At 44.7% G+C, this 72089-nt stretch overlaps 2 protein-coding genes and 1 long non-coding RNA gene across 4 annotated transcripts; 2 read left to right on the top strand and 1 right to left on the bottom strand.

Moving 5' to 3' along the window:
- The first annotated feature begins 4253 nt into the window (after nt 1–4253).
- LOC120666603 (metal transporter Nramp6-like) lies at nt 4254–8385 on the top strand. Its single transcript, XM_039946475.1, has 4 exons — nt 4254–4965; nt 6207–6343; nt 6437–7089; nt 7589–8385. Exons 1-4 carry the CDS (start codon nt 4331–4333, stop codon nt 7796–7798), a joined length of 1635 nt encoding a protein of 544 aa, XP_039802409.1. The 5' UTR covers nt 4254–4330; the 3' UTR covers nt 7799–8385.
- Nucleotides 8386–19184: 10799 nt separating this feature from the next.
- Nucleotides 19185–51492, bottom strand: LOC120666600. 2 transcript variants are annotated; one of them, XM_039946473.1, is made up of 6 exons: nt 51253–51492; nt 23122–24504; nt 22984–23007; nt 20503–21213; nt 19544–20401; nt 19185–19441 (listed from the first exon to the last, which is right to left on the bottom strand). In XM_039946473.1, the coding sequence occupies exons 1-6, from the start codon at nt 51478–51480 to the stop codon at nt 19349–19351; spliced, it is 3297 nt and encodes a 1098-aa protein (XP_039802407.1). In that variant the 5' UTR covers nt 51481–51492; the 3' UTR covers nt 19185–19348. The 2 variants fall into 2 exon arrangements, with proteins under 2 accessions (XP_039802407.1, XP_039802408.1); XM_039946474.1 differs by having other exon boundaries at nt 51248–51380.
- LOC120666602 lies at nt 50326–51573 on the top strand. The gene is made up of 2 exons (XR_005671795.1): nt 50326–50943; nt 51281–51573. It is a non-coding gene; the product is annotated as an uncharacterized LOC120666602 (long non-coding RNA).
- The last annotated feature ends 20516 nt before the right edge of the window (nt 51574–72089 follow it).

The raw sequence follows: 72089 nt of genomic DNA, 5'->3' as shown, positions 1-72089 counted from the left end.
TGAGCATCAGTTGTAGCGGTTCCATGGCTATGATAAAAAGCATAGGGGATAGGGGATCCCCTTGCCTTAAACCTGTCTTGTGCTTGAACCACTTGCCTCTCTCCATTCAGTAGCACCGATGATGTTGCTGTTGCTAGCAGAGTTGTTACCCATGCCCTCCATCTAGGGCCAAAGCCCATTTGCTGCATTACATCCTGAAGATAATCCCATCTGACAGTGTCAAAAGCCTTAGCAATATCTAGCTTGAGGAATAGAGAAGGCCTCTTTGCTCTATGCAATTCTCTGATCAGGTTTTGAGTGTAAAGAAAATTATCTTGTATACTTCTCTTCTTCATGAAAGCACTTTGTCTTCTTGAGACCAGCTTGTCTAAGCCCGTGTTTAGTTACAAAATTCAAAATTCTAATTTTTTTTCGGCACTTGTATGAAGATTTAAATCTAGACGAAATAAAAAATGTATTGCGACTGCTGTCTGTAAATGGCGAGACGAATCTAATGAACCTAATTAGGCTGTAATCAGACGCTAAATTGCTACAATAATGCTACAGTAAACAACCTCTAATGACGGATTAGTTAGGCTCATTAGATTCATCTCGCGATTTACAAACGAGTTCTGTAATTATTTTTGTGATTAGTTTATGTTTAGTACTTCAAATGTAGAAAGATATCTTTTCAAAATTTTTACAACGCGCAACCAAACTGGGGCTAAATCTGTTGAAAGTCTTGTTGCCAATGGCTTGGAAGTCAGCTTATCTAACGACATGCGAATTTTTGAATTTTCAATACTAGCCGCGTAAATGCGCAGGCTATACGTCTAGTTAATATTTAATTATAAACTAATTATGTTTAAAAGATTCGTCACGTCGTTTACAGTAAAATTATATAATTAATTTTTTATTATATTTAATATTTTATGTATATGTCGGAAAATCGATGCATGCGATGGGTAGCGTGAAATTTTTTTTGAGAAGTAAAGATGATTTAAAACTTGCATCCTTTGGTGGTGGCAGACCCGAAACGCGTGAGCTGAAGCTGACGAAGCAGCCCTCCCCCCCTCTCTCTCTCCATCCCATCCGCCGTCTCATCAGCAGGGACGACACGCCATCTTAATTTCCGTTCACATACTGATTCTTCTCTTTTTCTTCCGTTTGTTTGTTTTTCCAAAAAAAACATTAACAGTGAGCGCCAAGGTCCTATAGCTTTCGTACGTCCTGTTGCAAAGAGTTTTTCATAGCGCGAACAGTGATGTGTGACACCAATGCAAAGAGCCAAAGAGACGCTGCTACTGTTGTTGTAGATAGGTTTTGCCGGAGACATATACAGTAGCTAGCTAGCTAGCTAGCCAGACAGGCCATCTGTTCTTTTTCAGTGAAAGCGAAACGCATGGGCTTCCGATCCTCACCCATATGCATGTTCTGAGGATTCGATGCGTGGTTGTTTCCTGTTGATGTGAGTGCTACATACGTACCGTACGGTGCCCATGCACTTGTGCTCCTGCGTACACGTACTGATCTGATCCGACAGGACACACCGCCATCACAAAGGGTGTGTTTAGTTGGTGAAAAAAATTGGGTTTTGGTACTGTAGCATATTTCATTGTTATTTGACAAATAATATCCAATCATGAACTAATTATACTTAAAAGATTGATCTCGTGATAATCAATTAGACTACGTAATTAATTATTTTTTTCAACTATATTTAATATCTTATGCATGTGTCCAAAGATTTGATGTAACGGGTACTGAGTCACGCAGAGTTTAAGGTGGGTGATCTGTGGCCATTCATTTTGGAACCACTGAGATCTCTAAATCTATAAAACTCAGAAGAGTAAAATACACTGTCGGTTTTAAAATTTAGCTCAACGTGTCACCTACATCCATAAATTTTTAGAATATACATTTAAATCCTTAAACTTGCTAATGGTATCGTGTAAGATCCAAATCATAGTTGGTTAAGCTAAATAAATAATTATATAAATATAAAGTCATTTACTAAACATATACATGCATAAAAATATCATAACAATTTTACTTGTGCAAATATGATCAAATACAAAAGATCCGTAAATATTTTTTTTGTAGGAAATTACTTGTAAAATGTCAGGAAATAAAAAAAGGGGTGAATTTTATGATATAAAGTTTGAAAACTAATTTTTTGGAGAAATTTAGAAAATAAAAGAGTTGAGCATAAAAATTTAAAAATAAAATTTGGACTCATATGTAAGCTCCAAGTTAGCAGAAAATACTCACTTTATAACTTCAAAATGATGATTTAGACTTCACGTGACACGATTAGCAAGTTTGAGGATTTGAATGTGTATTTTGGAAGTTCAGGAACCTAGATGGTACTATGAGCCAAGTTTGAGGACCAGTGGTGCGCATTTTACTCGAACTCAGAAACTCAGAAGTCTCGATACATTGTTGTACCATTCCAAGAAAACATGATCAGCAGTAGTAAACCCAAAGCAAAAGATTAGGTTTTTTTCGAGATGAAAGCAAAAGGGTTGGTTCTTTAAGTAGTGACCAGGGAACGAAGAAGAGGAAAAGATTCCAATTAAATTATTCACTTGATTAGCTCGTTGGGCAAATCAAGGAAAGGGTAGAACCTTATATTTCAGCCCGTTACTACTTTCTGCAAGGTGGATTTGCAGGCACTTTCCAAACGAGGCCACCAAGGAGCACTGAGAAGTCATGTAAGAATTTTGGGCGTCTACGCTGACCGGACTCAGCGCAGACGAGACTGTCTGAGAAATCTTAGAACGCGTCATACCGAGACTTACGCACACCACCTCACACACGCACACACACCAGCACACACGCACACCACCTCAGTACCCGGTGAGGCACGCGGGTTGCGATTCCCAGAAATCGAACACGCGCCCGGACGCACGCGCACCTGGTGAGTGGACCAACTGAGCTACGCTCAGTCCTCGACACTTTTCTTATAATCACCCGTGCACTTTTGATCGTTATTACCACCTGAAGTATATCTCCAAATGGTATTTTTGTAGCTTTGGGATTGCGATCACATGATCAAATGGGATTGGGTTCCCTACACTTTTCATGCTGGCGTCTCAACAACCTCCCAAAATCCCATCTTTTTTTCTAAGCTGAAGGCTGAAGGATCCATCATCAATCACCAATCAGGTGAGAGCTTGGTCCAGCTTTTGCAGCTACGCGTCGAAAAACATTTAAAAAAATAAATAAAAACACACCATCATCTATACTGAACCTACCTACCTTTCGCGAGCGGTGACTTGTAGGAGTGCCATTTGGGGTGCTGGGCAATTGCTGCAAAAGCACATGATGCTCACTGTTGAGCAGTCGCCACCTCTCAGAGTCAGTTACTCAGTTACGTCTCTGCTGCACGGCAGCCGTCCATAAGAAATTCCATGGATAGGGTCAACAGAAGCAGTGTCAGTGTGGATACATGATAGGGGGTTATCTTGCAAGTAGTGGTTTATTTCCATGGCTGGGAAGCCTTTTCAGTCATGAACAGTGGAATTTGGTGGAGGTTATCGTATCTTTCTTTTTAGTCCTTTCGATTTCTCTCAAAAGCGACGGCTAACAATCGATCGGCACTCAGAAAGTGCCATTTGGTACTTCTTCAGAAAGATGCAAGATATCGTGATTTTTTTGTCACTCGGTTTAGTTAGAACTGCTACATCTTTTTTCTAGTCGCACGGGATGATGGCGACGTACTTCCTCCGTTCCAAAATATAGGTTGTTTTGATCTTTTTAGATTTATATATTTTACTATATATCTAGACATATATTATATCTAGGTGCTATAGGTTGTTTTGACATTTTTAGATTTATATATTTTACTATATATCTAGACATATATTATATCTAGGTGCTTAGCAAACACTTTAAATCTAGAAATGTCAAAACGACCTATATTTTGGAACATAGAGAGTAGCAATCTACACAGTTGACGGATCAAGTTTTAACTATCAACCCATACAAATTGACATTTACGTACAATCTTTGACAACCTTTTCTTTTGACTTCCTATCTAGGAAAAGCGTTTTTTTTTTCTTCCTCACACGCAAGCAAACACCAGCAGCCGGGTGTAAATTGGATTAGTAAAAAAACAAAGTACAATCCTACTGTGAAACGTACACATATTTTTTTTGTATATATAATAACCATAGCAAAGTCGATGCTAAAGTATAAAAGGGTTAAGTCTCCAAAAGAGACAAGGATATCACTTGGAGAGCAACATATAGAGATCACAGAGCATCCTGGAAGCGAAACGGGCACGTGGTTGGCACGTGCCTTACCCGCCGCGTCCGCGTCCGCGTCCGCGAACTCGCAACGCATCTCGATGGCTGCCGCCCCCGCCGGAGCCCGGGACGGCGCCACCGCTGCCGCGGCCAGGGCCGTCGAGGAGGAGGCGCGCGCGCTCCTCCCGTCCCCCGCGCCGGGCCGCGGCTGCGACGACGAGGAGGACCTCGAGGAGCGCGCGTACGAGGCGGCGGAGAAGGTCATCGTGTGCATCTCGGACGGGCCCGACCCGGAGAACGGCGACGACGGCGACGCGGCGCTCTGCTCCTCGTCCGGGGCGGCGCCGCCCTTCTCGTGGCGGAAGCTCTGGCTCTTCACGGGGCCCGGGTTCCTGATGAGCATCGCGTTCCTGGACCCGGGCAACCTCGAGGGGGACCTCCAGGCGGGCGCCGTCGCCGGGGACACGCTGCTGTGGCTGCTTATGTGGGCCACCGCCATGGGCCTCCTCGTGCAGCTCCTCGCCGCGCGCCTCGGGGTCGCCACGGGCCGGCACCTCGCCGAGCTCTGCCGGGACGAGTACCCCGACTGGGCGCGCCGCGCGCTCTGGCTCATGGCCGAGGTCGCCATGGTCGGGGCCGACATCCAGGAGGTTATCGGAAGCGCCATCGCCATCAAGATCCTCAGCAGGGGTTACCTGCCGCTCTGGGCCGGCGTCGTCATCACCGCCTTGGATTGGTGAGTTCCGAATTGTCGTTTCTCTGTTCTGCCTGGTTCCAGTTCTTGGTGGCCATTGGCACTGCATCAATGTATACTGCCGAAAGATTAGAGATTTTTTCTTTGGAAAAAGTATTATTTTGACCGGCATTGGAGAATTCGTCTCCAAAGGAGATTTTTCCAATGAAAAATAGAAAAAATTGAGTCTTTTAGACTTGGTCGTTGCTACTGCAGCCTCAAGTTGGAAATTGGATCATTAGGAGGGAGGATTTGGGCGAGATCTTGGTTCGAGCAGAAGTGGTAGATCTTAGGTAGCTAGAACTTTCAGAGGATAATTGTTTTCCATACTTTTCAATTTCGAGAAATGCTTCAAATTTTAAGTTTCAACTTTGTTTTTTTTTTCTGATTTCCTACCTAAGAGAACTTTTTGGGCCTCAAGGAGAGTATAAGAGGAATTTTTTATAGTGTTGCCTAATTTGTTGGTGGTCAGGTTGTTCTTCTTATATGAAGATATGCTTCGCTCCACCAAGTTGTTCTATAAGAACTGCAAACCACTGATTGGTTTTGGAATCAAGTTCAGTGTCAAACAAAAGAGTATAATTTTACAGTTTCTAGGTACTGATTCTCAATTATGTGGATGTTTTATGTTAATTCACTTTGGTTTCCCCTGCTAGATCTCCTCCAAATAACTGGTGTTCTTTTCTCTTAAAAAATTGGTGTTACATTAAGCTTGTCTCTCTTTTTTTTTGTCTTGGAGGTGTGTACAATATTAACTTGAGAAGTTTTGTGTTGACTCTTTCACAACGGATTGATGCTGTGATGACAGCTAGATATTATATCCTATTTCACAACAGCTGGAAGAATGCTACATGAATGTGACATCTGAATACCTACTACTTTGTTAGTGCTTGATGCTCATGCAACAGTTTGATTGGATCTTGGGCCTTTGCTGCTTCTGAAAAAAGTTGTAGGCGCTTTGGTGTGAAGGTTTCTTTTTAATCTTGTTCGAGTGTTTTGTGGATAGTTATGCTATGAATAGACCAAAAATTGACAGTCATTGCTTTGCTTATAAAGTGACATGCACATCTATCCAAATGGTCACAAGTTCACTATTAATTAGTGTTGTCTGTGAATTTCAGCCTTGTGCTCTGCGCTGGAGGGTGATAACATCAAATATTCTTAAACACATGTTTAATTAAGTGCTGACAAAAGTAAATGTTATTATTTGGATCTTCACTTACATTTTTGTTACCTTTTGTCAGCTTTATTTTTCTTTCGCTGGAAAACTATGGGGTGAGGAAACTAGAAGCTGTATTTGCATTTTTAATTGCAACTATGGCCACCTCCTTTGCATGGATGTTCACGGACACTAAGCCCAACGGGAAAGACTTGTTAATTGGTAAGGAATAAGGATCTCACTTACCCTGCCTTTGGTGCTGCAAATTATCGCATGTATTTTTGTCCATTGATCGCTCGTAATTTTTAACGTCAGGTATTTTGGTTCCAAAATTAAGCTCAAGGACAATTAGACAAGCGGTTGGGGTTGTTGGCTGTGTTATCATGCCCCACAATGTGTTTCTTCATTCAGCACTAGTGCAATCAAGGAAAATAGATCAGAATAAGGAATATCAAGTCCGTGAAGCATTGAGATATTATTCAATAGAATCAACTATAGCATTAGCTGTCTCCTTCATGATAAATCTCTTTGTTACCACAGTTTTTGCGAAAGGATTCTATGGCAGTAAGGAAGCTGGCAATATTGGCCTCGAAAATGCTGGACAGTATCTACAAGAGAAGTTTGGTGGAGGATTTTTTCCTATCCTCCATATTTGGGGGATTGGGCTATTAGCAGCTGGGCAGAGTAGTACAATAACAGGAACTTATGCTGGGCAGTTTATAATGGGTGGATTTCTGAATTTAAGGTTAAAAAAATGGGTCAGAGCATTGATCACCAGAAGCTTTGCAATCGTGCCCACTATAGTTGTTGCATTGTTCTTCAACACATCTGATTCTGCACTGGATGTTTTAAATGAGTGGCTCAATGTGCTCCAATCAATTCAGATTCCTTTTGCGCTCATTCCACTCATAACCTTGGTTTCAAAGGAGCAAGTTATGGGAGTCTTCAAAATAGGCCCTAATACCCAGGTAAGTGATCATGAATTTGGTGCCTATTACTTTTCCCTTTGTAGAAAAAACTTTTTAAACTGTATGATGCACTTTCTGTCCTATGTTATTGTACTTTTATGATGACATGGTTCATGCATGCTGAACCACATATAGGGATTTGATTGGGCATTGGTTTGTGATTAATCAAACTAGTTATAACTGATATTCACATTACAGAAACTGTTCTTGTTAGTGCTTCATTGCCGACTTTGCTGCAGAAATCTCACTGTTTCATGCTTGGACAAAATATGAAAATACCCATCCACGCAAAACTCCAAGAAATAGATGGCTAATACAACAACAACAACAACAACATCAACATAGCCTTTTGTCCCAACAAATAGATGGCTAATAGAGTTATATTAAACATTTTGGTTGAGAAAACAAAATCTGCACTTAATCACATCTCCACCAGCTAGTAGTCTTTCTAACTCCACATGTTAAATTTCAAACTGATATTATCCTGACTCTTATGCAGGCTGTAACCTGGACTGTGGCCACGCTGCTGATCACTATCAACGGGTACCTCTTGATGGATTTCTTCTCTTCTGAAATTCGAGGGCCATTATCCGGCTCACTCCTCTGCGTGGCGGTCCTTGTTTACGCTTCATTTGTACTGTACCTCATCCTGCGGGGCACCGAGCTGTCGGAGAAGATTGTCAAAGCGATCCGCAACAGTTTCTCATGACAAAGGCGACCAGTTTTGCTCTTTTACACCTTGACACAACAAGCGCCTTCGGCAAAAGGCTGACGTATAGAGGGGGATACTACCAGACCGAGTCTGGTGACTGCGGGCTGGATACTGCAACACACCAGTGTACAGTGACTATATGGAAGGGGCATCAGTTGCTGCGAGGAACCGCAACCCTGCAGCAGCTGCCCGTTGCGTCTGTTGAACAGAATGCTGACTGCGTCTACACAGAGATAAGTGAATTGCTGATGTTGAAGTTGAACATTGAGAGACGACCGGTTTGTCCTTGCAAACAGTTCCCTTTAAGTGAAGTAATCATACAGAAAAGAGGACAATGGGAATGGAGGATCTAATAGCAAATATGTTCCATTTGTGCTAGACCATTTCTCCCTCTGGTTTAAGATATATGACGTAAGACAACTTAATTAGGTTTTTAGCTAATTGATTGAAGAACTAAGTTGTGGTAACGTCATGTATTTGACACGGAGAGAGTACAATTTTTTTGGGGGGGAAACAATTAGTTCAATTTTTTGGAGGGTCGATGGTAAGACCGTAAGAGAGGGACTCAGTGTGGGTTCGCGCAACTATTGACCCTGCCCAACGCACCCTGATGGCGGACATATACGGGCTTTATCAGTTGATGAGATTGCTCGACTTGAGGCGTCTTTTTCTTTTTTATATTTAAAAAAAATAAAAATTTCAAAAATATATGTCCGTTTTGAAAATTTTCGAAAATACCTCCGGTCGCCTGGCCCAGGGGCGACAGGGGTCATGTCGTCCAAGCAACGGACGACATGACCCTAATGTAAATTTTTTTTAATTTGCAAAGAGGTCCCTGGCCGGGGGAGGGAGCCTGTCGCCCCCCCCCCCCCCCCCCGCCCCGGGGCGACGGGGGTCTCCCACCCTATATAAGCCCTGACCTCCATTCATTTCTCAGGGCGGGGGGGGGGGTCTCCCACCCTATATAAGCCCTGACCTCCATTCATTTCTCATTTGAGCTAAGAAATTGCACCAAAAATTCAGAAAAAAAGAGGGGTGAGGAGAAGAAAAGTGGCGAAGCTCTGTCGAATTCCGCACTTGTGATCTACCGGTAACTTCCGTATGAATCCATTGATATTGTATAACAATTTAATTTAATTAGTGGATTAGCTGAATTAGATTTGGTGCTTTAGAACACTCGTTTAGTATTACAATTTCAGTACTATTACAGACTTGTTTTTAAATTAATTATGAATTAGAATAGAATTATGACAGTACCTTATTGATATTGCAGCATAAGGCAATAGAATTATGACCGTACCTATATTTTCACGCATCGATTTGGTATACGATAGGTGCATTATTGAAATCATTGTTCGTCATTTGGCGCACCACACTATAGCGCCAATGTCTTCATCAGGATCAACCTATATTCTGTGGAGCAAGTGTGAAGCCACCGTACCCGAAGGAATTGATGTGCCAATATGCTTCTGCAGTTCGTTATGCAAGTTCATGCAATCTGAGGTTTTAGAAGATGACTACGGCATGAGTTTCTTTATGTGTGAGAACTACGAATATGATCCACTTAAGCGATACGGCAAGACCGGGCCAAGATAGCAGGACAACAGACGCTATTTTTCTTTGTGACCTAACATTGAGTTATGATTCTAATTTTTGTTGGTCAAAATCTCCTCCGCCTCTTTGTGATTTTATGCAGTTGTTCGACATCGTGCAGTCGCAGCAGGCAAAGGACTTTGTGGAACAACAAGCAAGGTGGGCTGCAGAACGTTGGCACCGAATGAAGCACGAGGAACTGCAAGAGGAGAAGCGCAAGAAAGAGCAAGAAGAGATCTGCAAGAGGATGGAGGAGGTGGATCGTAAGGCGGCGGCAGAACGTGAAGCTGACAGGGAGAGAAAGCGAGAGAGGGCACGCCGTGCGAAGGAAGCCGGGCCCGAAGCAATTAGGAAGGGCAAATATCCTCGGTGCACTCAGTAGAGTAGTACCATGTAATCCCGGCATTTTACATTCCATAAGGCATGGTAGGTTTAGATGCAACAAGAAATTACCTTGTCGCGTGCACATGCCACTGCAATTAGTTGTTTATGTTTTCAGTTGAGAGCTTGACTCTGTGTGTTGTAACTTTTACCATTAATTTGCAGTTGTAGCCGGGAATCTATGAAATCTTTGAACTTGTCCTTAATATTTTCGGAGCTTTTCATGTCACTAGAATACTAAACAGCACACATTTAATTAATATAACGATAAGAAATAAGAACTAAGAAATGCATTACATAATGTGAACCATCAAGTTTACATCATAATACAATGGTAATGAAACACACATCACACATGCAGTGGCATGGCAGAATCCGTTGCAAACTACGGTAAACAGATTCTGGACTAACCTAACATGCCTTAGGTAATTTAAAAAAACACAACAAACACGACGATGCAGCATGTCACTAGCAGTAGGGTAGTTCTAGTAGCCGTACCCCCACACAGCAAACTGCGTTGAGCCTTCTCCGCAGTATCCACCCATTGCAGGTGGTGCAGGCGGTGGTGGCTGAGGCGTATGGCCCTTTTTCCTGTGACAAGGGTAGTTGCAATAAGGAATAGTGCATGGGTCATCCTGTGAAGCGGCCGCATTGCTGCTATCATCATCTTCGTCGTCTTTGTTAGCCTCGCTCACTTCCTCGTAATGGTTCACCTTGCATTCTAGATCAAAGATCTTTATCTGAAGGTACTCGATGAACTCCTGAACTGAATCAATTGGTGCAAGATCGACCCACCTAGTAAAACCACAGTTTTCTGGAGCATCAGAAGACTACAAAATAAATTTCATGTAATGTGTCTCAATGAAGATAAAGAAATGAAATAACCGAGTATTACCCATGCGTGTGGACATTTAAAGAAACGCCGACCGTCATCCATCTCGTCGGTGCACATCTGCACTAAGCAGTCCTCACCATGTCTGCATTTTGGCCACGGTTCTCTACGGTTATCGTATGGTCAAAGAGGAGTTTCATTGGTAAATTCACTCTTTTGCTGTGGCGGAAACTCAAACACTGGTTCCGGAAAGGAATCAGGTCCAAGAGGCCCCTCCCATATTATGGGGTCTCCCATTCTTCCCCTTTTCCTTTCCCAAAACCGTAGTAATTCTTCCCGCTATACCCACCTCCAGACATTGGGTATACAACGAGCTTTGGTGTTTGAGTGATGTTGGGAGTTCACAAACTTCGGAGTATTTATAGGCGCACAAAGGTCTGATACCCGGAGTATGGAGTGTAAATGCACCTGAAAAGCCTACATGACAACACAGTGAAGAGGCTAGCTGACCTAACACTGAAAAGGCTAGATTCGATTCTCGAACTGACTACTCGATGCATCTCTGTGCATGTAGAACATCTAAGTGCATGCAGACTCACAGCACTGCAATGCTGCCGCTCGGTCGATCGCGCCTAGATGCCGCCTTCCCCACTACACGCCACAGACCTTCGCTGTAGAATGACAGGTCCGTCGTCCTCGCCAGAGAGACTGCTTTGAAGGTGAGCTGGTGTGGTTGCCGTGTTGTCACATCTTTTTGAAATGGTGAAAGGGCACTGCTATTGGGTTGTCGTCTTTTGTCACGTATGTCTGGGCAAACAATGCGACATGTGGGAAACCCGTGATCGCCGTGCTGAGCAGTGGCAACCTGTGATCTCGTACTCGTAGCTAGATACACTATGGTCCCTATTTTGAGTTATACGAGCGTGTCACGAAGTTTACACTATATGCGGTAGTCGTCATCATCGTCGGCGGGATCTCGGCCTCTAACTCCTACCGCACCTAACTTGTCCTTCATTAAATCACGGAAAAAATTCGCAAGAACTTCCCTTATTTCACGAGCATTATGGAATCCACAAACATAACAAGTTCACATCAATAGTATCTATAAAAACAAATGACAAGTAAACTAGCACAATCATAAACATCGGATACAAATAAGCGGTCCACAGCTATCTCATTACAAATAAACATCAGATACAAACATCGGATATATCTAACCACCCCTAGGGCGTCGGACCCTCTTAGCCCTCTGCTGGGCACGGACATGGCCCTCGGAGTAGGTGTGACGATTCGGAGACCTCACCTGTCGCTCAGGACGCAAAAGGGGCTACGGTGTTTGCTGCTGAGAGATCCCAAGTGGTGCTCCTCCTAGCTGTGAATAGCCCAAGACTCCTCCTAGCTGTGAATAGCCCAAGACATCGGGGTCACCGTGCGCGACAGGTGAGTCTAGAGTCAAACTGTCGAGTTCGTCTATGGTGAATCCCTCGTTATCTGGAACGAACGTACTCGAAACAAACCCTGCGTAACATATAAACGTAAACCAACATATGTTGCGTAGTAAATTAGTGAGTGTATTAAGAGAGTGTTTTATACCATGTCGAAAGGAGGAAGAAGAAGGTCCGGCGCCCGCATCGGGGTAGAATCCTACGCATAAAATGCGGATGTTAGCGTATGCTCGTGTCTTTCGTCATGACATGTAGAAACCAAAATACGAAACATAAACTAACCTATGTAGGCCGGTATCTGTGGCCCCGGTACCATCCCTGGATACGGCCCGCCAACTGGTGGTGCCCCTCTAAACATGTAGCAACACTTGATCTAATTTTAAAGAGATATCTACATTACCTGGAGTTGTGTAGTACAGCGACGTCGGCCCGTGCACGGTCGCCGGACACGGGAACGACGACGAGGCCTGGGATGACCCGTGGCTGTCTTCGTACTGCACACGGCTTCCCAAGTTGTGCACTACCTGACGCAACTGGTCACGCTGCCTCGACCATGCATCTGTCTGCTCAAACTAGGTCATTGGGGATCCGGCACGTACCCTCATCAGGTAAGTCGAGCAGTCCGTCTCCATCATGTTGCAAAGGCGAAACTGCATCCATTCAGTAAAGGAACAGTTAGAAACACATGAATTATCTTATGAATATATATATATATATATATATATATATATATATATATATATATATATATATATATATATATATATATATATATATATATATATATATATATATATATATATATATATATATATATATGCAAATATGATCAAGAGACTCACCGTGCCAGCTAGTGCCTCCACGTGGTGCCGGGCATAGCCATCCTGAGGCCTCGCCTGGTGTGGCTGCGGGTGAGTGTCAACATAAACCAGACGAGCCCGAGTCCGGGGTAAGTATCAGGTGAGGTAAGCCCTAAAGGAGCTGTCTATGTGTGGTCCTGTTGGATGGACCAAGTGCTCGTCTGCATGTTCCCATTGGTCCACCCACTGCTACATCTTGGTGAGCCAATTATCAGATCACGGCAAGCCAGTCCTTGACAACCTACAAAAGTGGACCACGAAGAATCGTTAGATTCGACACGAATGTATGAGCCAAGTTCATTCATAATTACCTGTGGTCCTGGCGACTGACACGCTCCAATGCGGTGGGCACCGGAAACTCCTGGTGCTGCCCAAACTGTCTCCTGACTCTCCAGGGGCAATATGTCTCAACCGCGATGTCATAAACCAGGACGGCTGTAGTAAACCACAGGCTCACATTCGCGGAGCAGTGCGAAGACAGGCCTGCTGGTGCACGGGTAGCCACAGCCTCAGGGCTGTAAGGCTCCCAGACAACGTCCTTGGGCGTCAGCATGTCGAGCTCCGAAACAAACTCAGGATATGCGCGTCTGACCTGCGCATGCGCCCAGGACCTCTGCAGTCCGAATAAGTAAAATTAAAAGTGCGCTAATGCATCATGTAACAATGAATAACAAAATTAGATATGCTGCGAACATACCTGACGCCAGATCCAGAGAGTTCTCATAGTGGGCCTGTCGTCCTCCTCGTCGCTATACATGGCCTCATGGTAAGGCTCGTGACTGATGATGGGCCGACCAACGGCTAGCCTCTCGTACGACCAAAGTTGTAGCAGTAGTGGGCACCCCGCCAGGATAGCGTTCCCATGTGTCTTCATGCAGCCGTCGCAGAGTCCACGGTAAGTGGCTACAAGTACCACCTCACCCCAGCTGTAGGCCGGTATGTCCTCGTCCCCATCCGCAATCTCCCGTGCATACGGAAGGAGAGTCCTATCGACCGAGTTGCCGTGAGTGTTGTTGAACATGATATAACCAAACAACCAAAGTAGGTATGCCTCCAGCGATTTGGTCACACTATACTCATCGGCATCCGCAGCCAACAGGGTAGGCTGCATAAACAATTAAGATTAATGGTTTGAACTGACAATGCAACATGTGAATTGTAACAATTAATCTTAAATATGCAATGAATACGTACTGTAAACTGTAGGAACCAGGTCTTCGAAGGACCTGCTGCTCGCGGGTGCGGGTTGATCGGACCTGCTTCTTCCACGCGGTCAACCATGGCAAAATGGGCCTCCAGGTCATCCTTCCACGAGGCCGCCACCACATGCGGACCTACAGCCTCCCGACGATAGGGAGGCTGAGGAAGTAGGCCACGTCTTGCAGCGTAGGAGTCATCTCCCCACACGGGAGGTGGAACGTGTGTGTCTCCGGCCTCCATCTGTCAACGAGCACCGTCAGGAGGGATCGGTCGAGCTGAATAGGCCCACCCTCGACAAGACGGCCCAGAGTCAGTAGACCGGACTCACGTAACCTGCAATAAACAAAATTATCGAAACAATAATATTTCATTACATACCTGTCAACCCAATCGTGGTGTATAGAGATCGCCTCCCCAGGTGGACGAGGACGTAGCACCTCTAGGGCTCGGTGCTCAACTGCTGCAAAGAAAGACCTGTGGCTCGAGTCGATAACTGGGTCTAGCAAGGAGTCCATCTCCATACCTGCATTCAAAAATATATGAGAACACATAGGTATATATATATTCCATACAAACTGGACGTACGATATTTATACATTACAGATAGGTTCGATACAAACTCCACGCACGATTACTATATATTATAGATAGGTTCGATACACCACCTGTTTTGGACATCGGGCCACAATGGAGGCGTTGTCGCAGTTCCACGTTGCAATTTTAGTATTGATTGTAGCAGACCTGCATGCCTATCATTAATAAGGCACACATCTGGACGTGCAGCAACAACGTGAACCTTCACTCATTCAAGGAACCAATACCAACTGTCTAAGTTCTCATTCTCAACAAATGCAAATGCGAGCGGAACTATTTGGTTGTTGCAATCTACCCCGATTGCGGTGAATATCTGACCTTTATACCTTCCAGTCAGAAATGTGCCATCAATGCAGATCACCAGAAGACAACACTGAAATGCCCTAACACAGGCACCTAGGCAAAAGAATGCTCGTTGCAGAATGCTTTGCCCCTAGTCATGGCTGGTACGAGTTATGTGTCATAAAAGCTTCCAGGATTTCTAGCAGCAACCTGGGATAACATACGAGGTATGTTATCATATGATGCCTTGTATGTGCCGAACCGCATCTCGAACACCCTTTGTTTAGCCCGCCATGCCTTCAAATAACTAATGGTGTACTGGTAAGTCTGCTCAATGTGTCGAACAATCATTTTTGGCTCATAATTTAGGTTGTCCATAATCAACCCATATATTTGCTTTGCAACAAATTCGCATGATATATTGCGATGCGAGGGAAGAACTTCTGACAGCAAATAAGTGTGCTCTGTCATAATGGAACATTTCCAGTTCGACTTCCATTTTCCCTTGAATGCATGTACTCGCCATGGACATCCATTATTCACACACTTCACCTCATATTCTTTACTGCCAGACTTTACGACTCTAAATTCTCGTTTCAATGATATTGCACATAATCTCACAGCATCTTTTACGGCTTCAATGTTTGGATATGTTGCACCTTGCACTACCTCATTCCCTCTGTACTCCCACTCCAGATTTCGTACGTCTTCTGCGACATGATTGCCAAAACCATGCTCCTTCCACTCTTTTGGCAATGAGTACTGCTCGTCATCAGATGAGCCCTCATATTCTTCCATCTCTATTGCGGTTTGGTTTTCTGCCTCCATCTCGTCCACAATGCTATGTATCCTCTCTCCCTCATCAGCAAGGCCCTATGGTCCGACGTTTTGGTTCTCTATCTCTTATGACTCATCTTGCTCAACATAGTTGGTCTCTCTTCGAATACTCGGAGTTACTTGATCTGCACCATGTTGGATTTCATTTTGTGTCTTCTCCCGGATTTGAACAAGAATGGCCAGAGGCCACCCACGCTCTAGAGCTGCTTGCATGTACTTCTGCCAGTCATCAGTGCTGTGTATCATCATCAATTCCCATAAATCACTTTCTACCTCCCAATTAACAAGAGACTGGACGGTCATCCCATGTGTCTCCGGATCAACTCGGAACCCACGCTGCAGCCACTTACATATGGAACCAAAACTCCTCTCCAGATGTTTATCTATGGCGCTAGATGTGCACTTAAAGGCAGAAAGGTCTACTCCATTTGGCTCATACAAAACATTGTAGTCACCAAAAAATACTTGAAACTGCATCTTGCTCGACATATCTGTATATCACAGAATACTTATCGAGTTATACTCTTTACTTCACTACCTTATTCAATAATCCGTAAAAACTAAGTATGGATTTCAACTACAACATATAAGTATTCATAACTACGTGATGACACTCAAATTCTATATTGCAGATGCGAAATTCTATTCTAAATCGTAATTAATTTATAAACACGCCTCTAATAGTACTGCAATTGTAATAATAAACACGTAGTACTAATTTTCTAAAATAATTTACTACTACGTAACTAAAGTATCATTAAACTCCTACTTAAATGGTTCTACTATAGCACTAATTAAATTAAATTACTCTACAACACCAATGGAAAAATACATAAGCTAAATGTACTAACCTGCGGATCACAAGTGCGCAATCCGGCAGGGCTTCGCCGCTTCCCTTCTCTTCACCCCTCTCTTTTTTTTCTGGATTTTTGGTGGAATTTTTGGGCTCAAATGAGGAGGGAATGAGGGTAGAATGCTTATATAGGAGGGGAAGGGCCGGTCGCCCGAGGGGGGGGGGGGGGGGGGGCGACAGGCCCCCTTCCACCCGCGCGCCCCCGGCCAGGGACCTCGTTGTAAATTTGAAGAAAAAAATTACATTTACGGCCTGTCGCCCCCATAGGGAGTATATTTTTGTAATTTTCCGATACGGACATATATCTTTGAAATTTTGATTTTTTTTAATTTAAAAAATAAAAAAGCGCCGACTTGAGAAAAGAAGAAGCCGTCCCGGCTCAGCAGCCCGAGTTGAAATACAGCCCAATCGGACCTGGGAGCTAACGATTTAGAGCGCTTCCAGCCCATGTAGGAAGTTTGATGGGCTGAGATTACTGTAATCCTCTGTTCTAAAATCCGGGGCCTGTTATCTGGGCTTTTTTTGATTTTTAGTATTTATTTAATTATTTTTTGCAGAAATAGCAGCCTGAATTTTTTTTTTGCAGAAATAGCCCCCCGGCGTGGGCCATGGTGCCAGCGCCAGGTCCCCGGCCACCTATATAAGCCCCAAGCCTTTCACTCTCTCCTCATTTAAACTTCACATGACCAGAAAGAGAGGGGAGAGGGGAGAGGGAGGAAAGCAGCGAAGCTCTGCAGAAATTTTCATGCGGCACTTTCAGGTAAATATTTTCCGCGTTCGTATTTTACTGATTACTAGAGTAGAATATTAGTTTTTTAACGTCATCGTAGGTGAGGGTAGACCAGTTTCACATTGTCTTTGACGGATTGTAAGGCATCATCTTAATAATAATTTATGCGACAGTGCATTTAATTTAGTTGCTTGGACCGTTTATTATTAGTGCGAATCGATTCGAACATGCAACTAACCACGTTTCAAACAAGCAACAAACAACGATACAATTAACAGTGCATTAAATCAGAACACACATAAAAGTCTACTACAGGATAACACATGAATAGAGCGTACAATTGAACCATACAACTACTGCGTGCAACGAGGCCACTTTCCATTCCTCAATGCATCTGGATTGTCCTCCAAAGCTGCTTTAGCACGGCGAGCACGCTCAAGCTTCCGCTCCCTGTCCTCCCTACGCTCAGCAGCATGCCTACTTTCCATTTCTTCTTTCCTCTCCTTTTCTGCAGCCTCCTCCTGGCGTCTCTTCTCCACCCTCTCCAGACGCTCCGCTTCCCACTTCTTGCACAACTCCATGTACCTCTTGTCCTCCGGCTTGATCTCCGTGTCGATCCACTGCTCAAAATCACAGAGCGGTGGAGGGGTCTACAAAATATTAAATAGTTGCACGTGAATCATACATTTAAAATTATAACATCAAAAGTATTGCAAAAAAATATACATTCTCACCAGCAGCCCAATGCGAACCATACGAGGTGGTGGGTTGAAGGCATAATTTGCGCACATCCAGTACCTCTGCTTATACGTGTCCTCTTCATCAGACTCGGCTACCTTGCAAGGATCGCCGCAAAAGCATATCGGCACAGGAACTCCACTAGGCAGCGGCAAAGAGGCGTAGGCATTACCCACCCGCACCGTAGGCTTACTGAATTTACCACGCCTAGGCATCCTACGGATTCATAATACATGAATTTAAAATTTAAAACAAAACTCTTAGTAATGCAAACTATGGTTGAAAAATTAAAACCTACGTCCTAAGTACTGGAAACTACGGTTCAAAAATACTAACTCAGACTATATATAACTCAACTAATATCAATAAAAATATAATTACTCGCACTACATTAATAAACAGACAGTACATATTAAAACTAATTTAATTCTACTCTTTTAATTAAAATAATAGTACTAAAATAATACATTTCTACTGTACAATTGATATTTATATGCTAAAATTTACATCTATATATTTATAATACAACAATATCTAAAATTCAGGAAAAATACTTGCAAAACAATAAATTCACACCAAATAATATACGAACGCGGAAAACATTTACTTGAAAGTGCCGCGTGAAAATTTCAGCAGAGCTTCGCTGCTTTTCTCCCTCTCCCCTTACCCCTCTCTTTCTGGTCGCGTGAGGTTCAAATGAGGAGAGAGTGAGAGGCTTGGGGCTTATATAGGCAGCCAGGGACCCGGCGCCATAGTCCTGGCGCCATGGCCCACGGCGCCAGGAAAATTTACAATTTTTCCTGGCGCCATGGGCCATGGCGCCAGGACACGGCGCAGGACCCCTGGCGCCATGTCCCACGGCGCCAGGGGCTATTTCTGTAAAAAAATAATTTCAGGGTGCTATTTCTGTAAAAAATGATTAAAGAAATACTAAAAATAAAAAAAGCCCGTTATCTGGCTCACTCTGCGTGGCGGTCCTCGTTACGCTTCATTTCTACTGTTACCTCATCCTGCGGGGCACTGATCTGTCCGAGAAGATTGACAAAGTGATTTTTTTTCTTAATTTTAGGAGAAGATTGACAAAGTGATTCGCAACAGTTTTTCATGACAAAGGCGACCATTTTTGCTCTTTATTTTACACCTTGACAACAAGCGTCTCACAGGTAGCCTCCTCGGTTCTCTCCACTTCTGAAATACGAAGATTACACCTGTTCTTCGTGCGAACCTTCGTCGGCTGTCTGGATTTTGGTTGAAGAAGGACTGCCTTGAGGGTTCTCTTCGACTTGTCCGTACCTCTTGAGCAGCAGCAACAAAGGGGTTTATTATAAAAGGTAAAAAGAAAAGGTTAATTAAGCCGCTTGCTTAAGTAGTGAAGTTCAATTGTACAGTTACAATACCTTTGCAAGTGGAGCCGCAGCAGCAACACGAGCCGCTTCACGGCCATGTCCAGGAGGGCAGGAATTAAACACGAGGCCAAGGTCAAGTAATGCATCCAGCGGGTGATTGTTGATTCCAGATTCCAACAGCTGAAATAAATCGTCTTGCCCTATGTTATCCTTCCAGCGCAGCAGAGCGCGTGACATGCGACCCCAATTCCTGATGCACCACATTAGTTGATGGGGGAATGCCATCATACCGGTGTCCCAGCAACCCACAAAGTGTTTCTGGACAGTATTCAGCTTTGCGGACTCGCAGACCATGATAAGTAAGCCTGCCAGTGCTAGCCTGGGGTTATCCTCCTCTACATCTGGGTAGCGCGACAGCGTGCGCACGGCCTTCATCGCGAAGTCCTTGCCCAGCCTCGCGGAGCTCAGCTCATGCTCGACTTCATCCCAGTCGCTGACGTCCAGTATGTCTTTGTAGGAGACGCCCCAGTCTAGGAGCACGGAGTTGTATTGTGCTGGGAGTGCCCTGTCGCCGCGCCGGTTGCCAAGATCGTACCAAACTCCGCTCTTGTTAACGAATCCCATTCCATAACACTTGTCATCCCGGATGGCTAGGGTCGTCGTCGTCGACGTTTCGTCGCCCGCCACCACTTGCAGCTTCATATGGATACACCGAGGTGGCTGTTTAGCACTCGGCCTGGCGAGCACTATCCCTTCACGCGACCAAACCCTGCTGAGCACTACTAATGGGTTGGACTCGTCGGAGAGTTTGTGGACGGCGAGGACGCGACGTAGGTTGTGAATGGATTTAGCTAACTCTTCTTTACGCCCAATATTGATGCACACTACGTGAGGTTCTATTTCGATCGTCTGCAGTATAATGACTGATCAACCATCAGACGGCATGGCTGTCCTCCAAAAAAAAACAGACGACATGGTTTGTTTGATTTTTTAGGAAAAAAAAGGTTTACCTTTCTTGGTAGCGCCGGCCAGCTGACGTTCACTTCAACTTCACTGTCATTGTTACTGATTTCCGGAGTTGGACTGAAATGCCCAAAGCCGAAGCTGAGGCCATCAGGTTTCCTCACATCTCGGTTGCTGGATCTTTCAGTAATATGAAGGTCAAACATGTCAACGTGGAGCCGCAGCCGCTTACCATGAGGTACCTGAACAGAGGATCGCGCCAGCGGAAGGATGATTTGATTGAAGTCGAAGGGAATAGGATCCTCATTTCTGAAGAGCACGATTGGGTGTTCTTCGAAGCCACTGACGCGCACGGTTATTATACCGTGAGCGGTGTAATTGAGGCCTCGGTACTCCTTTATTTCCTCAAAATCTCCGGCATCTTCATTAGGCAAGTAGTAGGCCATCTTAGGGTCGTCTTCGAGGCGCAGCTTGACCTCCACCTTGGCCTCGACGGCATCGGACATCACCAAGTAGGTGACCTCTATCTTGCGCCCGGAGTCATCTAAACTCATGGTGCGGGTCACGGGCTCGGGGGCGTCAATTTCATCGGCGTACTCCGGGTTGTAGCAGTCCCATTCCCATGTGATGGGATCACCAGCGCCGCCTGTGGCAGCTGCCATGACAACTTGGATGGCGAAGTTACCATACGCCGAGATGCCTCGGCAGGGTCCGGTCAGCACCAAATCGTTCATTTCCTCCGATAATGCCTCGGGCTGCTGCATGCGGCGGGATATACAAGGGAGAATTTCAGATGAAACACTGGATGGATTGCGTTTCGGTGATACGAGATTTTCAGTAACCAGAAATATGCATTAGTTTAGTATTACTGTATACTGACAAAGTAAAATTCCTATGGCCGGTTCACAAAACCATTTCGAAACGTCACAGAAGATTCCATTTGTGCTTACAGTTCTCGGATTTATTAATAAACTCCTGGAACTATCAGAATTTGTTGCTTGTGAAAACAGCTATTTGATCACACCGAATATGCAAAAGAAAATTATTAGCTAACAAAATTCTGTATGAAAAGCTATTGCACGGCAATAATAATACATACAGTGCAGAACCTAAAAGTCAACAAATCCATAAGGATATTTAGTTGAGGAACTGAATCTACAATCCATATGGAAATTTAGTTGAGGAACTGAGTCATTTCACTTTGGCGCAGCTAACTGAGCATAGCTTGGTTCACCAGAGTTCAACTCTCCTACTCAAAATGGTTGCTAGTATTCGTATCTAATTATTTTTTCAGTGATAGATGACATGCCCATTGACAATGTGCACATACTCACTCCGTATAGGAAAAGAATATCGTTTGGATAAGGTTTCGGTTAAATATTGGGAATATAAATCATGAATAACTTTAAAGTTATTGAATTTGAAAAATTGAAAGCCATATGAATAGATTTATCTTCAAAAGCACTTTCATAAAAATATACATATATCACTTTTCAACAAATATTTTTACAAAAATAAGCAGTCAAAGTTATGCTTTGGAGACCATGTCGCTGTCCTAAACGTCTTCTATTTCGTATATGGAGGGAGTATTTGTTTGCAGGGATGATTGCTTTTGGTTTTGTCATCTTTAAAAGTGCAATTTAAACTATGTTTTTGGAATTTATGCAACGGAGTCGTTTGGGTTCAAAGTGCATTTTGTAGAATTGACACGAAAGGGCCCACTATGAAAGAAAAATATCACCTGTGACTTCCCATAATGGGAATTTTACCTTCCTCGAATATAGAATTTCAAATTCATGCAGGCAACACATTAATAAATCATGGCGTGATAGTATAAATGAGCTAGTTGGCATATTCTAAACAGGAATGATTTGGTATGCGGAGCAGCACATCAAAATAGTTATGCCAATAGTCAAATCACAAAGGAAAAAGTCTAAAATTACTCCCTTAACTATGGTCAAAGTCCGGATAATCCACTAAACTATTGATTGGTTCATTTTACCCCCAAACTATACATTTTGGTTCAAATTACCCCTAATACAATTTGTTCTTTCTATTTCTCCATGCATAGGTGGAGTTTTAAGTTAAAATTTTACAAGATGATAGTGCACATCATAACACATGTTAGAAAAAATACGTCATAATTTTTTACCATTATTTTGATAGGTTAGGATAGTTAATATAAATTAATAATTGGAGTTCAAAATTATATGAAAAATAATGATGAAACAATTATAAAATTTTTTAATATGCATTGTGATGGCCACCACTACCCTACAAAAATTGATATTAAATTCAACTTGTATATGGAGAAACAAAAAAGATAAACTATATTATAGGGTAAAATGAACTAAATGGTATAGTTTAGGCGGTGAACTGAATCAAGTTATAGTTTAGGGGGTTATTCAGACTTTAGCTATACTTGAAGGGTGTAAATTGATCTTTTTCCAATCACAAATGTCCTCTTGTAAATAATGCATCTTCGATAGAGCAACTTAAGTGGGCAAACGGTTGTTGACAATACATACCTGAAGAACAGCCAAACTGCTCTTCTGCAAAGATAAACCAAGAAAACTATTAGTCATATAAAAGGGTAAATGAACAGAAGAGATATGGGGAGAGAGTCATCATAATTCATAAATAATGATATTGTAGATTATGGCTACCTGTTCGCCATGCTCATTTTGCATGTAGATGATCTGGCCTCGTATCCCGTCGAAGACCGTGATGGTCATGTCTGCGACATGGAAATTGGCACGCACGGCGAAAATCTCCACCCGGGGTCGGCCACACCCCTGGGTGCTGTCATCCTCCGATGTTTCGCCAAGGTCATCATCATGGGAGCTGTTATCCTCCTCCTCATCAGGTTGTTCATGGCCCTGGGAGTTGTCATCCTCCTCCTCCCCCGGTTGGCCAGCGGCAGGGCCCTGGGGGTTGTCATGGCCCTCCCTCGGTTGGCCAGCAGCAGGGCCCTGGGAGTTGTCATCGTCCTCCCCGGGTTGGCCAGCGGCAGGGCCCTGGGGGTTGTCATCGTCCTCCCCCGGTTGGCCAGCGGCAGCACGACCTTGGGAGTTGTCATCCTCCATGGATTGGCTAGGGCCCTGGGCTTGTGTAGCCTTCATCTTGTTGTATTTACTGCTGGGTTGGCTAGGGCCAGGAGCGTCCCTGGATTTGCTGCTCGGGCCTTTAAATTCGCCTTGCTTGTCATTTTTACTGTGTTGCTGCCTAGAACCGCCCTTCTGGCTTTTTTTATTAGGCCTTCTCATGCTGTAGTTGAGCACAAGGTGAATGGGCGCTAATGCATGGCCTGCACTCTGGATCCCATTTTGGTTGTTCCAAACTCGGTAGCCATCCGTCCTCCACTGCAGGAGACCGTGTGACATGTTTCTCCAATTCCACATGTAACCCGCCAGCAGGCTTGTGAGACCCGTCCCCCTGTCCCAGCCACCTACAAATGTGTAGAGGGGAGGATTCATCCTGGCGGACTCGCAGATCATGACGATCAGGCCCGCAAGTGCTAACCTGACTTGGTTCTCATCATTATTATCCAGAACTGGGTAGCGCGAGAGCCTGCCCACTGCCTTTTCCGCGAAGTTCTTGCCCAGCAACGTCGTCCCCAGTATAGCCTCGACTTGTTCCCGGTTGTTGACCCCCAGTATTTTACTGTAGTCAACGTCCCAACCTTGCAGCAACTCGACGCGCCCCCATGTTCGTGGGAGGTCGTCCCTGTTAAGCTCGTACCAGACTCCATGCTGGTTCATGAAGCCCTTGCAGTACACGTTGTCCTCCTGGACGGCCAGAGTTGTTGTGAACGTTTGCTGTCCCTCCTCCACCTGCAACTTGATGCGAAGCCACCGCCTGGGTACTATAGCACTTTGTCTCCTGAGCACTGGGTAAGCACCTCGGCGTTCCTCCAAGATGTCCTCGCACACCAAACCATTCGCGCGGGGTGGAAGTGCTTCACGCAGCCTCATGATGAACTGAGTGTACTCATCTTTAGTCCCGATGGTGCACTCTATGAAATCTTGCGGATTCATTATTTCCATGTGCTGTAGAGGAACAAAAATTAGTTCCTAAATTTTTTACAAACTGCTATGGGGTTGATCAATCTAGAATTGAAACTAAAAACATGAGTGCATACAACAATATAGACAAATATAATTAATCTCTAAAACATGTGATACTATTTGAAGAAAAAACATATACATAGGAAACAATGTCGGAATGATATATAATAGAAAAGTAGAGTTTTAATATATCACACCTATATAAAATGACCAACCCTGCTCCCACCCTAAAACCATGAAAGACTAGCGTTTGGTTGGAAAGCGAGATGGAACGGAATGGTTCCATTCCTCATTTCAGGAATAGAATAGTTCCGTTTTTATGTTTAGTTACAGGGATAGAAGGACTCCGTTCTTGTGTTTGGTTGGGCGAACGAGCAAATGATGGTTCATATTCTGGCAGCCACCATTACTGGTGGGACCCATCTGTCAGCGGAATCAAACAACAGCATCCCCAGCCACGCACCACCGCCGGCCTGCGTCCCTGACCGCCCCGGCCACGTCCCTGCCTGCTCCGGCCAGCAAATCGAAACCTGGGCCACCAAATCAAAGCTGCAGGACGCTGAATCGAAGCCCCGAGATGCATGGCCTGCCGTTCGTTGCTGTCCTTTGCCTGCTCGCCGCGGCAAGATGCAGCTTGATGCTGCTATGGCATGCAGCCCCGCCAGCCGCCTGAAGCCCTGAACTGCGCCCTCAGCCCGCTGTATCGCCGCCTTCTTCGCTTGCCGCTGCCGCGCGATGCAGCCCTGCGGCCGCACGCGAGGTGGCGACCTGCTGCGCACTGGTGGCCCCCGGCGGCATGGAGCGCCGCCCCGCGTCTCGCCGCTGTCTTCGCTCGCCACCGCCGCTCGATGCTGCCCTGCGGCCGCACGCGATGCGCCACCCCGCCGTGCACCGGAGGCCCGTGAGGTGCTACCTTGCCGCGCGGCCGTAGCCACCGGACTGTGAAGCAGAGAGAGAACGGGAGGAGACGGCCTGGAAGTGGGATCGTCTCGTCCGCCGATTTTTTTTAGTCTGTTTCGGAGCATTCCATTCCATAAAAAACAGCTCCGTTTCAAAAAAAAAAAAATGTCCAAACAGGTCAGCTAACTCCACTCCACTTCAAGAAAAATTGGCTCCACTCTAGGTTTTTTGGGAGCTTCTCAAGTGGTGCTCCACCAAATAGTGGAGCTGATGGAGTTGGAAAAATAATGGTTCGACTGTTTTTATTCTCTTCGATCATCTGGTCAACAAGGCCGCCGCCCAAGGTTCCGCTACCGCCGCAACAGGCCCGTGGTCGAGCTCATTTGTCGTGTCGAGCACGTCCCGCTGTCGCCGCCCATGGCCTTGCCGCCGAGCTCCTCTTCCCTTCTCTTCTCCACCAGATCGAATCGAGGGTGCCCCGGTCTCTCTACCTGTTCCCCCGGCGACCGCTCTGAGCTACGGCCGGTAGCCCGCGGCTCTGTGATGCCGATCGCATCCGTGAGGGACCGCGCTAACCGGGAGCTGCGGTGGCCTATCGGCGGCGGCGCCCGAGTGTAATGAAAAATGGCCCCATTAGGCCATTGTTTCGTGGTTTTGGTGATTGAGTAACAACGCAGTCAATGGGACTAATGTATTTATCAAGTGAACATTAATAGATCCCAGTGATGAAGCAAAAAGGCCAAGCAAAGCAAAGCACGAAGATAGAACTCAAAGAAAGGTTGAATAGATGAGTTCTGCATTTTTATTAGGCACTGGATGATCCGACGCCTGGGCACCGGAGTATCCGGTTGGCACCGGATAAACCGACGCAGTGGCGTCGGTGTAATTTTGGTGCACTGATGAGAGGCCATGTGGAGAAGGCCCAGTTGCACCGAATGATCCGACGAGGTCAAAATGGAGCGTCGTAGTAATCACCGGAGCATGTACCAGAGAGCATGTCGAGCGTGTTGAAGAAAAGCCTTAAGCACCGGATGATCCGATGGTCACCGGTCTAACGCGTCGGAGCAATGACTTCAGCGCCGAGCCGAAGATTCCTTTAGCACCGGATGATCCGACGCACACCGGATGAACCGACGCCAGCCCATCGGTTTATCTGGTGCCTCCTGCGTCACTTGTCAGAAGCCCCAACGGCTACCTCAGGGCACAGAGTGACTGGATGATCCCGTGCCTCACCGCCGGACTATCCGACGCCACGCAGAAAAGTTGGATAACGGCTACCAACGGCTCTATGGACTTGGTGGCCTATATATATGCCATCCCCCGGCCATTTGAAGATTGCTGGAGTTCAAGAACATCACACCCACACCCAAGAACATCTCCAAGCCATCCAAGAGCTTAGTGATCATATCTTTAGTCTTTAGCACACTTTGAAAGTGTTGTGATAGGTTAGCTCTTTTAGAAAGTGTGAGAGCAAGGCTTTGTGCCTTTGTGCCTTTGTGCTGTAGTTCTCTTGTGAACCAAGAAGATATCTTGGAGCGCCGGCCCCTTGGAGCTTTGTGGGTCGCCGGCAACGTCAACGACCCTCCGACTTGGTGTGGAGCAGTGTGGACGATCTTTGTGCGGGGGACGTGGAGACCCCCTTCCTTAGTGGAGAAGCTCCTTGGTGGAACCCGGGATCAAGGTGACCTTGGACTCGGTGTCTTTGGAAGAGACTTGATTGCCGAGTAGCAATACTCTTAGTGAGTGCTACAACAACGTGGATGTAGGTGTGCCTTTGTGGCTAACCGAACCACGGGATAAACACCCGCGTCAAGAGTTTGCTATCTCCTATCCCGCTCTTTTAGCTTCCGCATTTCATACTAGCAATTTTTGTATACTTTTACTTTCATAGAGTAGTTTCTTGATAGGAAAGGCTATAGGTTGCTAAACTCTTTTGGGATAGGGGTTTCACACTAGAACAATCTTAGTTGCACATTTAAATAGCTTATTTTAGTTTAATATTGTACAATTAGTTGGAGCCATATGTCTAGGTTTTTAGTTGCCTAATTCACCCCCGCCCCCTCTTAGGGTAGAGCGCGCGCTCACGGTCCTTACAATTGGTATCAGAGCCGGGACTCTCTTTTTTCACTAAGAACGTCAATTCCATTGGCAAATTGTAAAAACCGGCTCATTTGATCGGTTAGGCTTCACCGCCTAGTGAGTTAGCTCTTTGGGGAAGGGATGAATCCCTTAGAAATGGCTTCACAATACTACGGGGAAGGGTTAAATATTTTGCCATCTAATTTTCCCAAAAGGTTGAGAGAAAGCTCAAGAAAAAAAAAGAAGCAAAAGAAAGAGAAAAAACCCAAGGATGAACCTCGTGTTTTTCTTGGAGAATGGGTGGATGATGGTGTAGAATCAAGCTCAAGCTCAAGCTCAAGTGATGAGTCCATCATGAGCACCACCATCCGCACTAACGAGGGAGCTTCATCATCATCAAACACGTGCCACATGGCCAAAGATATGGATAGCAATGTAAGTGATGATGATTCTGACTCTCCTTCAATTAAGGATCTTCTAGACTTAGTTCATGAGCATCAAAGAGTCATTAGAAAACAATCAAAAGAAATTAAAAAATATTAATGCTCTTAATGATCTTAATACTTTTCTTGCTACAAATTATGAAGATTTGTTGTGCAAATTCAAATTGCTTAGCAAGAAATACGAAGAGTTCAAATCAAAATTTGAGAGCATTAAGGATACTAATGACTTTTTGGAAACCAAGGAATCTACCCCTAGTACAATTTCGAATCCTAAAGTAGATGCTTCAACTTCTTGCTTAGATTTAATTGATGAATCTAACCCTTGCAATGAGAAATGCTTTAAGAATGTTGTTGTAGAATCATGTGACGATCTCATTGCCAAGGAAAATGATGAGCTCAAGCAAGAAGTACAAAGGCTCATGAAGGACTTGGCTAGTTTAAAAGGCAAGAGCATAAAGAGCAATGTCCAACCTTCTCAAGATAACCGTAAAGACATGGTGAAGAAGTTTGAGAAGGTGTCCACCGTGACTTGCTCAAAGTGCCATAAGAAGAGCCACAAGTCCAACAAGTGTTCTCAATCAAAGAAGAAGCTTTCGGATGAGAAGAACAAGAAGAAACTTACAATCAAGAGTTCTCTCATCTACACCAAGCCCAACCGGAGGAACAAAAGCAATAGCACCTCCTATGTGATCAAGAAGAAAACCAATGGCAAGGTGGTTGCTCACAAGGTTAGGAAGCAAGGAAGGAGTTGGAATTACTCCATTTGGGTGCCCAAGGATGTCATCACTAATATGAAGGGGCCTCAAATGGTGTGGGTTCCAAAGGACACTTGAAGCCCAAGAACGGCTTCGGGGGATTTGGAGGCTTGGCTACCTAGAAGATGAAGGTATCAAGCTAAAGAAGCCAAGCTCACATCTTGGACATTTTTTGCCCAAGTCCCCTATAAGGTAAATGGTAGCTAGATTTCAATTCATGCATCATGTAGCTCCATTGCACTTGCTAGATTGTTTGCATTGCATCACCTAGTGTTACATATAGTGGGTTGCTTGTGTCATGATCTAACCCATGAGCAACCTATATGGTTTGATAAGTGTGTAGAAAGCTACACGTGGTTACTCTTTCATGGTACATGGACTTCATGAGGTATGTATTTCATTTGTACCATGAACACAAGCTCTAGGGTAAACTTCCCATTGTTGTCAAAAACAAGGTGCATACTTTTGGTTGGTGATTCAAACACTAAATGCACACATTTAGGGGGAGTTCATCCTATGGTTTGTGATTTTGAGACTAACATGTTTATAAGCTTATCTTTTGTAGTCTCATATTGAGCCATGGTCTATGGAACTAAATTTCATATCTAAGTTCATAGGCTATGTGCTCATAGTTCACCTTGATGTACCAAGTGTTCTTCAATTCAAGGACTTTCAATTGGTATTCAATCTCAATTAGTACCATGACATAAGTCACCTTCAAATTGGTACACGCAAGATAACAATTCCCCGGAAGTATGCAAGGCTCAATTCTTTCAATTGGTATCTTTATCATTTCTTTATCCTTTAGAGCTATCTCCGTGCATGATATGATCTAAGCTTTCTCATTCAATGTCTAGTTGTGCTTATGATTTTCACATTATCATTTAGTGCACACACTTTGTGGAAAGCTTAGCTCATGTCATGCTAGTTTCATGATTGTGTGATCCACCTTAGTAATCACTCAATTGGTATCTTCATTGATATCATACACTTGGATCATCTTTCATGGAACTAACTCCCTAGGCTACTAACTTTTTCCCTTTGAGCTATTTTGGTTTGCCAAGTCTTTTTAGGTGATTTGATTCCAAAGGGAGAAAAATTTGGATCAAAGCAAGGTGAAAATGCGTTTCTTCCCAAGGGGGAGCAACTTTGATTCCAAAGGGGCAGAAAAAGAAGAAGAAGTAGCGAAAATGGGGAGGAACAAAGGGGGATGATGGTTTTAGGGGGAGGCCAAGTTGACATTGGATGATGGTAAGCATCCAAGCAAGTGTAAGTGGTTCAATTGAATTCAATTGGTATTAATTTATCAATTTTTTCAGAATTTATGCTTGTTTTGATTGTGTTGTCATCAATCACCAAAAAGGGGGAGATTGTAAGAAAAAATGGCCCCATTAGGCCATTGTTTTGTGATTTTGGTGATTGAGTAACAACGCAATCAATGGGACTAATGTGTTTATCAAGTGAACATTAATAGATCACAGGGATGAAGCAAAAAGGCCAAGCAAAGTAGAGCACGAAGATAGAACTCAAAGAAAGGTTGAATGGATGAGTTCTGCATTTTCAGTAGGCACCGGATGATCCGACGCCTGGGTGCCGGAGTATACGGTTGGCACCGGATAAACCGACGCAGTGGCGTCAGTACAATTTTGGTGCACTGATGAGAGGCCATGTGGAGAAGGCCCAGTTGCACCGGATGATCCGACGGGGTCAAAATGGAGCGTCGGAGTAATCACCGGAGCATGTACTAGAGAGCATGTCGAGCACGTTGAAGAAAAGCCTTAAGCACCGGATGATCTGACGATCACCGGACTAACGTGTCGGAGCAATGACGTCAGTGCCGAGCCGAAGATTCCTTCAGCACCGAATGATCCGACGCGCACCGGATGAACCGACGCCAGCCCATCGGTTTATTCGGTGCCTCCTGCGTCACGTGTCAGAAGCCCCAACGGCTACCTCAGGGCACAGAGTGACCAAATGATCTGGTGCCTCGCTGTCGGACTATCCGACGCCACGCAAAAAAGTTGGATAACGGCTCCCAATGGCTCTATGGACTTGGTGGCCTATATATATACCATCCCCCGGCCATTTGAAGATTGCTGGAGTTCAAGAACATCACACCCACACCCAAGAACATCTCCAAGCCATCCAAGAGCTTAGTGATCATATCTTTAGTCCTTATCATACTTTGAGAGTGTGAAAGGTTAGCTCTTGTGAACCAAGAAGATATCTTGGAGCGCCGGCCCCTTGGAGCTTTGTGGGTCGCCGGCAACGTCAACGACCCTCCGACTTGGTGTGGAGCGGCGTGGACGATCTTTGTGCGGGGGACGTGGAGACCCCCTTCCTTAGTGGAGAAGCTCCTTGGTGGAACCCGGGATCAAGGTGACCTTGGACTCGGTGTCTTTGGAAGAGACTTGATTGCCGAGTAGCAATACTCTTAGTGAGTGCTACAACAACGTGGATGTAGGTGTGCCTTTGTGGCTAACGGAACCACGGGATAAACACCCACGTCAAGAGTTTGCTATCTCCTATCCCACTCTTTAAACTTCCGCATTTCATACTAGCAATTCTTGTATGCCTTTACTTTCATAGAGTAGCTTCTTGATAGAAAAGGCTATAGGTTGCTAAACTCTTTTGGGATAGGGGTTTCACACTAGAACAACCTTAGTTGCACATTTAGATAGCTTGTTTTAGTTTAATATTGTGCAATTAGTTGGAGCCATAGGTCTAGGTTTTTAGTTGCCTAATTCACCTCCTCCCCTCCTAGGCTAGAGCGCGCGCTCACGGTCCTTACACAGAGGGGAACGGCGGCGACCCGCCCTTAGGCTGCGCCTGATGGGGGCCGCTGCGGCTCGCTCGCCGGCTGATGCACCCCAGCGTGGCCTTAGGCTCTGCCAGTGGCCAGCGGGGGAGGCACGGGCGGCGGCAGCAGGGGAGGCATGTGCAACGGGGCTCCGACAGTGAGGAGGGACAGGCGTGGAGGGAGGGCACCGCGGGGATTGAAAGGTAGGAGAAGGACCTGACAACCGGGCCCCGCTCGGAAGTGAGGAGGGCGGCTGGGCAAGGCGGAGTGGAGCTCTCCCTAACATAATGGAATAAAATTGAGAGATTGAAGTTGCTAAGTGGAGTGGAGTTAGGGAGTAGAGCTTCTTTTTTGGTGTGGAGTGCTCCCAAACATCCCCTTAGAGAATATTGGTTTTTATGAGTGCTCCATCCTAGCAGTTCTTCAGCCAAACACTATAAATTTTGGGATGGAATGGCTCCATCCCAAGCCATCCCTCCAACCAAACACTACACAGATGGCTGCCTTGTCCACAACTATAGTCACCGAAGTTCCCAGAACGACGGATCGAGGAACGAGGAACGGAGAACGAGAAATGGCGTTTGGGATGGATTTTTACACTACAGGAATGAAAATATTCCGGTTCCCGTCCCCGGAACGTGGAACACACCCTCGTTCCACATTCCTGGCGACTATCTCCACAACGACTCTAGAGAGCTCTTTGTGAGCTTTTAGGGCTAGGGGTTACGAACAGAGTTTGGGAAATGAGGTGCACCCATCTTCGGTAGGTCTAGAGGAAGAACCTTGGCAACAGAATAGTGGATGGTGGTGGTCAAGATTAAGAATTGTGGATGGTACATGTAGCACTACTACATAAAAGATTTGTAGGGACGGATCAAATTTTGATCCGCACCTAAAAAAATCTGGGGCGTTCCTACAAATCATTTTTGTAGTAGTGTGGTGTGGTCAAGATTAAGGATTGGCTGTGTAGGAGCATGCAGGGATGATGACTCGTGTGGGAGCAACTAGAGACATCCAGAGCACTGAATGGGAACAACGCTTTCCCCTAGCCACAGTAGTTGCTTTAACCAGAGAGATTTCTGATCATACCCCCTACTGTTAAATACATGGGAGAGAGGTCCCCCTAGTAAGCAACCCTTATTTAAATTTGAATTAGGTTGGTTACTGAAAGAGGGATTTTTTTGACCTGGTGGCTGGAGTGTGGAGGAAGGAAACAAAATGTGATACATCCTTGCAAAGATGGCAAAATAAGATAAGAAAGCTTCAGCAAAATATTTCTAAGGGGATGGGCAGCAAATATGGATAGTGCCTATAAGAAAGAAAAATAGGAATTACTAAGGAAGGCTGATGAACTAGATAAAATAGCAGAGACAAGTCTTTTGAACCAGCAAGATTTAATTCTCAAGCATTGCATAAAAGAGAGATTAGCACAACTGATGAGGGAAGAGGAAATTAAGTGGTTCTAGAGAGCTGGTAGCAAATGGGAAGTTGAAAGGCTAAGGAACTACTTGAAAGGGATTGTAACACTAAATACTTCCAGCTGGTAGCAAATGGGAAGAGAAGGAAAACCAGAATTTACAGATTAGAACAAGAGGAAGTAGTAATAGAGGGAGAGGAAAACCTGAAGAAATTTAAAACAAAATACTATAAAAGACTATTTGGTAAAATAGAAAAGAATATTTTTCTTTGGATGAGAAGTTGACAAAGGAAGAAAGTAATGCATTAATAGAAGAATTTACTGAGAAAGAAGTCAGAGAAGCCATTTTTCGAATGAAACATAATGAGGCCCCAAGACCTGATGGGTTCCAGCTGAATTCTATCAGGTATTTTGGAGTTTGATAAAGGAAGATTTAATGGCCATGTTCAGAGATTTTCACAGGGGTTTCAGTTTGAATTTTGGAGTACTTTCATTGATCCCAAAGCTACAAGAGACTAAGAAAATACAAGGCGCATATGCATGCTGAACGTTAGTTTCAAAATCTTTACAAAAGTCTTGGCTAACAAATTTACAGTAGTAGCTAATAGGGTAATGAAGCCCTCCCAAACAGCCTTCTTACCTGGAAGGAATATTTTGGAACGGGTGGTTATCCTACATGAAACCTTATATGAGATCAGGAGAAAAAAACAAAATGGGGTGGTCCTAAAATTAGATTTTTGAGAAGGCATATGACAAAGTTAATTGGGACTTCTTGCAACAAACCTTAAGAATGAAGGGCTTCTCACCACTTTGGTGTAGTTGGACTGGAAGCATTGTGAGTGGAGGTAGCGTAGGCATAAAAGTGAATGATGACTTAGGGGATTTCTTTCAAACCAAGAAAGGCCTTAGACAGGGAGACCTCCTATCCCCAATGCTTTTCAATGTGGTAGCTGACATGTTAGCAGTTTTGGTGTCAAGGGACAGAGGGAGTGAGCAGATAAGAGTAGTAGTACCACAGTTGATAAAGGAGGGGTTGTCAGTCCTTATGTAGATGACACAATACTCTTTTTAGAAGATGACTTGACACAGGCTAAGAACTTAAAGCTAGTGCTTTGTGTTTTTGAAAAAAAAAAATTCTGGTCCTAAAATAAATTATCATAAAAGTGAGTTTTTTTGCTTAGGTAAAGCTGGTAACATGGTGTCAAGTTATATTCAGCTTTTTGGCTGTAAGGAGGGATCTTTTCCTTTCAAATACTTGGGTATACCAATGAGCCAATACAAAATTGCTAAGAAGGATTGGGGGCAGCTCGAGACAAGGTTCCGAAAAGAAATTGAGTAGCTGGAAAAGTAAGTTACTCTCAACAGGAGGAATGATGGTTTTAATAAATTCAATCCTGACCAGTTTGCCAATGCTATTGCTTTCTTCTTCAGAAATTCTAAAGGAGTTCTTAAGAAACTGGATTATTATAGATCCAGTTCTTTTTGGGCAAAATGAGGGACACAAAAAAAGTATAGGCTGGCATGATGGAATATTTTGTGCTCTCCAAAATGTGTTGAAGGACTGGGAATCACAGACTTAGATGTACAAAACATTTGTCACTTAAGTAAATGGTTGTACAAACTTATTAACGAGGATGGTGTATGGCAGCAGATGCTTAAGAGGAAATATTTGAAAAACAAAACCTTCTCACAAGTAGTCAAGCAACCAGGAGACTCCTAGTTCTAGCCAGGTTTAATGGAAGGGAAAAAGTACTTCTTCCTTAGGGGAAAGTTTGTGGTACAAAATGGCAAACAGGTAAGATTTTGGGAGGACCGGTGGTTGGGAAAGGAACCTCACTCGAAGTGGGGAAGTTGGCAGGATTTGAACCCGGGTCTGGGTAAGTTTGGTTCAGGGTTTAGTATCCTTCTCGTGAAAGGTTGCCATATGCAGTTTACCGGAAGCTGTACATGACGTGTGCCAAGATATCTCCTGCAGGATGTAAATCGATTCGAATCGCCGCAATTCTCGGATATGATATTTTATATTTAATTTTTCATAATAGGCGGGCGATTTTTAATTAGGCACAGGGATATTTTAGGCTAATTTTTATTATAATGGCAGTGGTGGGTAATTTTTTTTCTTTTTCTTTTTTTCTCTGATTAACGTGGGAATTTCTAGGCCTTTTGAGTGAACGTAGAGGCTTTGTTTGTTGGCCAAATAATAAGATAATAGATTAGCACAAACTACAATCATATATTATAATAACATAGAGCAGAAGAGGGTGGGCAGATGTGCTTAACCACCGTTGTCAGTGTGTAAACACCATGAGCAGGGATAAGCGGAGATTCCGTTTAAAGATTCGGTGAGGTATGTACGTGCAGTTCTTGACTTGAACATATGAGAGCTTAACAACCGAAAATGGTAAGATGATTGTAAGGATCGATGGACCAAGAGGGGGGGTGAATTGGGCCTTTTTCAAATTCTAAAGCAAGGTAAAGCAACCTTAACCTATGCAATACTAGTAGGGCACCAATTCACCAACCGGATAACTAAACTTCCTACACAAGCTAAGAGAGATAAAAACAAAGTAAAGCCTAGCAAGGTAGAGCTAAGTTATGATCTCTAAGTCAAGCTCATGAGTAAATTGCATGAAAGAAAATGCTTGAATAAAGAGAGTGGACAAGAGACGACCGGATTTTTTTCCCGTGGTATCGATGTGTTGGCACACACCCCTAATCCACGTTGTGACACTCTCAAAGAGTCTTGTCACCTCCCAAGTCACCGAGACGAGGGCGCTCACTAAGAGTCTCCGTTCACCATCCCGGCGTGGTGGAGATCAAGCCATGTACAATCTTCTTCTCCGGGCTCCCACAATCCTTGGCAAGCTCCGCGAGAAACACCTCGATCACCAAGATCGCCTAGGTGATGCCAATCACCAAGAGTAACAAGCTAAGGTCTTCACTTGAGCAAGAACCGATCACCAAGAACGGATGCACACTAGCTTCTCTCTACTCAAGTCCTTAATCTTGCTTCTTGATTGACTGAAAGCACAAGTATGTGAATGATGAAGCTCAAGGTGGCTCTTGACTATGGTATGAGTGTTTGAATGTTGCCTGGTGTCAAGAGTGGGCGAAATGACCCATTGGAGGGGTATATATAGGCAGCTCACACAAATAGAGCCGTTGGAGAAAAGCTGCCAGAAAACTGCGTAGCGTCGGTTAATCCGACGTACCCCCTATTGTCATCGTCGGTTTAACCGGTGAATGTAAACTGCCTCTTCTGAAAACTAGCCGTTACAACTGGGGCAGATTAACCGACGTAGCATCGGTTTAACCTGTGAGTGTAGTTGTCCACTGAACCACTGAAAAACCAAGTCTCTGGACAACTGCACCGATGTTAACTCAAACCTATCGTCGGTTTAACCGGTGAGTACAACTTTTAAATTCCTCTGAAAAACCATCTCACTGGTCAATTGCACCGACGTCTTGATTCAAACAGCGTCGGTTAATCCGGTGAATAGAACTTGAATTTCCCTGGAAAAACCAACTCTGGACCAATGCACCGACGTTAAATTCAAACACGTCGGTTTAACCGGTGTATTGAATTTGTCCAGACTCTGCTGACTTCGTTTAACCGACGTATGGAATATTGAGAGCGTCGGTTAAACCGGTGTATAGACTTTTTCTGATTTTGTCTTTTCTGATTTGAGTCTTGAGTGAAATCCAAATATTCTTGAGATATAGTTTGAGAACCACTTATTTGAACTTCTAGAAACCTGAGTGACCATAGTGTGCATCCATTTTCAAATGACCATGTCCATGCTCAAGTTACTAAGCCTTAACCCCTCTTAATAGTGCGATCACTACAAAACTATAAAACCTATACTAACCTAAGTGTCCTTCTCAACCTTGTGACACTTAGGACTAGAAAGATCCTTAGCCTTGACATATATAAGTTGAAAACCGAGATCGCCTTTTAGAATAACCGAAATTGAGGGGCCTCTTTTGACATATGACCAAATGAGCGATAATGATCTATTAAGCTGCACAAACTCATTAGTCACAATAATGGTTGTCATTAATCACCGAAACATACCTTGAGGGCCTAGATGCTTACAATCTCCCCCTTTTTGGTGATTGATGACAACACAAACATAAATAACGAGAGAGCGAGAAAGATAAAACAGGATAAACACAAGCAAACTCGAAAGCAGGACCAAAGAGCTCAAAGGCTCAAACGAAATCCATAGATATGTCTCAAAGAACGGCATACTCAAGCGACAAATGTACATATCCATGAATTAACACCAAATGTGATACAAAGAAACAAAGTCCTGATAACTACGAGCTCTCTCTAGCTCTACCCTCCCCCTAACTCTGGTGCTCCCCCTAACACCTCTCCCCCTTTGGCATCAAAGCACCAAAAGGCGAGCTACGGGTCGTGCTGTCGTGGTACGGCGACGAAGCGGTCCGGGTCGTCGTCGTCGGACGGAGAACTCTCACCCTCGGTGACAGACGGAAGCTGCTGGTCTGGGTCTGAGCTCACTGGGGGAGTAACTGTCGTGGAGGCTCTCGTGCTGGCACTGCCTGGTAGAGGATCCGTAGAGGTCGTAACCGGGTCAGCAGAAGAAGTATCAATATCTGAAGAAGTGACTGCTGAAGCTGCCGGCTGCGTCGACTGTGGAAGCAGGGACTCCTCTACTGCTCCTCCCCCTGAAGGTGCTGCCTGAAGTGAGGAAGGGAGGGCGACCGACTGAACCGCTGACGGTGAGTCCTGAAAGAGTGTGGTCGCCGGCAGTGGTGAAAAGAGCGGACGACCGGCAGACCCAAAGAGTGCTGACATCGAGAACGTGGTCTCCGGTGTCGCTGAGGTAGCTGGAGCTGCAGTAGGAGCTGGAGGAGGAGGAGCTGGTGTGACGGCAAGCTGAGGTGCTCCTACACCCTGAAGTCCGGGCTGCTGCTGCTGTGGGGCGAGTCCGGTGTGAGAGTAAAGCTGGGAGATCATCCCGAACATCGCCATCATGCCCTGCTGCATCTGCTGGAACTGAGCGTCTGTCCTCTGTGAAACTCTGTCAATGAGGCCGACAAAACGCTCCTCTGTCGCTGCACGCTCTCGGGCTGCCTCTCTCTGAATAGCAGCAATCTGAGCCTCATGGGCTCTCCTGGCCTCCTCCTGAGCAAGTCTGTCCTCTCTCTGCTGGGTCACGAGCTGCTGTAGAAGTGAAGTGAGCTCGGACGGCTGAGTCACCTGAGACTCAGAGACTGTAGCAGCTGCTGGTGACTCTGGAGCTGGCTCTCTAGACCCCCCTGCCTCGTGGTCGTGACTAGCTGGGGCTGCTGCAGGGAAGTACTCTACGTCCTTGGAGGAGTCTGACTCAAGCTCAGACCAGTGTATCTCATCATCTCCCCCGGGAAGCTGTGCCTCTGCTGCTAGGAGTGCCTCATCCTCCTCTGCCACTCGTGCCTGAACCTCCGGTGACAGTCGAGCCATCGCTGCTCTATCTGCGTGTCTGCCCCTCCTCCTGTCCTGTGGAGCCGTGGGTCGGTAGACAGGGAACCTGGGAGCCTCGTCGTGACGGTAAGGAGCACTGATGGGTGACTCTGCTGGCACTATCATAGAGCATATGTAACTGATCCAGTGCGCATAGGGGAACTGTCGCACCACACCCATCCCGTCTGTGATCACATCCTCGATCTCAGCCAAAATAAAGTCAACTATGTCAAAGGGCTCGTGAGTGAGGATGTGTAGAAGCAGGAGCTGCTGCAGTCCCGTAAACCCCTCTGGGTAGCCACTCCTCGGTAACAGAGTCCTCCGGAGTGCCATGTGAACAGCGTAAGCCTCTGGGGTCAGCAAGCTCGGCACTCTGGCGTAAGAGGCTGGGAACGGCTGGCGGAAGCACTGAGTGATCGCCTCGTGAGAAGGAGCAATCCCGCCAACCATCGCCCTGCGGGGTGGATCTGAGTCCCCGTAAACCCTCTCGTGCAGCGAGACGTCGACCAGGTCAACTCCAAGAATACCAGCAATGGTCACCCTCGACAAACCAAAGTCCTGCCCTCCAAACATGAAGTGTACAGCTCTGCGCTCGGGGGCTATCCAAGCTGTAGCGTAGAACACTCTGACCCAGTCCTCGATATAACGGTTCTGCTCCATCTCTAGCAGTCTAGGCAGACCTCTGAAGTGAGCAAAGTGTGCTCTCACATCTGCTCCCCCTGCGGCTGTCCTCAGTGAGACCCAGTCAAGAACCCTGTGCTGAAAGATCCGGTGGCCCCGCCTCTGGTAGGTCTCGTAGAAGCTGGCCTGTAGCAAAGTCCAGAACCTCCTGTCGACTCTGCTGTCTCGGGTCACCGGGAACCAGACCTCCTCGTCAACACTCCACCTGAGCCTCTTGACCTTGGCCGCATTGGCTCGGGTCAAGTTCTGGAGCAGCACACCTGGCTCCAGACGCACAACAGTGTCCATACGGAACACTGCGCGCTCGGCCTCTAGGGCCTCGGCTCTACGAGCTGCTGCTGCTGCAGCTGTGGACCTGCGAGGCTCCTGTGGCTGGTGACCTCCTCGCGTCCTCGGTCCAGTGCGACGCTCGGTCGCTGGTGAAGTCTCTGCTGCTGGGGATGTCTGCCGAGTGCGGCCAGACCGTCGTAGAGTCGGTGACTCCTGTGTGCTTTGCCCCTGAGACTGCTCGGACTGCTCTGCCTCTGAATCTGAATCTGCAGCTGTATCTGACTGATCTGACTCTGATGCTGCTGCTGTCGAGGCTCTGGTGGCCCTGGCACCTCTCACTCTGCCCATGCCCCTGCCTCTGCCTCTGCCTCTGGGGTCCTCCCTGATCTGGAACGGGCGAGCGCGGCCTGATGCCTGCTCCTCGGCGGCCTTGGCCACCATCTCGGCCTTCTCGGCCTCCTTCTCTGCACGAGTCCGCTTGCGAGCGGGCTTCTCGACCACAACTTCCTTACCCTTCCTCTTCTCGCGACCCATCTCGACTGACGGTGTGCGAAACACGAACGCGGCGCGAAAAAGGGAGCTCAGGCAAATCGTCGAGCACCTGGCGAGCTTCTGATCGGGTGCTGCTGCGGCGTGGCTGCGGCTGCGGTGTGGAGGCGCGGAGCACGGCGGCGCCCGGCAGTGGCGGCGTGGAGCGGCGTGGAGTAGCGTGGAGCGGCGGCGGCGGTGGCTACGCGCGCAGGCGGCGGCGCAGGCGCGCACGGGCGGCGCTGGGCGAGCGCGAGGGCGCGGCAGCGGCGACTTCGACGTGCAGGCGAGCGGCGGCGCGGATGGCGCACGGCGGCGCGTGGGCTGTGGCGGAGCGGCGGCGGTGGTCTTGCAGGCGAGCGGCGGCGCGGATGGAGCACGGCGGCGGCGCTTAGGGAAGGCGGCGGCGGCTCGAAGATGGATGCGGGCGAAACAGAGGAAAGAGAGGCGGCGGCTCGAGCACGACTCATATATGACAGGTGGGACCCGCGATTTTCCTTTACACCGGTCGATCCGACGCCTAGGGTATGAGCGCCGGTTGATTGCGTCGGTGTAGTTCACCCGAGGCTCTACCAGATCTGTTTTTGAACGCCGGTTGAACCGATGCTGTCAAAAATGAACTCGTCGGTTGATTGATCAAAGCACCGGTTGATTGCTAGGTCTGTTTTGCATTTATGATCACCGGTTGATCCGATGATGTGACTTTTGTATACGCCGGTTGAACGCCTGAAACTTGACTGAGCTGAGACAAACTTTAGTAACGCCGGTTGAACCGATGATGATGCTCCATTGAACGTCGGTTTAACCGGTGAAGCCAAAAACCCCACACTCAGCTCACTCTTCTATGCTAAGTCCAATAAACTTATAAAATTCAAATAAACTCAAGTTAATGGACTTGCATAGGCGACTTTACCCCTCAAAATAAATAGGATAGCACACTTGCTTAAATAAATTTCTTTTTAAACACAAGGAAAAGCCGCAAGAGAGACAAAGCGCCAAATAAAATGTATGAGCCATGTCATAGGAATATTGAAGATAGAAAGCTTCAAACTCATCATGACATTGCTCACTAGGCAATAACGCACCTAACACTTTGCTCTTTTCACTTTTCATGAATTAAGATCTTGTATATGAAAACAAGTCTCATTTTCATCAAGTGATCTCCTTTGTGACCCTTACGCATGCAATGATGATGCAAACTACAACCACATGCGAAAGTAAAGTAAACATGAAGTGCACATCTATATGACAAGAAATGCATAACAAGAAATTAAGATCTACTTGTCAAGTTTGAACCCACGGGAAGCTTCTTCATGATGAGCCTTTCTACAAGCCTAGAGGAAAACAAGTGGACCACCACCTCTAGCTAAACCCTTGCTCGTCACTATCTTACCATGGTTAGACAAGTGTCCTATATGTATGCATTTTTCTATATGACATGGCAACTTACATGATGTTTGCCGCATCTAACACATTAAGCTCATTCCTTAGCCTAACAAAGGTACTCTCGTCTAAAGGTTTTGTGAATATATCCGCCAATTGCTCCTCGGATCTCACACCTTGAAGGGAAATGTCCCCCTTGGCTTCGTGATCACGCAAGAAGTGATGGCGAATATCAATGTGCTTTGTGCGAGAGTGTTGAACAGGATTCTTGGCAATTTTTACGGCACTTTCATTGTCACAAAGGAGTGGGATCCTATCTAGTTTCACACCAAAGTCCAAAAGGGTTTGCTTCATATATAGGATTTGGGCACAACATGCACCGGCCGCTATATATTCCGCTTCCGCGGTGGACAAAGCCACGGAATTTTGCTTCTTACTTGACCAAGAAACTAGAGAACGCCCAAGCAAGTGGCAACCCCCGGAGGTACTCTTGCGATCCACACGGCTTCCGGCAAAATCCGAATCCGAGTATCCCAAGAGATCTAAACTAGCGCCTTTGGGGTACCACAAGCCTATGCTAGGAGTGTGCTTGAGGTACCGAAGGATCCTATTCACAGCCGAAAGGTGTGACTCCTTTGGGTTAGCTTGAAAGCGGGCACACAAGCACACACTAAACATTATATCGGGCCTAGATGCGGTAAGGTAAAGCAAAGACCCTATCAAAGAACGATAGAGGGATTGATCAATCGGTTTACCGTCCACATCCAAGTCGAGATGCCCATTTGTTGCCATGGGTGTCTTGATTGGCTTGCACTCATCCATCTTGAACTTCTTCAAGATATCTTTGGTATACTTTTCTTGATGGATGAATGTCCCTTCCTTCATTTGTTTGACTTGAAAACCAAGGAAGAAGGTCAATTCGCCAATCATGGACATCTCGAATTCCCTAGACATCATGGTAGCAAACTCATGGCTTAGCAAATCATTAGTTGAGCCAAAAATAATATCGTCAACATAAATTTGACAAATGAAAAGATCCCCGTTGACGTCTTTTGTGAATAACGTGGTGTCCACCCTCCCGATCTTGAAGCCTTGCATGATTAGGAAGTCACGAAGCCTCTCATACCAAGCCCTTGGAGCTTGTTTGAGCCCATAGAGTGCCTTGTGCAACCTATAAACATGGTTAGGATTCCTCGGATCTTCAAACCCGGGAGGTTGCTCAACATAAACAAGTTCGTTAATAACGCCATTTAAGAATGCACTTTTCACATCCATTTGATACAACTTAATGTTATGATGTGAAGAGTAAGCAAGAAGGATACGGATAGCTTCAAGTCTTGCGACCGGAGCAAAAGTTTCACCAAAATCCAAACCTTCGACTTGAGAGAACCCTTTTGCCACAAGTCTTGCTTTGTTGCGTATCACCACCCCATGTTCATCTTGCTTGTTCCGGAAGACCCACTTGGTGCCGATGATGTTCTTGTCTTTTGGAGGAGCTTCGAGGACCCAAACTTCATTGCGGGTGAAGTTGTTCAACTCATCTTGCATGGCCATCACCCAATCCGAGTCCTCAAGCGCTTCCTCTATGCTAGTGGGTTCAATACAAGAGACAAACGAGTGATGTTCGCAAAATGAAGCATGTTTAGAGCGAGTTCTTACTCCCTTGGAAGGACTACCAATGATTTGACCAATTGGATGATCCTTGGAGATGCGACCATGCTTCACTAGCGGTACTTGCGTTGATGCTTGTTGGGGTGGATCATGAGTGACTTGTGCTTGTGGTGGAACACTTTGCTCTTCTTGTTCTTGAACTTGGGGTGTTGGCGTTGGCACATCTTCTTGAGGTTGTGTATCATCTTTTTCTTGATCTTTATCCACTTGGGGCGCCGTGGAGGTGCTTGGTGTAGATGAGGAAGGTCCTCCCCCTTGATCATTGTCTTCATGCACCTCTTCCGGCTTGATATCCCCAATGGACATATTCTTCAAAGCTTCATCAATCTCCTCATCACCTACATTCTCATAGCCAACAACCTCCTCTTGGGAGCCATTAGATTCATCAAACTCCACATCACATGTTTCTTCAACTAACCCGGAGGTTTGATTGAATACTCTATATGCTTTGGAGTTTGATGCATAACCAAGAAAGAAACCTTCATCACATCTACTTTCAAACTTACCGAGCCTTTTCTTCTTATAGATGAAGCACTTGCAACCAAAGACTCGAAAGTATGATATATTTGGTTTCTTCCCGGTGATGAGCTCATATGGAGTTTTCTTGAGGAGTCGGTGAGGATATACTCGGTTGGATGCATGACACGCCGTGTTGATTGCTTCCGCCCAAAACTTCTCGGACATGCCATAATCATCCAACATTGCTCTAGCTAGGGTGATGAGAGTCTTGTTCTTTCTTTCCACCACTCCATTTTGTTGAGGCGTGTAGGTGGCGGAAAACTCATGCTTGATGCCCTCTTCATCGCACCATTCTTCAATCTTCATGTTCTTGAACTCGGTGCCGTTGTCACTCCGGATCTTCACAATTGGGGAGTTGTACTCCCTTTGAGCTCTTCTTGCAAAGATCTTGAAGATTTCCGGAGTTTCACCCTTATCGCCTAGAAACATAACCCAAGTGTAACGTGAAAAATCATCAACAATTACTAGGCAATAGAGGTTACCACCAATGCTCTTGTATGTAGTTGGACCAAAGAGGTCCATGTGTAGTAGCTCGAGCGGCTTGGAGGTAGACAACATCGTCTTGATGGGATGATGTGTTGCAACTTGCTTCCCGGCTTGACATGCTTTACATAGCTTGTTCTTGTCAAAGGTGACGTCCTTCAAGCCGGTGATCATCCCTCTCTTGTGGGCTTTCTTGAGGTTGCTCATGCCAATATGAGCAATTCTTCTATGCCAAAGCCACCCAAGAGAAGACTTGGTGAAGAGGCATGTCATGGTGCTTGTTTGCTTTGAAGAGAAATCCACCAAGTAAATGTTGCCATGCCTAAACCCCGTGAATACCAATGACTTGTCTTTTTCATGAGTTACTACAACACCATTCTTGTCAAAGGCACACGTTAGTCCAAGATCACACAATTGAGCAATTGAAATAAGATTAAAACTAAGTGCTTCTACAAACAAAACATTAGAAATAGATAAATCTTTAGAGATTGCTATTCTACCCAAACCTAAAACTTTTCCCCTTGAGTTATCACCATAGGTGACATGTTCATGATCGCCGGGGTCTTCAAGGGAGGTGAACATGCTATCATTGCCGGTCATATGTTGAGAGCAACCGCTATCAAGTACCCAATGTTTTCCACCGGCTTTGTAGTTCACCTACACACATGAGAATTCACTTTTGAGTTTTAGGAACCCAAACAAGCTTTGGGCCTTGCACATGTGTGACAAGAGCTTTTGGGACCCAAAGTTGCTTGGGGAGCTTCTTCTTTGACTCCTTAGTGAGTTTGCCAATGAATTTGGCCTTCACCTTGCCCTTCACTTTACTCAAGAGAAAATGGTTATTTTCAAACATTGAAGAGTAATTCTTGGGTAATTTAGGAAGAGGACGTGATGGTAAAGTGCACTCCCTAGTGTGGTGCCCGGTGACTTGGCAATGTTGGCAATATGATCCAACTTCCTTGATGAAGCTAATCTTGATCTCCGGAGAAGGAGTAGTGCCTTGATTTGGCTCCGGAAATGAACCAAGACCTCTTTTGCCATAGTCACGGGCATTGTTGAAGAGAATCTCTTTGTGGATGTATTCTCCTCTTGAGAGCTTCTCCACACTACTCTTGAGGCTTGCAACTTGATCCATCAATTCCTTTTCCCTAGAAGGTGCAAGCTCGGACAAAGCATTAGTAGCATTTGCATTAATGAGTAGGTCATCACATGAAGTAGAAGCATTGACCTTCTCAATAGTTTCATGAGCAAAGTTCTCAAGACTTGGGTCAATTGCTTCATAGGCAAATTCAAGTTCTTGATACTTGTGAGCCAACTCCCTATGCTCTTGTTTAAGCTTTTTGTGGCTCTCTTCAACTTGCTTAGCAAGTACAAGTGACTCATTGTGCTTTTTGAGCAAGTCATTGTACTTGCCAAGCAAATCGGAGTGGGCAAGCTCTAACTTGGCACGAGTGCTCTCAAGAACCTTGACTTTGCCCTTTTCCCTCTTGATGACGGATGTATACTCATTAATGAGGTTAGCAAACTCATTAGGGTCAAGCTCATCATCACTATCATCTTCACTCTCACATACCTTAGAGTTACCTTTGGCCATGAGGCACATTGGAGGTGGAGGTAGTGATGGTTCTTCATTTGTGAGGGCGATGGTGACTATGTCTTCTTCATCACTTGAATCTTCGCTTGATGAGACATCGGTCACCCACTCTTGTTTTTCCACCAAGAAGCTTCTCTTGGTGTGCCCTTTCTTCTTTGGGAAGAGCTTGGTCTTCTTGTCATGGCTCTTTTTCTTCCCAAGTCTCTTGTTTTTGTTCTTCCTTTCTTCTTCTTCATCATCGCTTGAATCATGGCGATGCTTGCTCTTGTGATCCTTGTTTCTTTTGTCCGGCTTGGGGCAATTTGGACGGATGTGACCTTTTTCTCCACAATTGTAGCAAATTTTGTTCTTGACATCCATTGGCCGGAACATTCCCTTCTTAGAGTCAAAGTTGAACCCCTTCTTGTTGATCTTGTCATTCAAGCGGGTGAACTTTCTCATCATAAGAGCAAGCTCTCCATCATCTTCAACATCGGATGAGCTTTCATGATGATCATCTTCTTCATTGCTTGAGCTTGAATCTTGCTTGATCATCTTGAGCTTGCGATGCTTGTTGGCCTTGGTTTTGAGAGCAATTGATTTGCTTGTTGTTGGCTCTTCGGTCATACCAAGGATACTCATTTCATGAGCGCGAATTTCGCCCACAAGCTCTCCCACTTCCATTGTATCAAGATTCTCCTTTTGAAGCATAGCATTGATAATGTTGTACTTGGGCTTCGGAAGGAGCATGAGAATCTTGCGGTTGATGGAGCCACTGTCAATTTTGGAAACTTCAAGAGCATTAATGTCCTTGACAATGACATTCAAGCGAGAGTACATATCATTGCAATTTTCATGAGCTAGCATTTTAAAGGAATCATACTTAGCTCTAAACAAGTGATATTTTTGCTCACGAACTTTAGTGGAGCCTTCATGAATTTCAATGAGTTCCTTCCAAATATCACTTGCTAAGTCCATGCCATTAACTCTAGCAAAGACTTCCTCACTTATGACCTCGAAAATTGCATTTCTAGCCTTGGCATTCCATTTTAATTGCTCGGCGGTGGGAGTTCCGGTGAATCCGGTCTTAGTGGCCAACCACACTTCGGGGGCAATCGCATCAAGGTATGCGGCCATGCGAACTTTCCAATAGGCAAAGTTCTTGCCCTCGAAGTGAGGCGGCGAACCACCCATCTTGGCCATAGCTCTAGGCGGTGAAGCCTAATGATCCAAATGAGCAACGAGGCTCTGATACCAATTGTAAGGATCGATGGACCAAGAGGGGGGGTGAATTGGGCCTTTTTCAAATTCTAAAGCAAGGTAAAGCAACCTTAACCTATGCAATACTAGTAGGGCACCAATTCACCAACCGGATAACTAAACTTCCTACACAAGCTAAGAGAGATAAAAACAAAGTAAAGCCTAGCAAGGTAGAGCTAAGTTATGATCTCTAAGTCAAGCTCATGAGTAAATTGCATGAAAGAAAATGCTTGAATAAAGAGAGTGGACAAGAGACGACCGGATTTTTTTCCCGTGGTATCGATGTGTTGGCACACACCCCTAATCCACGTTGTGACACTCTCAAAGAGTCTTGTCACCTCCCAAGTCACCGAGACGAGGGCGCTCACTAAGAGTCTCCGTTCACCATCCCGGCGTGGTGGAGATCAAGCCACGTACAATCTTCTTCTCCGGGCTCCCACAATCCTTGGCAAGCTCCGCGAGAAACACCTCGATCACCAAGATCGCCTAGGTGATGCCAATCACCAAGAGTAACAAGCTAAGGTCTTCACTTGAGCAAGAACCGATCACCAAGAACGGATGCACACTAGCTTCTCTCTACTCAAGTCCTTAATCTTGCTTCTTGATTGACTGAAAGCACAAGTATGTGAATGATGAAGCTCAAGGTGGCTCTTGACTATGGTATGAGTGTTTGAATGTTGCCTGGTGTCAAGAGTGGGCGAAATGACCCATTGGAGGGGTATATATAGGCAGCTCACACAAATAGAGCCGTTGGAGAAAAGCTACCAGAAAACTGCGTAGCGTCGGTTAATCCGACGTACCCCCTATTGTCATCGTCGGTTTAACCGGTGAATGTAAACTGCCTCTTCTGAAAACTAGCCGTTACAACTGGGGCAGATTAACCGACGTAGCATCGGTTTAACCGGTGAGTGTAGTTGTCCACTGAACCACTGAAAAACCAAGTCTCTGGACAACTGCACCGACGTTAACTCAAACCTATCGTCGGTTTAACCGGTGAGTACAACTTTTAAATTCCTCTGAAAAACCATCTCACTGGTCAATTGCACCGACATCTTGATTCAAACAGCGTCGGTTAATCCGGTGAATAGAACTTGAATTTCCCTGGAAAAACCAACTCTGGACCAATGCACCGACGTTAAATTCAAACACGTCGGTTTAACCGGTGTATTGAATTTGTCCAGACTCTGCTGACTTCGTTTAACCGACGTATGGAATATTGAGAGCGTCGGTTAAACCGGTGTATAGACTTTTTCTGATTTTGTCTTTTCTGATTTGAGTCTTGAGTGAAATCCAAATATTCTTGAGATATAGTTTGAGAACCACTTATTTGAACTTCTAGAAACCTGAGTGACCATAGTGTGCATCCATTTTCAAATGACCATGTCCATGCTCAAGTTACTAAGCCTTAACCCCTCTTAATAGTGCGATCACTACAAAACTATAAAACCTATACTAACCTAAGTGTCCTTCTCAACCTTGTGACACTTAGGACTAGAAAGATCCTTAGCCTTGACATATATAAGTTGAAAACCGAGATCGCCTTTTAGAATAACCGAAATTGAGGGGCCTCTTTTGACATATGACCAAATGAGCGATAATGATCTATTAAGCTGCACAAACTCATTAGTCACAATAATGGTTGTCATTAATCACCGAAACATACCTTGAGGGCCTAGATGCTTACAATGATTTTTAGATAGATTCAACCACCACTTAAAGTATAATACCATCATGTATGCTTGAGTGTATTGAAACTTATCTTTTATTTTATTTTATTATTTTTCATACCCCCAACTTCAATTATGTCATTCTCAATGCAAGTGTCATATGAGTTTCATTCTCATTAAATGACATGCCACATAGGCAAAAGTGATGACACGGCAAGCAATTTATGAGAAAAGAGAATAATAGAGTTTTGTGGTGATAAAACTTGGTGTACAGGGTTACCGAGAGCCATGAAACAAGACTCCATTGAGAGTATTTAAATTTCATTTACACACATTCATCAACTTCTATTGGTCATAACACATTTAATTATAACACTGGTCAATAATTAAATTATGCAATGAAACTGTAAATTAATGAGGATGGTTTTATTCCAATGTCAAGCTAACGTGGCAGTCTTAATATACAACGATACTATGCATTGAGATTGGCCATATGTAGAGTTAGCTTGGAGGATCTCAGGGAACGAACCCCCTTTGTATGGCTGGGCGTTCGGGTTACCCGAAAAGTTTGGGTCGGGTATTTCGGGTTTTGAAAATTTCGGGTTTTGAAAAATAGAACCCGAAATTCACTGACAAAAACCAGAACCCGACAATTCGGGTACCCGAAAATTTCGGGTTCGGGTTCGGGTTACCCGAACTACCCGAACCACATCCTGAGCAATATGCCGCCACTCGAGCTCGATGCCATCCTCTGCGTCTGCGGCCAAGCGTTCGCGGGCGCCCCTCCTACTCTCCTAGCGCGTGGTGGAGAAGGCGCGCCCGAACTCGACCGTCGCTGCCGCCGCTGAAGGCTCGAAGTCGAAGCCCCACCCGCCGCCGCCACCAGCGAGACTCCGGGAGCCAGGAGCGGAAGCTGGGCCTGCGGGCGTGGAGGAGGCGGATCCGGCGGACGGCGGTGCAGACTCGAGCTCGGCCTCCCGCTCCGACGGAGAGATGGAGAGGATTTGAGAGAGAGCGAGAGCGAGACGGAGAGATGTGGCTGGCTGGTGGCGTGTGGGAGTCGCGGTGGCCGTTGGAGTCGCGCTACTGGGGGCAGTGCCGCGGTGGCTGGCCGGTGCCGCGGTGGCCGGTGGCTGCTGGGGAGCGGCGTGGTCGCGTGGAGTACTGGAGTGTGGAGGGCTGGCGTTGGCGGCTGGGGGAGAGGGGGTGTGCTGGGGCAGTGGGGTGCCAGGCGCTGGGGGGTGTGCAGCTAGGATTGAAGGTTTGGTGGGCTCGTAGTGGGCTGGGCTAGGTGAAAATATTTGAGTTGGGCTGCAATTCGGGTATTTCGGGTAATTCGGGTACCGTGGTTTGAAACCCGAATTACACATAATAATTTCGGGTACCGTAAGTTGGAACCCGAATTAATGTTCAGGTTTTTCGGGCTCGGGTTTTTCGGGTTCGGGCTCGGATTTCTTGGGTTCGGGGTTCGGGTTTCGTGTATTCTGCCCAGCCATACCCCTTTGCACCTCAGGATGGCTCAGGAATCACGAGATCCCTCTTTATATAGGATTAGGCTAATCCTAGTGGAGTGTTCAGTATTGATGTTTCCAAAGTAGCCACATAAGTAATAAAGAAATAAAATAGTGTTTGAAACTACATCTACAATGCATAATTTTATAGTGTGGTTTCATAGGCTCAAAATAGCATTTAACTTAATGACTCAACAAGAGTTGGTATCCATAAACACATAGTTTCATCTGGATGAAACTGATTTTCTCTCTCTCTTCTTAAATTTGATACCATATCATCAAAAAATTCTATGTGGTATGCTAATTAATGAAAATAAAATTCCATGAAAATTTGCATTGGGAATAGGATTAGCTGAGACGTCCGCATCCAACCGGCTAGTGTCTCTTCACGTTTTTTGCAAAGGTATCCTTATAACATTGGGCCTAGGGCTACAAATAGATGACCTTTAGGTGCATCTACAAATGGATGACCTAAAGACAACCTATTTGCATGCATAAGGGGGTCTCTTTTGCCTGTTTGTTCTTCGTTGGCTAAGTAAGCAGACCGCGGCAATTGCGCTTCCTTTTGTTGTCAACGGGGTCCTCTAATAACCTCGCCTAGAAAAAGAAAATGAAAAAAAAATGCATGATTCGCCAGCCGCCGCCTCTCTCCTTTACCAGTCTGGCAGTACAACCTCTCGCGGTGTCCTCATCCGGCTGGGTGGTTGCTTCCCTTGTTGCCTTGCCCTGAGCGCTACAAGCCTACAACTTGGCTGCTCAACTCCCCCCCGTCTCCGATCCGTACCCAGCCACGGAATTGATTGTCCTATTCATCCCTCCATGGCTGCCATCTCTACTTCGATATGATGGCTGGCAGATCCCAATTCTCATCGGCTCCCCTGGCGCCTCTCACTGCTGACCTCGCTCTTCGATCTACAGCTTCTCCCCGATGCACGGTAACTATGTGGAGTCTGGTCGCCATCGACACAGGCCGCGACGCGCTCGCCGGCCCCTCTCACCCTCTCTCGTGAGGTCTCGATCTCTCACCTTCGCTCTCTCTTTTTTAAGGGCTGGATTTTTGGGGCTGGTGTGCCATGGGGGTGATTGATTTATGTGTTTATTCTCATGAGTAGCTGCAGCTGTACGTGAAAATTCACGCATGATTTCTTGAGAATTTTGAACTAGTTTTGTTATCTTAGGGATTGTCCTTTTACCCCCAAAAACTTGAAGAAAAAAGGTTAGTGGAAGGCCTCATCCCAAATTAATTGTAAAATTGAAACCAAAATTTAGCTAAGTTGAGAAATTCAGCGTGCGTATCCAGAGTGGAGAATATTACCTTACTTGAATTGATATGTATGATGAATTTGAGGTTGGGAGACGAAGGCTGCCGCCGGCGCTGCTGGTGCTCCTACTCCGGCTGCAATAATAGAATGATGCCTCTGAACTTGAGAAGACGCGGAAGTCGTCACCACGGATTTGTAGATCAGGTCCAATGTTCATAAAAAATGCACCGGAAGGTACGTGAGGACCGGAGGAGTGGACTTGACCTGGACGGACGCCGTTCGGCATGGTGGGCTCAGTTAAGATCAAATTTAATAGGAGTGTTATGAATATTAAATTTGCCAATATGATAGAAGAAAAAGAAAGAGGAGTATCATGAGATGTGAGAAGAGTATTACACTTCTCTGGATCGGTTACCTAGTTCACAATCTCAGTAAATGTGCGATAACACTACCCACTAAGATTGGTCTAACAATTGTCGTTCATAAAATTTTACTACCATATATTAAAGCTACAGCTCATATAATGATGATTAAGGTCCTGTTTGGACTATAACCATAGGAAAGAGAAAAAAACAAAGGAATAGAAATGTAAGCTGAGGTGAAAATAGATGAATGGAAAAATACAGAAATTTTAACAATATAGGAACATGAATATACAGTAAATGAATAGTAAACGAGCTTCACCTTTCCTATGTTCTTTTTTTAAAAAATAAGATAAACTAAGTAAATGATAAAAATATTAATACTTATTAATTATGAATTAGTTGGCTATACAAATCATTCCCGTATCTCATAACCCTCTTGCAAGTAGGACCCATGTCCATAGACCTAACCCATCCATATAGTCCACCGCATGAGATCGTTCTTATCGTCTCGATCTTATCATTCCTAGGGTTTGCTGGTTGTTTCTTTTTTCGAAACCTGCCAACAACATTGCTGTCCGGCATGTACTGATTGAGGAGAAGAGTTCAAACTGAACAAAATTATATTATAGTAGGGAGGAAAAAAAGTAATAAAAAATATATTCCACAAGAACTACTCTCCCGGAACAATCTCTCAGATCTTTTGCACCAGGCATGCTGCATGCACCACGTTCTCGCTTGATCTTTGATATTCGCAATTAAAAAAGTTGCATCGGAGTGTTTTCTCCTGAAAATTCTCGCAAGCCAAATGTTCCAAGCCACAAGGAGTAACATCGAATGAATTGCACGGGCTGGTGCTTCTCGAGTCTCGAGTACTTCCCACCGCTATCCACGAATCTGAAACCGATTGAAATTGTGCCCAACTTGTTGCTGCGAGGAAGTTGTGTTTCCTAGTTCTTAACGAGCACAAAATGGAAACCTCTGATCTCATCCTCGGTCGACTTGTTGATGGTGCAACCGGCCGAAATCGATGGGGAGTGGTAGGGCATAGGGCGCAAAGGTCATCGGTCTTCCTCAGCGCTTGATTTAATTATGCTCCGTTTAGTTTGGCTTTTAGGGGCTTTGGCTTAAAAAAAAAAGCTAGAAGCCAAACCAAAGGGAGCAAACCCTCCCACCTTCTACCGAAGAAAGATGTTTCTGCCTAGTTGAAATTTGAAAATCTCGCAACAGCTCGCAGCAGCCTAGGACGTGCTTTGACTGGATGTGGCATCGGTAAGTTCGCAAAATTTATCCATTACCACTAGTTATGGTACCGATTCGATTCTTTTCCTTTCTCTCACACCCGCGACACCCTCCCACCCCTACGAACATAAGGGCGACGACGGCACACAGGTCACCGGCGGCTCTCCGGTGGCCCGTCCCTGCGGCTCCCTAGCGGCCCCTCCCTGCTTGGCCGGCCGCCCCTCCCCTGCCGCTCTCAGGAACCATTCCAGAGGGCATATGGAACTGCACTAGCTTTGAGATTCTGTATGTTGGCCCTGACGATTGTGTTGGTGTTTTGGTTCTCCTTAGCTGGTGATGCGAAGAAGTAAACATTTATTTACATTTCTTTTACTGTTCTGAACTATGAGTGGCCTAGTTTGTCATAATTATGGTTAGGTTTTGTTCTACCCTAAGCACTGAAGTGAAGTTTTGTTTTCCCTGGATGTGAACTTGGCCAGATTGGCTATAGCATGTTATGAGAAAGCTATTAACTTGCAAGCCAACCTATTATCTCAACCTGATATGTTTGTCTCCTGTTAAATTGACTGAAATGTACCAGGGGTTCATTGTTTTTTTTTTGGTGGAACCAGGGGTTCATTGTTGGTAGTCATACAGTTGTTCCTGTTTCTGTGTTAATTTGATAACAGGATTGGGATGGAATTAATCCAGGTATGGATTGAATGGCACGGGAGGAACCACCCAATCCGTCCCTGGATTGGTTCCCTCCCTGGATTAAATCCATGACAAACGAACAAGCCCTTAAGAGGAGGTGGAATGGTGAGAGGGACTGAATGCGCGACGAGTTGTGGGAAGGCCAGCTCATCCATCCTTTTGTAACAAGCTCTTCGCGACATGGCCCTTTGTGATGTAGTTTTGGGCTTCGGCCCATTTACATCGTCGGGCTTAGCGCAGCTATGGATCCGGCCCGACGGAGATTGCTTTTCCTCCCTCAACTTTGGGTCGAATTTGCTTTTTCTCTTTGGACAACAAAACCCCGTTCGTCCAGCCTTCTCAGACTCACAAAACTGTTCACATAACATCCCTGAGCGGTTTGAGGGTGAGGTGGCAGCGGGTTTTCTCTTTTTCTTTTATTTTTTCTTTTGACTAAATCTTTGAAAAATCACAATAAATCAAAAAAATCATAAAAAGAAAAATCCAATTTTGTTGAACTCCACATAAGCAGATCTACGTATTGAACATATTATATGGTATAATTTAGTACAAATGTTTTATTGTAAATTTAGATATATATTTTTCTTTAATTAATTTATAGTTATAGTCTTCGTCGCCCAATTACGATGAATTTTTTATGGTGATTTAATCATTATATAATTGAGATGTAATAAAAAATTTATGATTATCGGATCATGTATGACTGAGTTATTGATTTATCTAGGTTTATCTTTGGTCTAGATTTATGTAGATTTATATAGATAAATCTATAACTCAGTCAAACATATCCCATAATTAAAAAATTTGTACAATAGCTCAATCATACAATGATTATCCTACCATAAAAATTTCACCATAATTGGATAATGGAAACTGTAGATATAAATTAATTACAGAAAAACATATATCTAAAATTGTAGAAAAAAATTATAGTAAAGTATATTATATAATATGTTCAATGCGTAGATTATTAATGTGGAGTTCAACAAAATTGGATTTTCTCTTTATATTTTTTGTGATTTACTGTGATTTTTCAAAGATTTTGTCAAAATAAAAAAGAAAAGAAAAAAACCGTTGTCACCTCACCCTTAAACCGCTCAGTGAGGTTATGTGAACGGTTTTGTGAGTCTGAGAAGGCTGGACGGACGGTTTTGTTATATAGGAGGAAAAGCAGATTTAGCCCAAAGTTGAGAGAGGCAAAAAGGATTTTTTCCACTTGAGAAAGAAGAAGAAGTCAGTCGTCCACGCTCAGCTCAGCAGCCCGAGTCGAATCCAGCCCAGTTGGACTTGGGAGCTAACGATTTAGAGAGCTTCAGTCCGAGCTAACGGGTCCTGCTTTGCGCATCCGCCCCATGTAGGAAGTTTGACGGGCTGGGCTTATTGTAATCCGCGTGGCCACGATGGCCTTGCTCTATACTCCAATCATCTTTATATGGTATCTAGATGGGCCGCAAGTCCAATCACCGTCTTTAGTTACTCTCTTTACGCAAGGATTTTTTTTTGCGCTAACCCAAAAGAGAGAGAAGAAACGGGTAGCCGGCCGCTTTGTCGGCACTCGATCGAGCAGGCCGCGGCTGGCGTGACGTGGCATGGATAGGGTCCTGGTCATGGTCAAGTAGTATGTCTCCTGAGAGACTGAGATGTGGGGCCCTGAGCTCGTCACACTGCTCAGCCTTGCATGCATGGCCAGCTGTGTAAGCTGCTGCTGCTGCCACCACTGCACCACACCACCCTGACTGGCCTGACCCTCTCGGTCTCCTGCGCACACTAGACATGCATGTGCATGCATGCATGCATCCCGATCGATATATCGGCGGTAGCAGCCCCGGCAGGCGACAGCCGTGCATGCTAGTTCTTGATGCTTGTGCAGCAGCCATGGTCGATGATTGTAACAAGGATAAGGTTAGTTTGTCGAAATTTAAATTGTGCCTTCTTTTTCTTGGAAAACAGTGAAGGACCAAAATGGATACCAATTAAGAGATTGAAAATGGATATCAAATCCAACACAAATCCTTAGCCCAAACTCCCCCTCAAACGAAGCTGAACTCCCCCTCAACCGAAGACAGCTAGTAAAAACAAAGCTAGGAAAAGAAGTTACACAAAAACCAAATGAAATACTCCAAAATCAATTACAAGAGAGGGAGAACTCAAACAAAGAGCAAAAATGCAACTCGAAGACATGACAAGCCCAAAAACAAGTTAAAACTCAATTCATGCTAAAACAATGTCATGAAGATATCATATGAGAGGGATTAAAGCATTGCAGCATGAAACCAATTAAATCGATAAAAGTATGGGCTCGCAAACATGTCAACTAGCCACAAAGCAAAAAGACCCACAAAATCATATCAAATGAACACCATATCATTTTCACAAAATGAAGCAAATATGAGATCATGGCATGTTGTTCATGTGGATCACACACTAACAAGAAAAGTGACTAGTCCACCAAGATATATCACAAAGCTAACATGACAAGATATAAGACAGGATTACACATGCTAACAAGAAAAGGTGACTAGCCTACCAGGGTATATTTACAGCATGATACAAAAGCAAAACAAGCAAATAGTACAAGTGAGCACAAGAGTGTACAAGAGAAAAGCTCACAAAGCAAAGTGTACAAAGGCCTCTGGAGGGCCATCCAAGCGGTGTGGAGAATCATTAAGTCTTGATCACACCAAGCAAAAGATCGAGTCCTTCAAGCACACGTTCTCCATCCCGCGTCCCCGTACCTACACATCAGAGGACAAACAAGCCTGAGTCCTAGATTCCGAAGGGTTAGCAAGCATGGACTTGGGAACCCAAGACTTGGTCACACGAGTAACAAAGGCACGCAACTTATCACGTGGGTTAGCATGATACAAATGTTGATTCAAATGAGAGGCTTTCAGATCACCCTTAAAGGTTTGCCGAGAAGAAGCAACTCGAGAAGAAGAACGAGTGCAATCTCCAGTGAAAAGGCAATGACCTCCCAACGGGTTATGAGAAGAACCAACAAAAGCACTATGAAAAGCATGTCGTGGACCGATACGAGAGGCACTAGAAGCATGTCCATGAACACGACTAAACCCACTAGGAAAGGAGTCATAAAATCCATCAAAAGAATGCGGCTTCTTAGGCTCACAAGTGTTCATGCCATGAGATGGGCTATGAACAACCGAAGGCCTAGAAGCACGAGCTCGCCGCATGCGTCTTGCACGGCGATAGCAAAACCTCTCTTGGTGCCCATCTTTCTCACAAAAAGAGCAATGGTACAGAGGCCTATCTCGAGGCACAGTCCGAAAGGACGAATCACCATTCTCTTTAAAGTGAGAAGTCCCTTGGGACTTAAAACCAGTGGCATCAACTTTCAACTTGGTGCACAATTTAGAATCACACGTGCCATTGGAAAGGCTACGTGGCTTTCTAAAAGCTTTGGCACGCACATGTCGCTTGTGTTTGACACGGCGAAAGCAAAACTCAATGGTATGCTCATCTTTCTTGGCAAAGGTGTTTCTCACTCCTTTGGAACTCATATTGCTAAACCAAAGTCCCCTCTGGTCGCCTGTCCGGTCCTTCAATTGGTATCAGAGCCAGTTGGGATCACTTTTTTGCCTTAACCGGTGTATGTGATCCACGAGGCGACCACGGAGAAGGTGTTTTTGCTTGCAGATTCGTTTTTTGTGATTTGAGCTCGTTTTTGCACTAACTCTAACTGGTGCTTTGAGCTATGGCACCAAGCTCTTCCAGTGGTTTGACTTTGTCCTCAGGTGGAAGGAGGTCGAGCTTAAAAAGGATCCAGAAGTGGAGATTGTGATGAATCTTCTTGAGGACTACGAGGACGACAAGATGATGATGCGGGAATTTTATCACAGGCTGAAAGAGAAAAGCCAAGGTACGCTTGCCAAATACATTTTGTTTCTATGCAATCGATCTAATGATAGCAATGAGAAAAACATGAGAAACATAGAGCTTTGTGATGCTTTGCGTAGGAAAAATGAGAAGATGAAATGCTCCATTGTTAGATTGAAATCTGGAATTGCTTATTGGAAATCTTGCGCTCTAAATTCTTGCAATTCTTGTGATGCCTTGACTAAGAAAAATGATGATTTGAATTCTTCTCTTAATTGTTTGCAATCTGAAAATGAATTGTTGAAATTCAATGCTTCTATGCCATGCAATTCTTGTGATGTGTTGCATAATGATTTTGATATGGCTAGGAATGAGATTGCTTTGTTGAAGTCAAATGCTTCTTTGCCATGTGGCTCTTGTGAGTCTTTGATTGCTGAAATTAATGAACTAAAATTGACTCACACCACATGTGTAGGACAACTTGAGCAAGCTAGGGATGAAATTTGTAAATTGAAATCTATGTCTTGTGGCATGTGCTCTTTGGTTCTTGATGATGATGCTTGCCTTACTTCTTTGTGATATTCATGATACTTTGCTTGATGTGAATGTTGATGATTGTTCCTGTGATCTTATATGCACATCATGCATTGATTTAGAAAATGAAGCTTTGGCTTTGAAGCAAGTGCGCGATGATATGAGCGTCAAGTTGGTTGAGCACAATGAGATGAGTGCCAACCTTGTGAAAGAAATCGAACTCTTGCGAACCAATTATGCTAAGTGCATTGAAAAGGAAACAAATAATTTGAGAAATGATTCATGTGGTTCTTGTGATCCCCTTAAACATGAAAATGAGATTTTGATCACAAGATGCAAGAGTTTGAGTGCTAAGTCTTTTGACTCTCGTAATCCTTCTCACTCCGATGTTGGTGTTCCTAAAATTGCTTCTTCCCAATCGGAGTTGGCTTCTTCAGCTGATTGCGAGTCTTTCGATATTAGCACTTCTACTTGTGCTTCGGATAGCTCTCCAATAGCTATTCATAAGCTTGTTGCTTCTTCCGGTGTTGCCCAAAGTGATTCATGTGCAAGGGTGCTTCTCGTCGCTCTGATACCAATTGAAGGACCATAATACCAATTGAAGGACCAGACAGGCGAGCAGAGGGAGGTGAATGGGAGCCGATAAAAATTCTCCGGAAGAACGAGGTCTATGTCCCATCTCCTCCCCTCCCCCTCTCTTCTACCAAGACATGAAGAAATTGTATCTTTGATTTCTGGAAAGGAGGCCCTTCCCTCCTTGTACACTCCGAGCTTTTGGTTTGATCCGATTGATTTTGCTGTCAATTTTTTGTGTGCGGTTTCCCCCCTCCTTTTGTTCTTGCGCAGAGAGGAAATTTGGAGCGGAGGGGCTTGCAGCAAGGCAGAGCGGCGGCTGGGCACTTGAGCAGGGCAGGCAGCGGCAGGCGCCTGCTGGCCTTGGCCCGCAGCGCTGGGGGCGCCGGCCCTTGCAGCAGCAGGCAAGCAGGCGCTAGCAGCAGCAGTTGCACAGCAGGGTGGCGGCGCTCAAGATTTTGCCGAGGACCGGCTGGCAGCCCGCGCATGCAAGCAGCACCCGCAAGCCACGGTAGATGCTGAAATGTTTTTGCAGGTTCTTGATGATTCACGGTAAACATCAGCAACAACCTTTGATTTGAACTGCTGCAGTTTCACACTGCCTACCAGGTGCTCGATCTATTGCCTCACTAGACTTTTCTTTTTCCGTTAATTTTGCTAGAATTGTTCTAGGCTTTAATCATGAACCTAATCGCGTTCCCGTGGGTTGTTTTAGCTGTAGCCTGTTAACTTTTGCCATAGAATTAATTTCTTGCATGCTAAATTAAGAGGTGCCTTTGTAGTACTTAACTCTAATCTTTTTGGTGAGACTCTTGATCGACTTTTGTTAAGCTATACTTCCGCTTAATTTTGAGTTCTGCTAATCACCGTTGCATCTCTGCATGCTTTGTCAAGTGAAGTTTTTGTGATAGCTTTGCTTGACTGAATCGCTTCACGTGTGCTTCCGCTTGTGTCAAGCTTTCGACAGTTTGCTTAATCCTCATGTTCATTTTGCGTCGAGCTTTTTTCTAACCATTCCTAGGGTGAACTCGTCACGTGTTGGCTTGTGTCATCTTGGCGGTTAGAATAGAGGTGCGTCGGGTTGATTTTGGGACATAGACCTCGTTCTCTCAGAGAATTTTTATCGGCTCACATTCAACCCCCCTCTGGTCGACTGTCCGGTCCTTCAAACAGAAAAAGAATACTTGTACCTACCTCCTACTCCCTCCGTTTCAAATTATAAGTCATTCCAAGAATTTTGGAGAGTCATCATCTCAATGTTTAATCAACTTTATAGAGAGAAATATAAAGATTTATGATATCAAATAGGTATACTATAAAATTATAGCTAACAAAAAAAATCTAATGATACTTAATTGATATCATAAATGTTATTATCTTTTTATATATATTTGGTCAAACTTTAAAAATTTTGACTCTCCAAGATTTTTAGAGTGACTTATAATTTAGAACGGAGGGAGTACTAGGCTTGCATTAGAGAAGTGTCCTGAGAGCTCCCCGAGCTTACCGTGCATGCTGCAGCTAGCTTGCGAGATGAGAGGATGGAAAAGCTAAAGGAGAGAGGATGGAATGCACTCACCTGAGCTAGCTCGCTCGCTCTCTCTCTCTCATGGCTTCATGCATATATGTGCGTGCCTGCATGCCCTAACAGAGCAACAGCACCGGCCACGCAGTACATACTACCTCGCTTTCAAGCAAGCAAGCAATGGCTGTGTTTAGTTCCCACGAAATACACTGTAGCGGGGTGAAAAGCACTGTAGCGCACTGTAGCACGTTTCGTTTATTTGTGGTAGATATTGTCCTACCATGACCTAATTAGGCTCAAAAGATTCGTCTCGCAACGTACATCAAAATTATGCAATTTGTTTTTTTATTTACCTACATTTAGTACTCCATGCATGAGTCATTTGCTACATTTAATGTTTCGATGTGATGGAGATGTGATGGAAAGTGATGTTTTTGTGGGGTTTTTTGGTGGAACTAAACACACCCAATACAGCTTTTGCAAGTACAGCAGCAGCTAGCCGGCCACAATAGCTGGTTCCATGCTGCTAAGAACCTCAAGGGCGCTTTTAGAGAAAAAGCTCATTAGGGTCTTTCTCATTTCTCGGAAAAAAAAATGAAATTAAAAAAGGTTACTAATCGCTGAGATTATATGAATTAGTGCGTGTAGCTTTGGAGAAACCGCTAGCTGGGTTCTTGAAAGCTGAGGCTACACATATTTGGCATTCCCCGCTTAATTTCCGATTTATTTTGGTTCGGTGAAAGCGTGTGCGATGTCTGAAAAATATAGGCTACTGTGTTTTCAGCAGTGCAGATCGATGGCTCTCTGATTCTTAAAAAAATCAATCCTTCCCATCCTTAGTACTAGATTTTTATTTAGTCCAATCTACGTCGGAAATTGGTGGAGCATATATAACATTATTAACATATAAGATGAGTAAGTATCTCTCACCTACCAGACGCATTGAGTTAGTCTGTCTTTATTGGTTGGGCTTCGATGGCTGGCAGGCACCGGCCCGCTCCGTGGGTATAGCGGTCTGGGATGGCCCTGTTTAGTTGATTTTACATGTAAACGTAAAAAAATTTTGCGTGGGAATCTTTTCAATTTGAAGTACTAAATGAAGTCTATTTACAAAACTTTTTGCACAGATGGACTGTAAATCGCGAGACGAATCTAATGATGCTAATTAATCCATGATTAATCAATAATTAACGGGATGGTTACTGTAGCATCACTGTTGCAACTCATAGATTAAGTAGGCTCATTAGATTCGTCTCGCGATTTACAGCCCAACCATGCAAAAAGTTTTGTAAATAGACTTCATTTAGTATTTCAAATTAGCAAGATTCACTTGCACTATTTTGCGTTTACGGGGTGGGAACACTTTGCATGTGGTTGTTTCAGCTTCAGATTTCAGCTTCAGATTTCAGCTTCTGGGAACATGTATATAACGGTGCCGATTAAGAGGTGTGATTGATGTAAGCACAAGTCTCGAAGGCTGAAGCTAGGTAAGCCAGCTAGCAAAATAGGTGGAACAGAAATTGCCAACGCGTGTAGCTAGCAAATTAAATGTAAAGGTTCAGTAGTAGACCACTAGTATGCATGTGCACTGGCTGATATGATCAGCCATCGGATCTGTCAATGTCATTGCACTACTACACTACACTACAGAAACACTAATTTGTCCTGGTTGGAAAATCCTTATTGTCTCGGTTTCCCAACCGGGAACGCCAGAACGGAACAAAAAGGGTGTCCCGGATCTGGCAACCGGGACAAAAGGCTACCTAACCGGGACAAAATGTCCCCTTTTTTTCTGTTTTTCTTTTCTCAATTTTTTTCTATTTCAATTATACTTTTGCATTTCAATTAAACTTATGTATTGGAATTCAATGTGTATGATCTCCACTAACACACACATATATATATAATTACTTATATAATATTTGTCCTAGATAGTTTTTATATATAAATTAATTCACTTATATATATGTATATACATATCTATACGTGTGAATTCGTTTACATATGAAAAATGTCTAGGACCAATATTATATAAATATATATACACATATATTATTGGAGTGCTTATATATATAATGCATACATACTCATAAATAGAAATATAATACATACACACACATATATATTTACATAAGTATATTCCTTCTTAATTACATATATATGCGTATACGCGTGTATTATCATATCTGCTGTGATTGTCAATGTGAGATTGTCCATCATAATAGAATTCGTCTTTTGGATCGATGACTTGCTCAACAATAAATCCGGATAATTGTTCTTGAATCGCCATAATCTTTTCCTCCGGTATGAGTTTATCGCGCATCTCCTCGACCTATGGAAAAAAGGAATAATTAATTTCAACTAATTCAAATACGAGTTCAAACATTAACGAGTTTTTTACTTACTTCCTCCTCCCAATCTGTCCAGGCCCTTGGAGGACCTACCAGACCATAGATGTTCACGCATACATAGTATGCGCATAAATTAGTGCCTTGTTCCTACCTCATACACTTTAAGAGAGAAGAAATTATCAGGTATTTACATGAATATATAATAAAACTAATGAAATGTGCAACGAATCATCCAAGTGTGTGGTAGAATTATCGGTTATCGATGTCCAATTTGCCAGGATGATTTTTAGCGACTTGTTTCCAAACCCTGTGCATGATTAGAACAATTATAGTCAAGTAACAGAGTGATTCAAATTATCGGTTATCGACGGAGTAGTGGTAGAATTATTTTTTCATCATGTTAAGAAGATCTTCGTATTGTTCTGGATTTCTCCTCAATGAGTCCATAACCACAAGTAGGCTCTTCTCGGGAATTATGACAATTAGGACCCAGTATTCACTGCAAGATTATACGGAGGCAGTTCTTGGTAGTTAAGGTTTAAACAATTCGATTACAGAATAGAAAGAGTTAGACGGAAGAAATCACTCACGCAAAGTTGTAAGGAAACAATAGCATTTGCTTGTTGTGATGAATGCTTATGTACTTGAACAAGTTTTGGAATATCTCATCGGAATTGTCGCGTAGAAGCCTCCAATTACAAGTAATTGGGTCGATGAAGCCGAGGTGAGAGTATCCCTTTCTCCTGCAAGTTTGTATCTCCATTCTACATGATACCGAATAAATCAAGGGATCAGTATGTTGAGATCATGCAAAATAATACATAAGGAGAGTAAAATACTTACAGAACTCACAACCCGACCATAGAGATGTCGAGGTCCTCCTGATGGAATAGTTGGCAAACTTCTTCCCAGTTTATCCATATAATGGCCTCCCCCCGTGAGAAATCGTCATATTTAATCTTTGCGCCCTGCATGAAGATACAATCGACCATCGCACGCATGTAGTGCTGGTGCACCTTATACATTTGTGTTGGAAGCACGGACACTACTTCGGGGGTACAAGAGATTTGCCCAGCTCATACGTCCATTTGACGACCACATCGGCCTTTGGAATATCTTCTCCCCCTGCAATCTGAGCCGCCGTCAGATTTGATTCTTTCAAAAATGTAACAAAGTCTTGTTGTTGCGTCGTCTGTCCCACTACGAGAGGCTCTATTGATTGTTTCTTTAGGGCTCCGAGCTGTGGAACGTCAGACGACGACGACTTTGATTGTCTCTTCTTTTTCTCAGTAGTTTTGATAATTGTGCGGTCGTAGTCTGAAGGGGGATCTCTCGGAATGAATTTTCGCTTATTTGCTTCGCACATTCCCTTTAAAAAATTTCAAATCCCCCGGATTTATCACTTTCTCGGGCTCCGGCTTCGGCTTCTGCTTGAAGTGCTCTTTAACTCTTTCAGCAGTCCTCCGATCGCATTCTTCAATACTCAGGTCCTAGGGTTTAATAGGAGCCTCCTTGTTTTTTTTCTTTTCCTTCTTCTTTGGAGGCTCCTTAGTCGGTGCAGCTACCTTCTTTGTCGGCGGCTGTTTCTGCTTCTTTGCCAGCGGCGGAGGGGGTGACCATGGAGGCGACGGTGATACTTGAGTGCTCATTGGCGCATGAGATGATGGTGATGGAGAATGTGCCGGTGAACCTTACCGAGACAGTGCTGCCCTTGGGGAGTTTTGCGGAGATGACGGCCTAGGAAAGGCATGCTGAGATGCCGGTCTTGATGTTCGATCATCCGACTTTAGGACAATGTAGCGCTTATCCCATAGGATGTAGCCATGAATGGCTTCTGCTAGTGTCCTCTCCCCATCGCCTCCAGGAATATCAAGCTCGAGTGTCTCCCAACCCTGGCACACCTGCTCCACGCCAACTCTTGTATATCCTGCCAGAATTTGCTGCCCGTGGTACACGTCGCCTGGTTGGGTTGGCATGGCGGTATCGTACGCAACAGTGAACATTAAGTTCTTAATGGCAGTCTGCAGGTCACAAGGTGTCCGCTGGGTGATCTCATCCACTGGAAATCGCTGCGGGGCCGTCGCTTCAACTGCGGCCTGAATCCCCGTTGGCTCGACGGCAAGGTCTGTGGAAGCGCAGCTACTTTTCCGCTGAGACAGATGATCGGCTGCGACATTAGGCTTTGGAGGCACCGGTTGCGCTTGCTGTTGCTGGCTCATTGCTATGGCCACTTGGCGTTGAACCTCTTCCTCCAATCTTTGATCGTGTGACATGAGCCGTTCCTCTAGCCTTTGCAAGTGCTCTCGCTCATCATTCTTTCTTCTTTGCCGACTTCTATATGATTCAATGTAATCCCTGAACCCATACTTCCACGGAACCATGCCTTTGCCTCTTGTGCGGCCCGGATGCTCTGGATTCCTAAGGGCGTAAGTCAGCTCGTCCCTCTCTCTATCCGGCCGGAATGTTCCCTCGGCCGCTGCTTGTATGGCCTCCTGTAGTCTCTAGGCTACTAGCTGGATGTTTAGCCCATAGATGCAGGCCCCAGTCAATGGGTCCAAGCTTCCCCCGTGACCATAAAACCAGATCCTTGACCTTTCAGGCCAGTTCATGGTCGCAGATTGGATGCCTTTGTCTAGCAGATCCTGCTCCATCTTCTCCCATTTAGGTATTGCAAGCTTGCAGCCTCCTTGGCCTAGAGTGTCATGGTACACTGTCTTCGAGGCGTTGTCTTTGGCTTTCTGCACCTTCTAAAACCCATGCTCTGAAGACTTGTATTGCACAAATGCATCCCAGTGACCCCTGAGCTTTTCGAGCTCGCCGGTAAACACGGGCGTGGTCCCGGTCTTGATATATTTCTTCGTCAAAATTTTCTTGAATGATTGCAGCTGTTCGGCCATCTTGCTCAGGGTCCACCGCTTGCATATCTCTTCGGATTCAGCTGGAACTGTGAAGTTTTTCTTAAGCTCCCGCCAGCACCATTTTTTTTCTCTTTCGGGTACCGCATCCCGTTCCGCGCTTGGATTGGAAGCTTTCCATAGCCTGAAGCTGATCGGGATGTGGTCCTTGACAATACATCCGGATTGGCTTATGAATTTTTTGGCGGCAGCTTCTGGAGCGATCGGTTCGCCATCTGGACCAACTTCCGTTATAATGAACCGCCCTTCCAGTTTTTTTGTCGGGCCTCGCTTCGTCTTTTTCTGCTGCGACGATGATCCAGACGGTTATAAAAAAGCATTCATAGTATTCATATAGATTCAGATGAAAATATGATTTTCAATACAAGTAAGTATAGTTGTGATATGACATTAGCACTTTGTTCACCAGCAGCGTCATCCTGAATAGATGGTGGCTCAATTCCATCACCAGACATATTCAAATATTTGTCGGTATTGCTGCCATCATCAGCTTGTTCAGGGGCATCTCCTTGACCTTCGGCGATCATATTCAACAGGAACTGTTCGTCTTCCGCGTCTGTGTGTCGCGGGTCCATCATAACTAAAATGTGAATACAAATAAAACCCTTAAGAAAATTCTCTAAATAATCCACATATTTAGATCGGTAACGATCGGAAACGATTCGGTCGATATCGGTAACGATCGGAAACTATCGGAAATGATTCGGTCGGTATCGGTAACGATCGGAAACTATCGGAAATGATTCGGTCGGGATCGGTAACGATCGGAAACTATCGGAAACGATTGTGTGTTAGCGCGAGTTTGCGAGCTCGAGAAGTAATATAAATGACATAATTAAATAATCAGTACATGATACATTAAAGTATTTGAATGACATAATTAAAGAATAAATACATGATAAATTGAACTCTTTGAATGAGATAAAAAAAATACATGATAAATTAAAGTCTTTGAATGACATAATTAAATAATGAATACATCATAATAGAAATTCTCTCTAATTCTATATTTCCTTCTCTATTTCTCTCTAAATTCTCTCTAATAATATATCCATAATTTGTCGCTAATAATATATCCAAAATTGAATTCTAATAATATATCCAAAATTGAATTCTAATAATATTTCCATAATTGAATTCTAATAATATATCTATAAATCAATTCTACTTAATATATAATAAATAAAATTTTCCAACTATTTTTCATGATTCTACGATTTTCCAACTATTTTCTACAAACTCCTATCTATTTCCAACTATTTCTAACATAATAAAAAAAAGCTGACGTCAGCACATAGTAGTGCTGACGTCAGCAAAGTGCTTACGTCCTTGGGCGCCGGCCGGCGTCGGCGGTGGTGCGTCGGGTCGGCGAGCTGGGGCGGCGGCCGAGGGGTGCAGCGCACCGGCGGTCGAGGTCGCGGCGGCACGGCGGCGGTCGAGGGTGGGGGGGGGCGGCGGCACGGCAGGCATCGAGGTCGGGGCCGGCTAGCTCGGGCCGGCGGCGGTGGAGGTCGCTCGATGCGGGGGGCCGGCGGCGGGTGGAGGTCGAGGGCGGGGTCCGGGATGACGGCGCGGGGCCGGCGAGCTCGGGTGGCGCGCGCGGGTGGAGGGCGAGGTCGGGGCCGGCACGGGGGCAGTGCTCGGGGACGACGGCGCGATGGGGCGGCGAAGCTCGAGCGGCGCGTCCTCTAGCGGCAGTGGATGGCGGCGCTCGGGGACGATGACGATGGCGAGAAGGAGGCGTCGGATCGAGCAGCGGGACGACAGCGCGCCGGCAGAAATCAAGAAAATCGCGAAGTGTTGGGGGAACAGGGGGTGAGGAAGAAGAAGTTATATGGGGGGCTTTTGTCCCGGGTGTAGCCACGACCCGGGACAAAAGGCCCTTTTGTCCCGGGTGGTGGCTTCACCTGGGACAAAAGGGGCCTTTTGTCCCAGGTGAAGCCACCACCCGGGACAAAATGGCCTTTTGTCCCGGGTCGTGGTTCCACCCGGGACAAAAGGTGTTTTTGGGCGGGCCGGGAAAATTCCCAGCCCGCGGCCCACCTTTTGTCCCTGGTGGATCTACCACCCGGGACAAAAGGGGCTATTTTTCTCTCATTCCCGCCAAATCTTATGTTTATTTTTGTTTCTTTTTACTTCTCTTTTAAAATAAGCTTTCATTTGTTAATTCAGTTAATAAAATTATGATTCCAAAAATTATGGAACAAACTTTCTTATCTCTATATAAACTTGATACACGCAACAAAAATAATTAATTTTCATTCAAGTGATTGGGTCAACGAAATATCTAACTTTTTTGAAATTATATTTGTTATTTTGACCATGCAAAAATATATTAGGTGAACAAATTTTTTCAAACTGTTGCTTTTCGACAGAAAGTGGATTCTATCATGATATTAACATTTAAAAAGTGAATTTTACATAAAATTAAGTAATTTTATGATATTAATGAGTAGTGTGTGAGTTTGAGAGATAGTGTGTGTGTTAGTGAGATTGTGTGTGTTAGTGAGAGAGTATAGTGTGTTAATGTGAATGTAATTTCATGAAATAAATAAAATTAGTTGAGTAATCCATATTATTGTATGAAAATTATACTTGAGTCTGATAATTAAGTGAAAATTATAAAAAATGATATATATATATATAACACATAAAGGATAATGGTACAATACATATATAATAAAAGTATTCGAATTGTCATTACTTTTGTATATAATAATAGAAATTAATTCAAGTACATGAAAGATTAGCGGTAACAGACTTTCTCTTAACAAATGTCCCTTGATTATGATCACGGCGCAAGTATGGAGCATCATCATTGGCTAGCAGGATGCATGGATCAGCATTTACTTCGAAAGGTGGAATGGCAACAAAGTTATTATATTCTTCTGACAAGTCTGTCTTGTCCTCCACTCCAATGATGTTTCTCTTCCCTGACAGAACTATGTGTCGCTTAGACTCATGATACTTTTGCTTGTTTATCTCCTTCTTTGGCTTGCTGGACATGTGTAAGGATCACCGGGGTGTCCGACCCTAGAGGGGGAGGGGGTGAATAGGGTCGCTAATCGCTTTTTAACCTAGGGCTCAAACTACTTGCATAAGATAAACCTAACACGTCCTACGCATGCTAGTTATGACTAAGGTTTATCTATGCTACTCTCTACTTACCCCTAAAAAGACTTGCAACCTAGCTAATCCTAATCAAACTAACTAGGAAAGTAAAGGAATGCAAGGTAGAGTAAGTGCGGAAACGTAATGCGGTAAGTAAAGAGGTAAGTGCAAGAGAGATGCAAACTCCCGAGTAGACACGGTCATGTAACGTGGTTCGGCATAAACGCCTACGTCCACGGGACACCGAGGCTCTTCCGATCACCGTCTTGCACTACGCCACCAATGGCGATGCCGGCAAGCAAAGGCAAGTGCCCACAAGACACCGAGTCTCGTGCACCGCCACCGTCTCTCTCGGTCACCCGGCCGAAATCCACTACGGAGCTTCTCCACCAAGGAGGGGGCCTCCTCTTCCCCCGCACAAAGTGTCGTTGCCACTCCACACCAAGACAGAGGGTCACACGACGGATCACAAGTTGCTTGCCGCAGCAAGACTTCTCTCAAGGGAGCTCTCGCAAGAACTAATCCCTATAACAAGCACTAAGCACTCTCACAAGTGTGCTTAAGCCTATATGATGTACAATGAAGCTCTATGGTGGTTGGAGATGTTCTTGGGTGTGTTTGGGATGTTCAGCAACTCCAGCACACTTCAAATGGCCGGGGTGAGGCGTATATATAGGCCACCAAGTCTTGTAGCCGTTGCTCCAACGGTCAGCTGAAAATCTGCTACCACCGGAAGAACCGATGCCTCTTGGCAGGGTAGCGTCGGTTCATCCGGTCACTCACAACATGAAGTAGCCGTTGAAGTCCTGACAGCTGACGCAGAGACCACCGGTTGAACCGATGCAATGCACCGATGCCTCACCGGTTCAACCGGTGCTGAAAGAATCTTCTCCTGGATGCTGACGTCATTACACCGGTGGTATGCACCGATGCACCGTCGGTTGAACCGGTGCTGAAGAAACTTCTTCTGGATGCTGACGTCATTACACCGGTGGTATGCACCGATGCACCGTCGGTTGAACCGGTGCTGAAGAAACTTCTTCTGGGCACTTGACATCGTCTCTGGTACAAAGGACGGCCATTGCACCGATGCCCTATTTTGGACTGTCGGTTCAACCGGTGCCTATAGGCTGACTTGGCTTCGATTCCCTTCTGCACCAAAGTATCAAGGCGTCGGTTCTTGCTACGCCTATCTTCTCTTTCTCTTTGTCATCACTTGAACCTAAAAGCCTGAGAATGATCATCTTAACAATCATATTAGTCCAAGTGTTGTGTTGTCATTCGATCACCAAAATCACTCGAAATGGCATCAATGGTGCCATGTTCGTTACAATCTCCCCCTTTTTGGTGATTGATGACAACACAATCAAAGCAAGCATAATTTGCACAAAATTGACAAATTTAACAACTTGATACCAATTGAAATTAATTGAAAACCGCTTACGCTTGCTTGGATGTTTACCACCATCCAATGACGACTTGGCCTCCCCCTAAAACCATGATTCCCCCTTTGAACCTCCCCCTATGTTGCTACTTCTCCCTCATGACTTGATTCACTTAGGTATTTCTCCCCTTTTGGGATATGCTTCTCCTCTTTGAGAAAATACCTTGCTTTGATCCACATTTCTCCCCCTTTGGAATCAAATCACCTAAAAGGTCTTGCTCCAACAAAGGTCTTGCAAAAACAATATAGCTTAAGAGAAGATTAGTAGCTTAGGGAGTTAGTTCCATGACTCATGATCCAAAAGTATGATATCAATGAAGATACCAATTGAAAATTTACTATGGTGGATCACAAAATCACGAAACTAGCATGACATGAGCTAAGCTTTCCATAAGTATTGTGCACAAAATGATAATGTGAAAATCAAGTGCACAACTAAAAGTAATAACTAGAAAGCTTAGATCATATCATACACGGAGGTAGCTCTAAAGTAAATAGGATATGACAATGATACCAATTTAATTAGTTTAGAACCTTGCATACCTCCGGGGGTTTACTTTTGTTTACCTTGCATGTACCAATTGAAAGTGATTTGCACAAGATACCACTTGTAAGTCTTTTTGAAGAAAAGCACTTGGTACACCAAGGTTGAGCAAATGTATGAGCACATAGCCTATGAACTTAGATATGATCATTTAAGTTCAATAGAGCATGGCTCAATATGCATGAAAGCACAATTTATTTAACCACTCTTAGAGAGTTATTTGTTCACATTGATCGTGAGAAACATTCTCTTAGAGTGTTAACTCTACGTGAGACTACAAAAGATAAACTAGAAAACATGTTAGTCTCAAAATCACAAGCTATAAAGTTAACTCCCCCTAAAAGTGTGCATTTAGTGTTTGAATCACCAAGCAAATGTATACACATTGATTTTGACACAATTAGGAAGTTTACCCCATAGCTTGTGCTCATGGTACACATATGAAAGACATACCTCATGAAGTCCATGTACCATGAAAGGTAACCTTGTGTAGCTTTCTACACACTTATCAAACCATGTAGGTTGCTCATGGGTTAGAGTCATGGCACAAGCAACCCACCATATATAACACTAGGTGATGCGATGCAAACAACCTAGCAAAAAGCAATGGCGCTACATGATGCTTGAATTGAATTCTAGCTACCATTACCATATATTAAGGGGAGGGGAACTTGGGTCACTAATCTTTTAATCCATAACTTGGCTCTAGCTTAACTTTGCATGATGCATCCCTACTCATACACCCCAAACTTTGCCAAGCCTCCAAATTCCCCGAAGCACTTGTTTGGTGCTTAAGTCTTAGGAACCCAAACCTTTTGAGAGCCATCCATGGTATGAATAATATCCTTGGGCACCCAAATAGGTCGGTTCCATCCATATGTTCTCCACCCTTTGACATGAGCCACCACCTTACCATTCTTCTTTTTAAGTATGTAGTGGTTGCTCTTTTGCTTGTTCTTGTGGGTGGGCTTGGTGTATATGTATGAAGCCTTCAAGTATGGAGATGTGTTTTTCTTGATCTCCTTAGCCTTCTTGTTCTTGTTCAAGTTCTTGGGCTTGCTATTTTCTTTGCCCTTTGCTTTGCCCTCTTTCTCCTTGCATTGGTAGGACTTGTGGCCTTCTTTGTGACACTTGAAGCAAGTCACGGTTTCTCCCTTCTCAAGCTTCTTCACGCCCGCGGAGGTGTTATCTTGAGAAGGTTGGACTTGCTCTTGAGTGTATTTTCCTTTGAGCCGCCTCAAGTCTACCATTAGCCTTTCTACCTCTTGTTTGAGCTCATCATTTTCCTTAGCAATGAGATCATCACATGTTTCTACAATCACATTCTCATTGCAAGGGGTTAGATCACAAGAGGTAGACGCATCTACCTTGTCAATGGGAATAGCACAAGGGATATTGCAAGGAAACGATTTATCCGATGATGATTCACTTTTAGACTCAAGACTCTCATATTTCATTTTAAGTTCTTTATGCTCATTGTCTAACAAATTGAATTTGTTTAGCAAGTTCTCATATCTTGAGACAAATGAAGCATGAAGTTTTTCGTTAGCCTTGAGAGCTTTGATTTCTTCATTTTGTTTAATGAGATATTCTTGTTGATTACGGAGAAGAGTCATCATCTCACACATTTCATTGGTTTCAACATCGGATTCATCATTTGAGGAGGAGTCATCACTTACATCGTTATTACCTAGTGCCATAAGACACATGGGAGGTGGTGATAATCTCCGAGGGCGATGGGTGGTGGAGCTCTTGGAATTTTTCTTG

The sequence above is a fragment of the Panicum virgatum genome, chromosome 3N, assembly GCF_016808335.1.
Source record: "Panicum virgatum strain AP13 chromosome 3N, P.virgatum_v5, whole genome shotgun sequence".
In the NCBI taxonomy this organism is placed as follows: Eukaryota; Viridiplantae; Streptophyta; class Magnoliopsida; order Poales; family Poaceae; genus Panicum; species Panicum virgatum.
This window is presented reverse-complemented; position numbering and strand designations above follow the sequence as displayed.

Bases quoted from the DNA above. Each gene is read 5' to 3' on its own strand.
- LOC120666603 (XM_039946475.1), top strand. From the start codon at position 4,331: ATGGCTGCCGCCCCCGCCGGAGCCCGGGACGGCGCCACCGCTGCCGCG. The intron at 4,966-6,206 runs GTGAGTTCCGAA...ACCTTTTGTCAG, and splicing joins GTCATCACCGCCTTGGATTG to CTTTATTTTTCTTTCGCTGG. The intron at 7,090-7,588 runs GTAAGTGATCAT...ACTCTTATGCAG, and splicing joins AAATAGGCCCTAATACCCAG to GCTGTAACCTGGACTGTGGC.
- LOC120666600 (XM_039946473.1), bottom strand. From the start codon at position 51,480: ATGCCGAACGGCGTCCGTCCAGGTCAAGTCCACTCCTCCGGTCCTCAC. The intron at 23,008-23,121 runs GTAGCCATAATC...TTATCTTTGCAG, and splicing joins AAAATGAGCATGGCGAACAG to AAGAGCAGTTTGGCTGTTCT. The intron at 21,214-22,983 runs GTATGTATTGTC...CGCCGCATGCAG, and splicing joins GCAGTTTGGCTGTTCTTCAG to CAGCCCGAGGCATTATCGGA.